General features: G+C 42.9%; 1 protein-coding gene across 1 annotated transcript; it reads right to left on the bottom strand.

The window, feature by feature from the left end:
• Positions 1-33569: 33569 nt before the first annotated feature.
• LOC120993592 (gastrula zinc finger protein XlCGF17.1-like) lies at positions 33570-62032 on the bottom strand. The gene is made up of 4 exons (XM_040422067.1): positions 61810-62032; positions 34736-34951; positions 34529-34660; positions 33570-34024 (listed from the first exon to the last, which is right to left on the bottom strand). Exons 1-4 carry the CDS (start codon positions 62030-62032, stop codon positions 33570-33572), a joined length of 1026 nt encoding a protein of 341 aa, XP_040278001.1.
• Between the last annotated feature and the right edge of the window lie 10057 nt (positions 62033-72089).

Here is a 72089-nt window from a genome sequence, read left to right as displayed (position 1 = left end):
GACATGATAATTTTTATAAATCAGATTCCATTCAGGAATCATCAAAAATCCGGGGGAAAAAACTTTTGTTTTTTCTTTTAGGTATAGCCCGATGGCTGATGTTATTAAAAAGGTTATTAAAGATAACTGGAGTATCATTGCCAACGATACAAGTTCCTATATTAGGGATTCCAGCCCCCTTGTCGCCTTTAGACGTTTCCATATGTTACGTGACAAATTGGTCCGCAGCCACTTTCAAGATTTGAGAAATAAGACTTGGCTGGACGCAGGGCAACCGAAGGGCAACAAACGCTGCGGTAATGGTTCTATGTGTCTCTTTAACCCTCAGTGGTCCACAGTGAATTTTGCGGGCATTTTTCATAGAGTAAATACTTTAATCACTTGCAAAACAAAATTTGTAGTTTACATTTTACTGTGCAGATGTGGTATGTTCTACATTGGTAAAACAGTGCGCAGTTTATTTGAACGTATCCGGGAACATATCCATTCAATTGAGACGGGTAAAGGGGTCCCCCGGTTAATCGATCATATTAGATCTGCACATAATGGCGATATATCTGTCCTCAGGTTTGCTGGACTTGAAACCGTACCTCTCGCTCCCAGAGGGGGCGACAGGGGACGCGATCTATTGAAAAGAGAAGGATGCTGGATCATACGCTCTGCAGACACTGGCCCCTTAGGTTTAAATTTGTGTTTTTCTGTGACATTCATAAATATGATTTTTCTGTGATATCCATAAATATGACTGCTCTGATTATTGCTTTTAATTATATGTGTTATTATGTTTCTGTTTGGCTGACACCCCAGGGTGCAGTTACGCCCACTCCATGATGCAGACACCACAATTAGTGCATTTAGTCAGCACCTGTGGTACTACTGGGCGAATAAAAATGCAGTCACTCCTTGAGAGTCAGTCAAACGAGGCCAGATGAAGCGTGGACAACGCGAAACGGCCGTCGCCATGTAACCTGCGATTGTATCCTGTTTTGTATCCCTCCCCTCTGCTGAAATGAAAAGGACATTTTGCAACGTAAGGTGAGTGCCGCCATTTATCTTTATTCACTGGATATTATTTTTTCAGTGTTTATATCCTTTTGAACTTCCACCCATAAGGTTTCCACATCCTCATCATCCTCACGCATTTGCCTCTTCAATTGCCTCTTTCACACTTGTCTTCAGATCACTCCTCACATACAGGCACACCACCGCCTTTTCTATTGACCCGGTCTTTCCTAAATAGTGTAAAACCCTCAATATTTACAGCCCAGTCATGTGAAGAGTCCAACCATGTCTCAGCCACACCAACTACATCTATGTGTTCTTCTAGTACCATAGCCTCCAGCTCCCCCAATTTGCTAGCTAGATTTCTGGCATTTGTCAAAAAACATTTTAAATTACTATTAACTGTAAAGTGATTATCCGGGATTTTTTGGTTACCTTGGTTGATTTTTGTATGTAACAGATTCTTGTTACCAGCAGTTCTATTTTTCATAAATGTCTAGTTATGCCCAGTCTTCTCCCTATTTTCCTTGCTAACCCCAGGCCCCACTAAATCCCCACTGTCCCCTTCTATAACCCACTGTCTATCTACACTATCTACCCCCTTATTAGTATGAAACCTCCCCCCCCAGATCCTAGTTTAAAAGCTCCTCCAGCCGTCTAACCATTTTTTTCCCCAGGGCAGTTGCACCCTCCCCATTTAGTTGCAGCCCGTCCCTACTGTAGAGCCTGTAACCGACCGTGAAGTCGGCCCAGTTCTTCATAAACCCAAACCCTACCTTCCTGCACCAGCTTCTGAGCCACTTATTTAACTCCCTAAGCTCCCGTTGTCTCTCTAGTGACGCTCGTGGCACTGGTAGTATTTCTGAAAACACAACCTTGGAGGTCCTGGACTTGAGCTTCTCACCTAGTTCCCTAAAGTCCTTTTTAAGGACCTTCCATCTCCCACTGACTTTGTCATTGGTGCCAATGTTTTCCATGACCGCCTGCTCTTCCCCAGCCCCACCCCCACCCATCAATCTGTCAATCCGATCCGCAATATGCCAAACCCGAGCACCCGGCAGACAACACACTGTTTGGTATTCACGGTCTCGGCTACAGATGACCCTGTCTGTCCGCCTAATAGAGTCCTCTACCACCAGCATCTGTCTGACCCTTGCTGCAGTCCTTTTCCCATCCTTCCTGCAACGGTCATCTTCCTGGTTGCTAGGAGAAACGCTTTGCTGCAGTGTTGCTGGCCCTAGACTTTCATCCCTAATATCAGCCAAACAGGCATATTTACTAGGGTGTTCTAGCTCAGGACTAGCCTCCCTGGTACTTTTCCCTCTACCCCTTCTTCCTACAATAACCCAACTGCTTATCTGATATTCCTGATCTTGCCCTCCTCCTCCCACCTCCATTTCATTGACCCCAGCCAGTGCATGCACAGTGAGGTCTAAGCCTCTCTTCAGTTTTGCAATGCCCCTAAGTGTTGTTATTAAGGGTGTCAGCTGCTACCGTTAAGTTGTAACTGATATGATTTGGTGCTGGGGTTCTTAGTACATCCAGTAATATACTCAATTGGCTAACTGTAGATATGGTCCAAGATAGGTTAGAGAAGGTAAATGTGAACAAGTCTCCGGGTCCAGAAGGATTACACCCAAGAGTGCTTAAACAGCTCTGTTCAATCATTCATGTGCCCCTGTTTTATTTTTTAAAAGATTCTCTAGGTACTGGTACAGTGCCAAGTGATTGGCGCAAGGAAAATGTGGGGCCCATATTGAAAAAAGGATCTATGTCGGCCACATGTAATTATAGACCAGTTAGTTTAACTTCTGTTGTGGAAAAATGTTTGAAGGAATCTTAACCACTTGCCGCTAAGCTAACGCCGAAAGGCGTCATCTCTGCGGCTCCCCCAGGCTACGCTAAAGCCGATTGGCGCCATCTCGCGTGAGCCGAGATTTCCTGTGAACGCGCACACACAGGCGCGCGCGCTCACAGGAACGGAAGGTAAGCGAGTGGATCTCCAGCCTGCCAGCGGCGATCGTTCGCTGGCAGGCTGGAGATGCGATTTTTTTAACCCCTAACAGGTATATTAGACGCTGTTTTGATAACAGCGTCTAATATACCTGCTACCTGGTCCTCTGGTGGTCCCCTTTGTTTGGATCGACCACCAGAGGACACAGGTAGCTCAGTAATATGTTGCACCAAGCACCACTACACTACACCCCCCCCTGTCACTTATTAACCCCTTATTCACCCTTGATCACCCCTGATCACCCCATATAGACTCCCTGATCACCCCCCTGTCATTGATTACCCCCCTGTCATTGATCACCCCCCTGTAAAGCTCCATTCAGATGTCCGCATGATTTTTACGGATCCACTGATAGACTGATCGGATCCGCAAAACGCATACGGACGTCTGAATGGAGCCTAACAGGGGCGTGATCAATGACTGTGGTGATCACCCCATATAGACTCCCTGATCACCCCCCCTGTCATTGATTACCCCCCTGTCATTGATTACCCCCTTGTCAAGCTCCATTCAGATGTCCGCATGATTTTTACGGATCCACTGGTAGACTGATCGGATCCGCAAAACGCATACGGACGTCTGAATGGAGCCTTACAGGGGCGTGATCAATGACTGTGGTGATCACCCCATATAGACTCCCTGATCACCCCCCTGTCATTGATTACCCCCCTGTCATTGATCACCCCCCTGTAAAGCTCCATTCAGATGTCCGCATGATTTTTACGGATCCACTGATAGATGGATCGGATCCGCAAAACGCATACGGACGTCTGAATGGAGCCTTACAGGGGGGGTGATCAATGACTGTGGTGATCACCCCATATAGACTCCCTGATCACCCCCCTGTCATTGATTACCCCCCTGTCATTGATCACCCCCCTGTAAAGCTCCATTCAGATGTCCGCATGATTTTTACGGATCCACTGATAGATGGATCGGATCCGCAAAACGCATACGGACGTCTGAATGGAGCCTTACAGGGGCGTGATCAATGACTGTGGTGATCACCCCATATAGACTCCCTGATCACCCCCCTGTCATTGATTACCCCCCTGTCATTGATCACCCCCCTGTAAAGCTCCATTCAGATGTCCGCATGATTTTTACGGATCCACTGATAGATGGATCGGATCCGCAAAACGCATACGGACGTCTGAATGGAGCCTTACAGGGGCGTGATCAATGACTGTGGTGATCACCCCATATAGACTCCCTGATCACCCCCCTGTCATTGATTACCCCCCTGTAAAGCTCCATTCAGACGTCCGCATGATTTTTACGGATCCACTGATACATGGATCGGATCCGCAAAACGCATACGGACAACTGAATGGAGCCTTACAGGGGGGTGATCAATGACGGAGGTGATCACCCCATATAGACTCCCTGATCACCCCCCCTGTCATTGATCACACCCCCTGTCATTGATCACCCCGCCTGTCATTGATCACCCCCCTGTCATTGATCACCCCCCTGTAAGGCTCCATTCAGACATTTTTTTGGCCCAAGTTAGCGGAAATTATTATTTTTTTTCTTACAAAGTCTCATATTCCACTAACTTGTGTCAAAAAATAAAATCTCACATGAACTCACCATACCCCTCACGGAATCCAAATGCGTAAAAATTTTTTGACATTTATATTACAGACTTCTTCTCACGCTTTAGGGCCCCTAGAATGCCAGGGCAGTATAAATACCCCACATGTGACCCCATTTCGGAAAGAAGACACCCCAAGGTATTCCGTGAGGGGCATATTGAGTCCATGAAAGATTGAAATTTTTGTCCCAAGTTAGCGGAAAGGGAGACTTTGTGAGAAAAAATAAATAAATATCAATTTCTGCTAACTTGTGCCAAAAAAAATAAATTTCTATGAACTCGCCATGCCCCTCATTGAATACCTAGGGGTGTCTTCTTTCCAAAATGGGGTCACATGTGGGGTATTTATACTGCCCTGGCATTCTAGGGGTCCTAAAGCGTGAGAAGAAGTCTGGGATCCAAATATCTAAAAATGCCCTCATAAAATGAATGTGGGCCCCTTTGCGCATCTAGGCTGCAAAAAAGTGTCACACATGTGGTATCGCCGTACTCAGGAGAAGTTGGGCAATGTGTTTTGGGGTGTCATTTTACATATACCCATGCTGGGTGAGATAAATATCTTGGTCAAATGCCAACTTTGTATAATAAAATGGGAAAAGTTGTCTTTTGCTGAGATATTTCTCTCACCCAGCATGAGTATATGTAAAAAGACACCCCAAAACACATTGCCCAACTTCTCCTGAATACGGCGATACCACATGTGTGACAATTTTTTGCAGCCTAAGTGGGCAAAGGGGCCCACATTCCAAAGAGCACCTTTAGGATTTCACAGGTCATTTACCTACTTACCACACATTAGGGCCCCTGGAAAATGCCAGGGCAGTATAACTACCCCACAAGTGACCACATTTTGGAAAGAAGACACCCCAAGGTATTCCGTGAGGGGCATGGCGAGTTCCTAGACTTTTATATTTTTTGTCACAAGTTAGCGGAAAATGATGATTTTTTTATTTTTATTTTTTTCCCTTACAAAGTCTCATATTCCACTAACTTGTGACAAAAAATAAAAACTTCCATGAACTCACTATGCCCATCAGCGAATACCTTGGTGTGTCTTCTTTCCAAAATGGGGTCACTTGTGGGGTAGTTATACTGCCCTGGCATTCTAGGGGCCCAAATGTGTGGTAAGGAGTTTGAAAACAAATTCTGTAAAAAATGACCAGTGAAATCCGAAAGGTGCTCTTTGGAATATGGGCCCCTTTGCCCACCTATGCTGCAAAAAAGTGTCACACATGTGGTATCTCCGTATTCAGGAGAAGTTGGGGAATGTGTTTTGGGGTGTCATTTTACATATACCCATGCTGGGTGAGAGAAATATCTTGGCAAAAGACAACTTTTCCCATTTTTTTATACAAAGTTGGCATTTGACCAAGATATTTATCTCACCCAGCATGGGTATATGTAAAATGACACCCCAAAACACATTCCCCAACTTCTCCTGAATACGGAGATACCACATGTGTGACACTTTTTTGCAGCCTAGGTGGGCAAAGGGGCCCACATTCCAAAGAGCACCTTTCGGATTTCACCGGCCATTTTTTACAGAATTTGATTTCAAACTCCTTACCACACATTTGGGCCCGTAGAATGCCAGGGCAGTATAACTACCCCACAAGTGACCCCATTTTGGAAAGAAGACACCCCAAGGTATTCCGTGAGGGGCATGGCGAGTTCCTAGAATTTTTTTATTTTTTGTCACAAGTTAGTGGAAAATGATGATTTATTTTTTTTTTTTCTTACAAAGTCTCATATTCCACTAACTTGTGACAAAAAATAAAAACTTCCATGAACTCACTATGCCCATCAGCGAATACCTTGGGGTGTCTTCTTTCCAAAATGGGGTCACTTGTGGGGTAGTTATACTGCCCTGGCATTCTAGGGGCCCAAATGTGTGGTAAGAAGTTTGAAATCAAATTCTGTAAAAAATGACCAGTGAAATCCGAAAGGTGCTCTTTGGAATATGGGCCCCTTTGCCCACCTAGGCTGCAAAAAAGTGTCACACATGTGGTATCTCCGTATTCAGGAGAAGTTGGGGAATGTGTTTTGGGGTGTCATTTTACATATACCCATGCTGGGTGAAAGAAATATCTTGGCAAAAGACAACTTTTCCCATTTTTTTTATACAAAGTTGGCATTTGACCAAGATATTTATCTCACCCAGCATGGGTATATGTAAAATGACACCCCAAAACACATTCCCCAACTTCTCCTGAATAGGGAGATACCACATGTGTGACACTTTTTTGCAGCCTAGGTGGGCAAAGGGGCCCAAATTCCAAAGAGCACCTTTCGGATTTCACCAGCCATTTATTACAGAATTTGATTTCAAACTCCTTACCACACATTTGGGCCCCTAGAATGCCAGAGCAGTATAACTACCCCACAAGTGACCCCATTTTGGAAAGAAGACACCCCAAGGTATTCGCTGATGGGCATAGTGAGTTCATGGAAGTTTTTATTTTTTGTCACAAGTTAGTGGAATATGAGACTTTGTAAGAAAAAAAAAAAAAATCATCATTTTCCGCTAACTTGTGACAAAAAATAAAAAGTTCTATGAACTCACTATGCCCATCAGCGAATACCTTAGGGTGTCTACTTTCCGAAATGGGGTCATTTGTGGGGTGTTTGTACTGTCTGGCCATTGTAGAACCTCAGGAAACATGACAGGTGCTCAGAAAGTCAGAGCTGCTTCAAAAAGCGGAAATTCACATTTTTGTACCATAGTTTGTAAACGCTATAACTTTTACCCGAACCATTTTTTTACCCAAACATTTTTTTTTTATCAAAGACATGTAGAACAATAAATTTAGAGCAAAATTTATATATGGATGTCGTTTTTTTGCAAAATTTTACAACTGAAAGTGAAAAATTTCATTTTTTTGCAAAAAAATCGTTAAATTTCGATTAATAACAAAAAAAGTAAAAATGTCAGCAGCAATGAAATACCACCAAATGAAAGCTCTATTAGTGAGAAGAAAAGGAGGTAAAATTCATTTGGGTGGTAAGTTGCATGACCGAGCAAAAAACCGCTAAAGTTGTTGAGTGCCGATTTGTAAAAAAAGGGCCTGGTCTTTAGGGGGGTAAAAACCTGTGGTCCTTAAGTGGTTAAGGAACAATATACAGGAGTATTTGATTTTTTAATAATATTATAAGTGATAAATTAACCAGCATAGGTTTACCAAGGACAGAAGTTGTCAGACTAACCTGATTTGTTTTTATGAGGAGGTGAGTAGTAGCCTGGAGAGAGGGGCGGCTGTGTATGTAGTGTTTCTGGATTTTGAAAAAGCTTTTTATTAATGATATTTTGGACAAATTAATAGCACCATTTTTTATTTTTGCAGATGACACTAAGCTGTGTAGTACTGTACAGTCTATGGAAGATGTCCATAAACTACAAGCTGACTTGAACACTCTGAGTGATTGGGCATCAACTTGGCAAATGAGGTTCAATGTGGACAAATGTAAAGTTCTGCATCTTGGTAGTAATAATCTCTGTGCTTCATATGTCCTACGGCAGGGATGGGCAAACTGCGGCTCTCCAGCTGTTGTAAAACTACAACTCCCAGTATGCCCAGTCTGCCTACAGCTATCAGCCTACAGCAGGGCATGATGGGATTTGTAGTTTTACAACAGTTGGAGAGCCACAGTTTGCCAATCTATGTCCCAGGGGATGTAACACTGGGAGAGTCACTTATAGAGAAGGATTTGGGTGTCCTTGTAGATGGTAGAGTAAATAACAGCATTCAATGTCAATCAGCTACTTCAAGGCTAGCAGGATATTGTCATGCATTAAACGAGGCATGGACTCGCGGGGCAGGGATGTGATATTACTACTTTGCAAAGCATTGGTGCGGCCTCATCTGGAATATGCAGTTCAGTTCTGGGCACCAGTCCATAGAAAGGACGCACTGGAGCTGTAGAGAGTACAGAGGAGAGCGACTAAACTGATAAAGGGCATGGAGGATCTTAGTTATGAGGAAAGACTAAAATAATTCAAATTATTTAGTCTTGAGAAGAGACGTCTAAGGGGGACATGATTAACCTATACAAGTATATAAATGGGCCATACAACAAATATGGTGAAAAACTGTTCCATGTAAAATGCCCTCAAAAGATAAGGGGGCACTGCCTCCGACTGGAGAAGAAAATGTTCAGTCTCCAGAAGCGTCAAGGCTTCTTTACTGTAAGAACTGTGAATTTGTGGAATAGACTTCCTCAGGACGCGGTCACAGCAGGAACAGTGGACAGTGTTAAAAAGGATTTAGATGAATACCTGAAAGTAAATTACATTAATACTTATGAAAATGTGTAGAAATCTGAGTCTCACTTTCTTCTGGGATTTGCATCCCTACCGATCCCTTGGCTGAACTTGATGGATTTATGTCTTTTTTCAACTGTATTGACTATGTAACATTTTAATGGACTCATTACATTTGAGTTTTATTACCACGAAGCACAAGGAAATTCGGCTTTGTGGCGAATCAAAATGTTCCTGAAATTCGGATTGAAGTCCACTTTAGATACTTTGAATCGCTCAATATTAATCATTATATTTACCAGGATAAGTCCTTTAATACTATCATTGGGAGTAGTAGTGGTATAATAGAGAAGAGAGCTAGCATTCCTTTAGGCCTAAAGACTCTTTAAAAGGGTAATTACCAAAAAAAACTAACAAAATGGATTCACCAGGTTTTTGGGTTCAGATTATTGCGGTAAATATACTTTGCAGTACTATGAAGATCATGGGGAATCGGGTAATTAAAAAAAAAAATTAAGGTTGAAATGGTTGGGGAAATATTTTAATTGTTTCCTCCTCATTTCTCTCTGAGTGGGCTGGCGGAGGGCTAGGGGATCTTTTCTTTATTTTTGCATGGTTTTCTTTTTTTTATAATTGTCTATAGAAGATTTATTGCAAATTAAGTGGAATTCAAATAAAAAAGTTCCACAGATATGTAACCCTTGCTCCTCTGTAATATGTAGATGAAAAACTGTAGGAATTTGTTGTTTAATCATCAGACTAGGCTATATCCTTAAGTATTTACAAGAGCATGTCATCTGATAGATATAAAAAACCTGTTGTCAATGAGAAAAATGCAAATAGATAAAAGTTCCAACAAAATGAAAACATTGCCGCAACGGGATGTGTAGATGAGGCCGCGCCTTGTGTATTGTCTACCACATTCACAGAGACGTGTGATTGTCCACACAACAATAGTGAGAGATCCTCACCTGGACATTAGCATCACAATGACAACTACTCCCATCATTTAGATAGTGATTTTGCTCTCCCAGATCTGCAGATACAGTTCAAAAGTTGTGGCTGGGGCAGATTTTAGCTTTTTGCTGCCTGTGGTAAAAATTGAAATAGTGTCTCCACCTTACCAATTTCTCAATCCAGCCCCTACCCCAGCCCTACTGTTAACGGTATATTTGAACTAAAGGTTCCTGCACACGACCGTTGTTTGGGTCCACATCCAGGCTGCATAGTTTGCGGCTCAGATTTGGACCCATTCACTTCAATGGAGCCGCAAAAGATGTGGACAGCACTTAGTTTGCTGTGCTCATCTGTTGCTCCGTTCCATGACCCCGCAAAAAAAATAGAACATGTCCGATTCTTGTCCATTTTGCGGAAAATAATAGGCATTTCTATCATGAGCCGCCTTTTCAGTTCCACAAATTTGCGGAACGCACATGGCCGGCATCCATGTCTTGCAGATCTGCAATTTGCGGACCGCAAAATACGGTGCGGTCGTGTGCATGAGCCATAAGCATTACCAACAGTACGATATACCTCTTACCTGCAGTGATGTCTCCTCTGATGCAGATGTTCTCTTTTCTCATGTTATCCATTTGTACCAAACTAAGATAAATGTATTTAAGACATGTCCTAGTACAAACCGGATTCCAAAAAAGTTGGGACACTATACAAATCGTGAATAAAAACTGAAGGCAATGATGTGGAGGTGCCAACTTCTAATATTTTATTCAGAATAGAACATAAATCACGGAACAAAAGTTTAAACTGAGAAAATGTACCATTTTAAGGGAAAAATATGTTGAATCAGAATTTCATGGTGTCAACAAATCCCCAAAAAGTTGGGACAAGGCCATTTTCACCACTGTGTGGCATCTCCCCTTCTTCTTACAACACTCAACAGACGTCTGGGGACCGAGGAGACCAGTTTCTCAAGTTTAGAAATAGGAATGCTCTCCCATTCTTGTCTAATACAGGCCTCTAACTGTTCAATCGTCTTGGGCCTTCTTTGTTGCACCTTCCTCTTTATGATGCGCCAAATGTTCTCTATAGGTGAAAGATCTGGACTGCAGACTGGCCATTTCAGTACCCGGATCCTTCTACTACGCAGCCATGATGTTGTGATTGATGCAGAATGTGGTCTGGCATTATCTTGTTGAAAAATGCAGGGTCTTCCCTGAAAGAGATGACGTCTGGATGGGAGCATATGTTGTTCTAGAACCTGAATATATTTTTCTGCATTGATGGTGCCTTTCCAGACATGCAAGCTGCCCATGCCACACGCACTCATGCAACCCCATACCATCAGAGATGCAGGCTTCTGAACTGAGCGTTGATAACAACTTGGGTTGTCCTTGTCCTCTTTGGTCCGGATGACATGGCGTCCCAGATTTCCAAAAAGAACTTCAAATCGTGACTCGTCTGACCACAGAACAGTCTTCCATTTTGCCACACTCCATTTTAAATGATCCCTGGCCCAGTGAAAACGCCTGAGCTTGTGGATCTTGCTTAGAAATGGCTTCTTCTTTGCACTGTAGAGTTTCAGCTGGCAACGGCGGATGGCACGGTGGATTGTGTTCACTGACAATGGTTTCTGGAAGTATTCCTGAGCCCATTCTGTGATTTCCTTTACAGTAGCATTCCTGTTTGTGGTGCAGTGTCGTTTAAGGGCCCGGAGATCACGGGCATCCAGTATGGTTTTACGGCCTTGACCCTTATGCACAGAGATTGTTCCAGATTCTCTGAATCTTCGGATGATGTTATGCACAGTTGATGATGATAGATGCAAAGTCTTTGCAATTTTTTGCTGGGTAACACCTTTCTGATATTGCTCCACTATCTTTCTGCGCAACATTGTGGGAATTGGTGATCCTCTACCCATCTTGGCTTCTGAGAGACACTGCCACTCTGAGAAGCTCTTTTTATACCCAATCATGTTGCCAATTGACCTAATTAGTGTTAATTGGTCTTCCAGCTTTTCGTTATGCTCAAATTTACTTTTTCCAGCCTCTTATTGCTACTTGTCCCAACTTTTTTGGGATTTGTTGACACCGTGAAAATTGGAATCAACGTATTTTTCCTTTAAAATGATACATTTACTCGGATTAAACGCTTGATCTGTCATCTACGTTCTATTACAAATAAAATATTGACATTTGCCATCTGCACATCATTGCATTCAGTTTTTATTCACAATTTGTTTAGTGGAATCCGGTTTGTATTATAATTATTTATGTACATTTGATATGTTATGTGTCGAGTAAGGTAAAACATCTAAAGCAGAATTCAGTCCGAAGTTTAGGAAAACTTCCATTTGCAACAAATCTCAATTTCCTCGTGCTTCGTATTAACGAATCTGGGTTTCTCCTGTATATAATTATATATGTACAGCTGGTATAACCTGGGTATCTCCTGTATATAATTATATGTGTAAAGCTGGTATAACCTGGGTATCTCCTGTATATAATTATATATGTACAGCTGGTCTAACCTTGGTATCTCCTGTATATAATTATATATGTACAGCTGGTATAACCTGGGTATCTCCTGTATATAATTATATATGTACAGCTGGTATAACCTGGGTATCTCCTGTATATAATTATATATGTACAGCTGGTATAACCTGGGTATCTCCTGTATATAATTATATATGTACAGCTGGTATAACCTGGGTATCTCCTGTATATAATTATATATGTACAGCTGGTATAACCTGGGTATCTCCTGTATATAATTATATATGTACAGCTGGTATAACCTGGGTATCTCCTGTATATAATTATATATGTACAGCTGGTATAACCTGGGTATCTCCTGTATATAATTATGAAAATAATAATTACAATAATTACAACTTGGGACCGAACCCGAATGTTTTTTTACAGTACAAATTAATTTATGAAGTTATTGCGCAAAGTCTCACGAGACTTCGCAAAGCAATAGCTTTGGCTCATCGGCGCCAATACATGATATAACCTCATCGGCGCCAGTACATACACAATGTACGGAGCTCCATACAGTATTAGAACAAAGTTTTATGCGAATCGACTTCGGATGTTTCATCCGAAGTCGATTCGCTCATCCCTAATTATATATGTGTGCAGCTGGTATAAGTTTATAGACGTACGTATTGCAGCGCTCACCTGAGTATCTTTTCGGGAGGCACGGACAAATGGTCCGGACACAGTCATGTAGAAATTTCAAAAAAGTTGTAGAGTCCAGCTTCCCATAAAAAGATTCTTTTATTCATTTGACGTAAAATCCGATGCCTGCAATAATGGATCTAGCTACTTAATACAGCAAAAGATGAACTGCAATACGGAACATGCGGTTTATGTTATTACTTGCCGGGACTGTCAATTGCAGTATGTTGGTTGCAAGACGAAACAAATTAAAGCTAGCAAGGAGTTGAGAAAGTTTCTTTTTCTGCCAGAGGTGGGAATTACAGACAGAAGCTTCACAGTAGAGACATTCTGGATGTTCACATTGGGAAGTTGTGCACCTAAGGGTCTGAATAAAAAGCATCACTTCATTTTGCATTTTGGATGATTGTTTTAAATGTTTTGTAGTAAATTTTTCTATGTGCTTCCCCTTATTTTGTTTCTGTGTTTTGATCACTCCCATCTTGATTGCATGGGTTGTAAGCAATTTAATTAATTGGCTTGGTCTTTATCCTTGCTTATAAGAAGGGGGCTCAGTCTTTTATTTGTATGTCATGATGAAGAACCTATATATTGGGGCCCGAAATGCGTAGACATTTTATACTGTATTGGATGTCTGGATTTTATGTTGAATGAATAAGAGAATCTTTTTATGGGAAGCTGGACTCTACAACTTTTTTGCAGCTGGTATAAGTTATACATCTTTTTGTATATAGTAATATGGACCATGCTGGTATAACCTGGGCATTTCCTGTATATAATTATATATGTACAGCTGGCATAAGTTATACATCTTCTTGTATATAGTGATATGAACCATGCTTGTATAACCTGGGTATCTCCTGTATATAATTATGTACAACTGGTAAAAGTTATACATCTTCTTGTATATAGTGATATGGAGCATGCTGGTATAACCTGGGCATCTCCTGTATATAATTATTACAGATGAGTGAAGTTTTAAAATTCAATTCGGATGCTTCGCCAAATTTTCTCCAAAAATTTGATTTGATCTGAATTATTTTTTGACGAAGCACGGTAAAAAAACAACTATTTCCTGGCTGCAGAGAGTATGTATCTCAATGTATATTACTGGACATTGCAGAAACTTGCATAGCTAGTCCGCTGTGGTAGTCAAACAGTTACTATACATCAGTATGCAATTTAGTTCACAGGCGTAACTCTTAGAATCAGTTCATACTTTACATAATTGGTCAGTTATGGGTCCGCACCCCTTTTCCTGCAGTCACGGTTCCACCACCTCAGCAGAAGGCAGCTGTGTTTCCTTCCCATCATCTATTGTTCCTGATGCTTCTCCTCCTCCTCAGTCATTTCATCTGCAATCAATCACCAAGGCAATTGCAAAAAGACAACAGTACACATGCACTCATCCAATGGCGCAAAAAGCTGAATGTGCTCCTGGCCAAGTTGCTGGTACTGAGAAGAGAAGCCAAGGTGGAGAGTCCAAAGCAGTCATTACTTCTCCAAAAAGGCAGTACCAGCCCTGCACACCTATGTTGAACAGAAGGTGGGCCAGTCCTTGAGCCTGTCAGTGTCTGCTGAAGTTCATAGCAGCACTGACATGTGTAGCTGTAACTACGGTCAAGGACAATATATGTCCTTTACGGTCCACTGGGTAAATATGGTTCATGCCCAGCCACACCAGCAACTTGGCCAGATGATGTCACTGCCGCCTCCACTTTCTCAAGCTGTGGGTCCTAGTTTGCAGGGCATGGCAGTGTCACTCTGTTCTGCACCTAGTTTGCCTGGGCAAACTGAGTCACACGAGGGAAGAACTGCTCTGCGTCCACCATCAAGAAATCGAATCCTGGCTGTCTCCTTGCCAACTTAAGAGTAGAACCATGGTCACCGACAACGGGAAGAACATTGTGTCAGCTCTGCATCAAGCCATGCGCTCTGCATAGCGCATGTGGTTAATGTGGTTGCGAAGCACACCCTTTTTTAGCTGCACAGGAAGAATGGCATTCCCCAACATCACTTCATATGCAACGTTTCCACTCGTTGGGACTCCATCCTCCACATGTTGGACCGACTATAGGAGCAGAGGAAGGCCATAAATTATTTCTTGATGATGCAGGTGGACAGGAACATTCCCTTGTATAACTTTGGCGTTAGCCAGTGGCAGCTCATACGTGACACCTGCCATTTGCCTTTGAGGAGGTCACTTTATTTGTCAGTCGCCAGGACTACAGGATGTACAACGTAATTACACTGCTTCATTTCCTGGAACAGATGCTACTAAATATGGCTGGACAGTAGACGGCCACCTAAGCCCTGTGGGGGCTGAACTGGAGGAGGAGGAGGACATTGACGCGCAAGCAATGTATACAGAAATGGGTGGTTTTTCTGCAAAAGTGACAGGAGCAGGAGGAGTTAGAGGGTGATAAAGAAGACCAGCCAGATGACCCAAAGACACAGTGGCAGTATGCAGTGGAGATGGAGGCCGGGAGTCCCTTTGAGTCCCTTGTGCAAATGGCCTGATGCATGCTCGGTTGCTTGCGTAGTGACAGACGAATTGTTACAACTCGGAAGAGGGATGACTCCTGGCTCTCTACCATGTTAGACCCTTGCTACCGGTCCAAAATGGGGGCCTTTTTTTTTATTCCCGCCGAGAGGGAGGATAAACTGAACTACTACCGAGACATCCTATGTAGTCACTTGGCTGCTGTATCAGCTACATCAGCAGCAACTTAAGTCTAGAGTCTCTGATGAGCCTACCCACTAACAGCAGCAGCAATACATAGAGCAGAACCTGAACATGCAGGTGGTGGCATACTTGCACTGCACCCTGCCATTCCACATCGAAGATTCCCTGAACTATTGGGCAGCCAAACTTGATTTGTGGCTGCAACTTGCCGAATTTGCCCCAGGCAAGCATTCCTGACAGGCCAGTAGTGTGGTTCAGAGCGGTTGTTTAGTGCGGCGGGGGGGGGGGGGGATATTTACTCCAACGAAAACTCGCCTTTCCACCCAAAATGTGTAGAGACTGACTTTTGTGAAGATGAATCAAGCGGGGATCAGCAAGGATTTCCATACGCCAGTGCCTAATGCATTAGACTAGATTATTCTGGGTGCCACACCCAAAGTTTGTGAGAAGAGACCCATTTCTTCTGGCCACCTGCTTTTAGCCACTATTCAGATGCTGTCACCCGCCTGATGCCACACACCTGCTGCCATGTGCTCCCACAGTCACCCACCATCTTGTGCTGTTACTGACACTGCTTTTGCCCCCCCACCTCACCACACTGTGACTGAGCCACAATGTTGACTCCTCATGTGGTTGCCACTTCAACACTCTGTTACTGGGCCACTGTGTTGACTCCTCATGCTGTTGCTACCCTCCCCACTCTGTCACTGGGCCGCTATTTTGCCTGTTTGGCCTTATTGACATCACCATTTATTTTACCTTTTTGATCTTTTAGAAGGAAGGGAATTGGAACCTGTCTTTGGAGCAGCCACAAGGCCTGTATCACACCGTGCATATTTTGCATCAGGATTGGATCATGCTTTGGAAGCCAAAAGCAGAAATGGGTACAAAACACAGGAGACATGCAAATATTCTATTCACGTGTCATCTCTGTTTTTGATCCACTCCGGAGCGGTAGTCTGGGGGCACGCGTGCACTAGCGGCAGCACGGATCAGACAGGCGGTTCACCCACTGGAACAGCCTACTGGAGCCTTCTGTCGAAATCTATGTGGAGTCAGCTGAAGACGGTGTAAAAGAAGTGCGCTCTTTCACTCTATAATAGAATCTTGGGCCACTGCACGGTTCTTTATACCTGTCCCTAACATTGTATAGCAATTTCTCCAATTACGTCCCCTGTTGCGAGAGCTGCTGGTATCCAGGTGAAGTCGGTCCAATTCACAGTCTAAGCACAAATAACATCGACAGGTATCGCTCCTCCTTTGGTTTAAACCATCCTATATGTAACCAAAAGGAGAGCACCAATAGTGAAGCACCGCAAAGTGAGATCAAATAAATAACATTTATTATACTCGCAAAAGTAAAAATATCAACAGAGTATCAAAATACAAGCGAAGTTCCTCATATCACGCCTGACCTAGGTTTTGCATTCGCTTCATCAGGGCCCCCTATTTTCACTCTCATTGTGTCCTTCACTTTAAACCCCTTCAGGTTAACATGAAGACCCCCCCTCTCAATCCACTTGCATTAGATTCAGGACTTCGATCATTAATACATATACATTTCGTTTTATATTTACATCATATATCTTTCATGTTTCTTCCAAAATTTTACATTGTTAAAACAACAGTGTTATAAAAACGACTCTAAAAAGGCTATCAGTTTTTTGTACACATGTTCTACCTATCCATATCTTATGCCTATCCCTAAGTTTCATACTATTCCACCAGGTGACCATACATAGCTCCCCCACCTAGTACCTTCGGCTGACTCGCACTATCACTAGCTCCAGTTGTTTTGCATACTTATTCCGATCACGTGATCAAATTCAGCCAATGAGGAGTTCATCTGATTTCCCATTCATAGTTTTTGACGATCACATGCTTATGTCAGCAAGTGGCTCCTCCTCTTCCATTCACATTTTTCAACCACGTGATACAAATGAACCAATGGGGGAATTATTACTACTTCATTCCCAATTAGTACACCTACCCACAGCATCCAGGTTACACAGCGCTGGCATCTGTTATAATTCCCCGGCTACTTCGTTTATATAGTTCACACTTAGAGTACATCGAGACCATACAGAGTTGGACTCCTCTCATCGCTCACTTCCAGAATTTAGATCAAGCAAGGCTTTAAGTCAAACTCAATATTTAATCCATGCGGCTGCAGCGTGCCCAGTTTGTAAATCCATTCCACTTCACTTTTATTGATTTGAGCTACTGGATCCCCTCCCCGCCATTTGTAATTAACTTGTTCGACTCCCACAAATAAGTTCACTGGGGTCTTTATTGTGCATCTTTTTAAAATGTGATGAAACACTGAGTCTCAATTCCCTTCTTAATATTCCTAATATGCTCCTGGACCCTAGTCTTCAATTTTCTCATAGTCCGTCCAACGTACTGGAGTCCACAAGGGCACTCCAGTACGTAAATGACCCCCGAGTGCTCGCATGTAATCTGCTCTTCAATTTTGAATCTTGATCCCTCCTTAGTGGACTGGACTTCACAACAATTTAATCTCCTATTCTCCATCTTGTGGTTTTTACAAGGAAGACAAAAACCAGCACCATGTAAATTTGTGCTTATTGGTCTTTTTTTCTTTCATGGAAATATAACTCTGGACTAGACGGCCGACACGAGTCACTTTATGTGGTACCAACTTTGTCTGAAACCGACCCTGATCGTTCCAAAGTGTGGCCCTGGGCAAAATGGAAAGTGGGGCCCTAAACCCTGAAATACAGTAAGTACATGATATCTAATGTATCCAGTCAAAAGGAACAATTCCTTTTTACAACAGTCCGGGGATCACCGTCTCGCATAGATTACCTATTTACTACAAGCTATCTGCAATCTGCTATTCTTGACAAGGTCACATCTGATCATAGAAAACAGAAGAACTCAAAAGACAATTTGTTGATGGTTCAGAAAGTGGTGGAGTCATGTTGCAGAGGAAGGAGACATGAAATGTCGGGGGGATGGATAAATGCACAGTTGGGGGATAATTTGTAAGCTTATCTTTTTATGTTGCTTTATTTTCCACAAAAACCTGGACTGTTATCTGAGCGGGGATATCACCATCTGAATGACTGGAGTAGTAGTCACTGTGAGGCTAATGTCCAGGCGACGATGTCTCACTATTGTTGTGTAGACAATTACATGTCTCTGCGAATGTGAAGACTATACACAAGGTGCGGCCTCATCTACACATTCCGGTTTGGCAATGTTTTCATGATTTTTAAAAACTTTTATTTGCATTTGTTTAATAAGGACTCAACAATTTTATTCTATTTCATTTGCACATTTTAACCCCCTTAAGGACCTATGACGTACATGTACATGTACTAGATGATCTACTAGTTGAAGAAATGATCTACTAGTTGAAGAAATAGATAAAATGACAATGAAAGGAGAAGTTATCATTATGGGAGATTTCAAACCTTGGGATCTAGTGATCACCAGTCAGTGTGGTTTAATATAAGAACTGTGAAAGAGTCCCACCACACAAAAACAAAAGTTTTAGATTTTAGAAAACCCGACTTTTCAAAAATGAAATTAGTCATAAATGAGTCCTTATCAGACTGGAACGGATTACATGGAGTCCAGGAGAAATGGGACTACTTAAAAGGTGCATTATTGAAGGCAACAGAAAATTGCATTAGGTAAATGTAGGAGAGGATTGCGCTGCAGGAAAGAAATCTTTTTGTAGATAAAAGTTCCTTTTTGAAAGTCTTCAACCAATGCGATCACAAACCAACCTTGCAAACTTTCACTGGTATGGAAATCTGTGGTATAAAGAAAAACGCACTATGGTGTAGCGAGTTCAGACATCTAACGCACCATGTGAATAGGTTATACTCACAAGATTCCAGATAGGTAAGTGCACGTAGAGATCTAAAAGATGTTTCCTATAGGGCTCTGCTGAAAGGAGAAAACTATAGTGTAGTATGCAAAGACACGGTGCACGCCTGCAGAAGGATTGTACTCACAGAACTTCACTGGAAAAGTGCATGAAAGGATCCTGACAAAATCTTCACAGACAGCTGGGCAGATCGAACAGGCAGAACTGGGCAGATCGAACAGGCATTATCTTGCACTTATCCACATTAAATTTCAGTTGCCAGAGTTCTGACCATTCTTCTAGTTTTCCTAAATCCTTTTCCATTTGGCGTTTCCCTCCAGGAACATCAACCCTGTTACCTATCTTTGTGTCATCAGCAAAAAGACAAACCTTACCATCGAGGCCTTTTGCAATATCACTTATGAAGATATTAAACAAAATTGGTCCCAGTACAGATCCCTGTGGAACCCCACTGGTAACCTGACCTTGTTTTGAATGTTCTCCATTGACTACAACCCTCTGTTGTCTGTCACTCAGCCATTGCCTAATCCACTCAACAATATGGGAGTCCATGCTCAATGACTGCAGTTTATTGATAAGTCTTCTATGTGGGACAGTGTCAAAAGCCTTACTAAAATCTAGATATGCGATGTCTACTGCACCTCCACCGTCTATTATTTTATTCACCCAGTCAAAAAAATCTATAAGATTTGTTTGACATGATCTCCCTGAAGTAAACCCATGTTGTTTTTCATCTTGCAATCCATGGGATTTTAGATGTTCCACAATCCTATCCTTTGATAGGGTTTCCATTAATTTGCCTACTATTGATGTCAGACTCACTGGTCTATAGTTGCTCGATTCCTCCCTACTACCTTTCTTGTGAATGGGCACGACATTTGCCAATTTCCAATCTTCCGGGACGACTCCTGTTACTAATGATTGGTTAAATAAATCTGTTAACGGTTTTGCCAGCTCACCACTAAGCTCTTTTAATAATTTTGGGTGTATCTCATCAGGCCCCTGTGACTTATTTGTCTTCACTTTAGACAGCAAACTTAGAACATCTTCCTCTGTAAAGACACATGCATCAAACAATTTATTAGTCATCCTTTCTAGTGGAGGTCCTTCTCCTTCTTTTTCTTTTGTAAAAACTGAACAGAGTATTCATTAAGGCAGTCGGCTAGCCCTTTATTCTCTTCTACATACCTTCCGTCCTTTGTTTTTAATTTAGTTATTCCTTGTTTTAATTTCCTTTTTTCATTTATATATCTGAAGAATGTCTTATCCCCTTTTTTCATAGACTGAGCTAGTTTTTCTTCTGCCTGCGCTTTAGAAGTTCCTATAACTTGCTTGGCCTCTTTCTGCCTAATCTTGTAGATTTCCTTATCTTCATTGCTCTGGGTTCTTTTATAATTACAAAATGCTAGCTTTTTATTTTTAATGATTTGGGCCACTTCTGCTGAGTACCACAGTGGTCTCTTCCTTTTTTTGCTTTTACTGACAAGTCTAATGCAATTTTCTATAATAAAAGGATAAAGTCTCTATTGAAAATACTTGTCCTCTCTAGCGCTGCAAATCCAAAAGACAATGGCCCAGATTCAGGTAGATTTGCCCATTACTTACACCTGAGCCGCTCAGCTGAATTTCTCTGCGCTGGAGCAATTTTGCCAAATTGCCACCTGATTCAGGAATCGTTTGTTCATTTAATTTGCTCCTGTTTAAGGCAAAGCTGAGGGCGCAAGGCCGTGCAAGTCAAAGTGGGTGTGCCCCTATGTAAATGAGGAATTTTCGGCTCAGCAGAGGTTTGCTAGCATAATTTCAGGGCAAATCCTGCTCAGCTGCTTGCACTGAGCAAATAAATAGGAGCAGACTTGCGCAGGTTCTTTGCTGAATTTCATCCTGCTTTTTCCTACCCCCCCTGAGCAAGGAAATTCAGCCCTTTTGCAAGACATGGCACCTCCCAAAGGGACCAAAATATTTTATATTACTGTATAAAGAATTTAAATTATAAAAGAACAGAAATAAACATACATAGCCTTTATTTTATTGGTGCAGCTGTTTTAGTGTAGTACTTGAATGAGATAAGTAAATTCTAGAAACATCTGAAAATGTCATTTTTCATTTGAAGAGCACAAGGAACACTTGTTTTTGTGTTTTATTCTCATAGGATAAAAAGGTATAAGAACAAACTGCCATCTAGAATAACTATTTAGATGTTCTTTAGATGTATTTCAAATCTGCTTGTTCAGATCGTCTGTCTAGGTGCTGCTGAAGTTGCGCGCTCCTTCAGATGACATTTGGCCATCTTTTGCTAACTTGCCCCTGCTTTTAACAGGAGCAAGTTTGCCCAGGGAAAAAAGCTTGCACGCTTCCAGCGCAAGATGCGCATCACACGCGCATGTTTCTGAATCATCGGCAGTACCTAATTTGCATATTCGCTGAGGGAATTCCATGAAGGCGCAACTTACACCCCGCGCAAAATTGCACGAAAATTGCGCAGGAACAGCTAGGCTGCGTGCGCGGGAAAATGGCCGCATTTCAGGCTTAACTGGTTTACAGAATCAGCCGCAAATTTGCATAGGAGCAAATCAGTACTTGCGCGGCGCAAATCACACTTGTTCCCGCGCAAGTGCTTCTTGAATCTGGGCCCATGTGGGAGAAGTCCGTTATGTAGGTAAATGTAGGAGAGGATTGCGCTGCAGGAAAGAAATCTTTTTGTAGATAAAAGTTCCTTTTTGAAAGTCTTCAACCAATGCGATCACAAACCAACCTTGCAAACTTTCACTGGTATGGAAATCTGTGGTATAAAGAAAAACGCACTATGGTGTAGCGAGTTCAGACATCTAACGCACCATGTGAATAGGTTATACTCACAAGATTCCAGATAGGTAAGTGCACGTAGAGATCTAAAAGATGTTTCCTATAGGGCTCTGCTGAAAGGAGAAAACTATAGTGTAGTATGCAAAGACACGGTGCACGCCTGCAGAAGGATTGTACTCACAGAACTTCACTGGAAAAGTGCATGAAAGGATCCTGACAAAATCTTCACAGACAGCTGGGCAGATCGAACAGGCGGAGGTCCAGGGGCGTTGGTATGGGAGATCCCAAATGTCAATCAGCAGATTGGATACCTCTAAACCTGGATGGCATCAAACCACAGCTTTCTAAAAGATCTCAGTGGGGGAATCGCAGATGTAATACGCACCAAAGGGTCAGATGAAAATATATTTAATATGTTTGATAAAAACAAAAAATTACAGCTAAAAACCGTATTAAAATATATCTGTATAGCCCGTATGCACCTGGGGCGTAAAAACCCAAGGGCAGAATATAGAATATTTGACACAGTCCTGACCTCAGTATCTGAGGAAAGGGATTTAGGAGTAATTATTTCAGAAGACTTAAAGGTGGGAAGACAATGTAATAGAGCAGCACGAAATGCCAGCAGAATGCTTGGATGTATAGGGAGAGGTATAAGCAGTAGAAAGAGTGAAGTGCTTATGCCGCTGTACAGAACACTGGTGAGACCTCACTTGGAGTATTGTGCGCAGTACTGGAGGCCATATCTCCAGAAGGATATAGATACTCTAGAGAGAGTTCAGAGAAGAGCTACTAAACTAGTACATGGATTGCAGGATAAAACTTACCAGGAAAGGTTAAAGGACCTTAATATGTATAGCTTGGAAGAAAGAAGAGACAGAGGGGATATGATAGAAACTTTTAAATACATAAAGGGAATCAACTCGGTAAAGGAGGAGAGCATATTTAAAAGAAGAAAAACTACCACAAGAGGACACAGTTTTAAATTAGAGGGGCAAAGGTTTAAAAGTAATATAAGGAAGTATTACTTTACTGAGAGAGTAGTGGATGCATGGAATAGCCTTCCTGCAGAAGTGGTAGCTGCAAATACAGTGAAGGAGTTTAAGCATGCATGGGATAGGCATAAGGCTATCCTTCATATAAGATAGGGCCAGGGGCTATTCATAGGATTCAGATATATTGGGCAGACTAGATGGGCCAAATGGTTCTTATCTGCCGACACATTCTATGTTTCTATGTACGTCATATCTGTCCGGGACTTAAAGACCAGTGACGTACATGTACGTCATGCTGATCGGGCGGGTGCAGGAGCTGATAGCCGGACCCTGTTGTATGCTCCGGCATCGGTGAAAACACAGACAGCTGCACGTGCAGGATCGTGCCGGGTTCGGGGTGGCCATCGGGTCCCTGCGCTGCAGTGACGGGGACCCAATGGCAGGGAAGGCAGCCTGATGCCTTCAGTGACAGCCTTTGAGATCCAGACCCCTGGATCTAGCAGGAAGCAGGCTGTAAGTGTATTACAATGAGACGGAGCACAAACCATCAACTTTCTAAAGGTGGTGGACTCATGTTATGCTAGTGACTGCATCGTCAGCAACTTAACACTTTCAGCCAATGCATTACAATACAGAAGTATTGTAATGCATTGTAAAGGGGATCAGACCCCTAAAAGTTAAAGTCCCAGAGTGGGACAAAAAATAAAGTGAAAAAAGAAGTTAAGAAAATAATGTTTTGCAAGCAGAGACATTTTTTATATATAAAAATGAAATATTTTGACTCAAATTTACCAGTGTCATGAAGTACAATATGTGACAAGAAAACAGTCTCAGAACGGCTTGGATAAGTAAAAGCGTTTTAAAGTTCTCACCACATAAAGTGACACAGGTCAGATTTGCAAAAAATGGCCTCGTCCTTAAGGTGAAAAATGGCAGGGTCCTGAAGGGGTTAAAAGAGATAACTTTTTTGTAGTGAACACATGAAAAATTGTTATTCTGCTGTTGCTTTTTGAGTTTGTTATTCCAAACATACAGTTTGTTTTAATCTTTTGCACAGTAAACACATTATTATTTTTTTTTACATCTTGTGCATTTCTACATTCAATGGCCCATAACATTTGTGCTTTTCTCGAAATCTAGCTGCATGAGAACTTGTTTTGAGGGACAAGTTACAGTTTCCATTGGTAAGATTGCCTTCTTAATTGTATTCTTGTGAGATGGAATGATTGAAATAAACAACTATGGCATTTTTATGTTACATTACTTATCATTTCTTATTTTGTTTAGTGCTAATGTTCATGGGATCTGCTCATCGCCCATTTAATACACTGTAACACTTCTGATTTGCAATGTATTACACTAGTTACTGTAAAAACTGATATTATGCATAATCAGCCCTGGTAAAGGGAGGTTCTCGTCGGCAACTGAACATGGTAGACCTATGGGGCATTGCTGGACCTTAATTTTAGAGAGTAACCCTACAAAACCTAACAATAAATCATGGAGGGTAATTGGGTCAGAAAGGAAGCACTCTTACTCCTTAATATCAGTTAAAGGTTGATACAGTATGGTTCCTGGCATGTAATGGGTTAAACTGTCAGGATTGGAGTTATCTATGATCCTGTCAATGAGAGCAGGACACCAGCTGTATAATATAGTGGCCAATGGTGTAATGTTGAGGGCATAGCTCGTGTACCCACACCATTACAGGGTCTCAGTAGTATGTCACTGAGCATTACAATTACCTAGGAGACCTAGCGTGTGGTCCAGGCCTTATACGCCTCCATAACTAGCAGGCTCCAATGCCTTTATAAGACCCATGGTGGCCATAGCAGCCATCAGTCAGATGAGGAGTCTCCTCAATCTGCAAACTCTGTACATGGTACGGTCAGCATTACCAGTGGCATCTGAGGGTTTAATCAGTGATGTCAGTGGCAGGGGCTGATTGGGAACTGAATGTGGCCCTGGAAAAAAAACGTAAAGTGTCCCCATGTTGTAGGCGGGTCCAAACTGACAAAAGGCAGGGTGACATAATTAGGCAGGGCCAGCAATACCATAGTGCATACTATACTGCCCCAGATGAACCAAATACCACAGAGCAGCACAAACTACTGCCATCTGCCGCACAGTATTCAACTGTATTGTTAACGCAAGATATTGTGCTACAAGGACATGCTGCCATGAGACTTCTAATATGTGCTTCTCTCCCACCAGGGGCGTAGCTTTGTGACAAGAGTATATCCAGCCTTTCTGTTGTCTGGGATGACAATTGAAAAAGCAACCCCCCCCCCCCCCCCCCATCATGCTAAATCCTCAACCCAACGCATGAAATGTTTAAACACGCTATAGATCAGGCATCCTCAAACTGCGGCCCTCCAGCTGTTGTAAAACTACAACTCCCACAATGCCCTGCTGTAGGCTGATACCTGTAGGCTGTTCGGGCATGCAGGGAGTTGTAGTTTTGCAACAGCTGGAGGGCTGCAGTTTGAGGAAGCCTGCTGTAGATGAACACAGTCATGCATTTACTTATAGCTATGTGTGTCAGTGTAACTCAGTCATGATTTACTAATCATGTCATTGCATTCAAGAGCTTACGGAGCCGTGAGAAAAAGAGCAAAAAAATCATAAAACATTGAATTAAAGAGCTAAAATTCTAAATCCTAGAAGAATACTAACTAATTTCAAGGGCATTTGAAGTTTCAAACCCAATTTTTTTTTTAAGTTTTGCAAATCAGAACAAACTGAATCTCAATAGGTTTGCTCATCTTTAGTTCTGTCCATGCCATAACTGCTGCTCCAGGTGTCCACCAAGGCGTATACCTTGTGCACAGTGATAATAGCAAAGAGTGACCCAAGTTTTCCACCATGAGAGAGAACAAGGTGGGGTGGCTTTTTGGGAGAAATAATGCCGGCTATTTTTTTTCCAATGAGACAGAGCACAAACCATCAACTTTCTAAAGGTGGTGGACTCTACCAAATGCTATGCTAGTGACTGCGTCGTCAGCAACTTGGCCGGGTGGGAATTGAGCTTAACACTATTGGATTGCTGGGCATTTAAAGTTGTTTCGTGGCCATGCATTACATGATCGATGGCTGACGAAGAAGCAGAGGAGGAATCTGAGCAGGAGAAGCAGAAAGTGATGACGACAATTTGAAAGACACCGAACCGCCCGTGGGTGTGGCTGCCACAAGGGGGATCAGGAGATGGAAGAAGCTCTTGTTGCGGATACTGGTGGCCACCTTTGTTTGCCAACAGGATGGGGTGATGCTGCTTCATGTGGTTCAGGCACACTGGTCCAGTGGCCTGAACTCGCCCAGTATGCACTGTCTGTTCTCTCTTGCCCAGCCTCCAGTGTCATATCAGGGAGGATTTTCAGCATGGTAGTGGACGTTATGACTAGAGATGAGCAATTTAAAAAAAAAATTTGATTAGAACATTTAGCTAACTTCCCAAAAAGATTTGATTCTATCCAAATTTATTTGTGAAATAGCTGCGTTAAAAAACAGCTATTTCACGGCTGCAGAGAGACTGTATATTGGTGTAGAACACTGTTCATTGAATAAACATGCATATGTAGTCCGCTGTGGTAGTGAAACAGTTACTTTGCATCTGTGTGAAAGGCAAGTGCGAGGCGTCACTCTTAGAATCACTTCACACTTTACTTATTTGGTCAGTTAAGGGGTCAAAACTGAACAAATAACTCAAGTATGAACTCAGCCTTACAGGTCAATGTTAGCGCCAGGTATAAAGAACCGTGCAGTGGCCCAAGATTCTACTATAGAGTGAAAGAGCACACTCCTTTTACACCGTCAGCTGATTCCACGTAGATTTCTACAGAAACTGTTCTGTTGCATGCTGATACAATTAGTGGCCCCATGACATTGGAGTGGAGAGGGTGTCAGCAGGAAGTTTCTGTTGACGTCACAGTTTATTTTGCCCTTCTTCTGATCCATCATAAGAACAACATCCAAAAAATGGATTCTGTCTTTTGAGCATCCGCTTTCATATGGTCAGCATTTGGTCAGTAATCCATCAGTATTGCTATGGCCAAAAAAAAAAGAAGAGAAAAACAGGAGTTGATCCAAAACAGAGATAACACATGATTGGAAAGTTTGTGTGTCTTCTGTGTTTTGTACCAACTTCTGCTTTTGGCTTCCAAATCATGAGCAAATCCTGATGCAAAATAGGGCCTGTGTGGTACAGGCATCATGGCTGCTCGAAAGACAGGGTCCTTGTGTTTCTTATTTTTCCATCCTTCTGACAGATAAGAAGAAGGATAAAATAAATGTCAACAATGATGTCAAGGCCAAACAGGGACAATAGTGGCCCCGTCATACAGTGGGGAGGGTGGCAAGCGCATGAAGAGTCAACACAGTGGCCCAGTTACATTATGGGGAGGGTGGGAACCGTATGAGGAGTCACAGTGGTCAGTCAGAGTGGTGAGGTGGCAACCAAATGAGGAGTCAACATAGTGGCCCAGTTACAGAGTGGTGAGGTGGCAACCGCATGATGAGTCAAAACAGTAGCCTAGTCACAGAGTGGGGAGGTGGGGGACAACAGCAGTGGCAGTAACAGCACAAGATGGTGGGTGGCAGTAGGAGAACACGGCAGCAGGTGTGTGGCATCAGGGGGGTGGAAGCATCAGAATAGTGGCTGAAGCAGATGGCCAGAAGAAACTAGTCTCTTTTCACAAAGTTTGGGTGTGGCACTGAGAATTATCTAGTCTAGTGCATCAGGCACTGGTGTGTGGAAATCCTGGCTGATTCATCTTCACAAAGGGCAGTCTCTCCAGATTTTGGGTGAAAATGCGAGTTCTCCCCCCGCCACACTAAACCCCTGCCCTGATGCTACACTACTGCCCGAAAAGGAAAGCTTGTCCAGGGCAAATTCGGCCAGTTGCGGCCACAAATTAAGCTTGGCTGCCCAGTTGTCCAGGGAATCTTGGATGTCAGGTGGCAGGTTAGAGTCCAAATATGCCACCACCTACTGGTTCAGATTCTGTTCCATGTCTTGCTGCTGCTGCTGGTGTGTGGTTTCTTCACTCGTCGCCCTCTAGCTCCTCCTGCTCCTCTCCTATCACTTGTGCAGAAAAAACACCCATTTCTGTATACATTGCTTGTTTGTGAATGTCCTAATCCTGCTTCTCCTCCTCCTCCAATTAAACCCCTACAGGGCTTAGCTGGCCGTGAGATGTAGGCGCCACGTCTCCTGTCCCCTGGCCAGCCAGATTTAGCAGCATCTGCTCCAGGACATGAAGGAGTGAAATGAAGTAGTTCATCTTATAGTCCTGACAACTGACAAATAAAGTGGCCTCCTCAAAGGGCCTGAGCAAACGGCAGGTGTCACGCATGATGTGCCACTGGCTAATGTCGACGTTACACAGGGGAGTGATCCTGTCCGCCTGCATCATCAAGAAATTGTTTATGGCCTGCCACTGCTAATATAGTCGGTCCAACATGTGGAGGGTGGAGTTCCAACAGGTGGAAACGTCACATATCAGGGAATCTTGGGAAACATTATTCTGTGTAAGAGTGGCTGAAGTGCATTCACAGTTTCCTGGACATTTTCAGGATGTCTTCCAGATGGATGGAAGACTTCAGGAACCACTTTACATCCATATTAAAGACGTACGCCACGCAGGGCGCATAGCTCAACCCATGTTAATCAGCGCCAACACAATGTTCTTCCTGTTGTCGGTGACCATGGCTCCTATTTTCACTTGGCAAGGAAACAGCCAGGATTCGATTTCTTGATGGAGTGTAACTCCGTTTGCCCAGGCAAACCAGGTGCATAACAGTGTGACACCGGCGTGCTCTGCAAAGATGGCATGCTGTAGGAGCACTACAAATTGTGCTTGCAGTGGAGGCTGAGGACAAGGTGGAGGATGAAGAGGCAGAGGAGGAGATTGGCGCAGGACTCACAGCTTGAGAACGTGGAGGCGGCAGTGCCGTCACCTTGTCGAGTTGCTGGTGTGGCTGGGCAGGAACCACATTTATCCAGTGGGCCGTAAAGGACATATATTGTTCTTGACTGTAGTTGAAGCTCCACACTTCTGCGCTGCTGTGAACTTTAGCAGACATCAACATGCTCAAGGACTGGCCCACCTTCTGTTTAACATACGTGTGCAGGGCTGGTACTGCCTTTTTGGAAAAGTAATGATGACTTGGGACTTTCAACCTTAGCTTGGCACAGGCCATCAGTTCTCTGAAAGGTGCAGAGTCCACCACATGGAAAGGGAGGGACTGTAGTACCAGCAACTTGGCCAGGAGTACGTTCAGCTTCTGCACCTTTGGATGAGTGCATGCATACTGTTGTTTTTTTGAAATTGCCTCAATGATCGATTGCTGACAAAACGAGTGATAAGGAGTAGAAGGAGGAGCAGGAGCATCAGGACCAGTAGATGATGGGAAGGAAACACAGCTTCCTTCTGCTGAGGTGGTGGAGCCTTGACTGCTAGAGAATGAGTGCGGGCCATTGGGTGATGCAGCAGTTGCTGCATCAGGCTGTACCTCAACATTAGCGCCACGGTTTTCCCAGGCCACTTCATGCTGATGCTGCATGTGTTGACGCAGGGCCATGATGCCAACATTGGCACCCTGGCCACGCTTCACCTTCTGCCCACAGGTAATACAAATGGCCATGCTGACGTCCTCCGGGGGCTTGATAAAAAATTCCCACACGGCCGAGTATGGCATTTTCCCTCCACCATTTTGTGCTGACTGTCTGCTACCGCTGCCTTTGTGAACCCATGCACCAACAGGTAGGCTCCTGTATAGCAGACGGTCTCCCCTGAGCACGTTTGGCTCCAGATCTCACGCTGCTGCCAGCTTGCTGACTAATGACCATGCTACAACCCTGCTGTCTCAGCGGTTGCCTCACGCACAAGCTGGCACCCTCTTCTCCTAATGATCATGAAGCCACCTCTTCACCCGGCTACCATGTGCGATCATCTATATCATCATCCACTACTCTCTGCACATCACTGATGTTACCCTCACCAGTCTCAGGGCCACGTACCTGACCACTCGCAACATCATCGTTGCTACTTGCCAGCCTACTGGGGGAAGCAGTGGATCTCTCTTCCACATCTTGGCTGGGCAGTAGCTGCTGACTGTCCTCTAGAAGCTTGTCCTTCCTGAAAAGTGGAGCCCAGCGAACGGCATACAATACTTCTCGAGCAGAAGTAACAAAAAATGAAAGAGGCAGGTTCAGGACAGGTAGGTGCAGAGAGCTTGTTTCTGGGCCATGCCATCTAAGTGTGGTGCAATAGGAACCCACCGACTCCTGGCTGAGAGTGTCTGATGTCACTTGCGACAAAGTTGAAAACCGAGTCAACCAATCACGGACAGCTGGGTTGCGGGTCAAAACACGACCGCTGGGTGACACTGGCAACTCTGGCCTGTCCCTGTGACTGCTGCTACCATTCTCTCCTCTTCTGCTGCTACTTTTGACAGCTTCAGCAACATTTTGACCACTACCCGTTCCCTTAGAAGGCCCTGTCACCTGTCTGTCAGAATATCACTTTCGTCAAAAGAATGAGTCGTAGATCCGTGCAGCTTTTCACAATCTTCCATCTGAGGCCGATAACTAGATCTGCTCAGTGGGTGCCCTATCATGCAACTGCTCCTGTCTGCCTGCCTACCACCATGTTGTGTGCTGTACAGTTACTGCCACCATCATGCCACTGCCTGCCTTCCACCCATCATGTTCTGTGACATCTAGCTGCTGCCACCATCATGCCACTGCCTGCCTAACACCATGTTTTGAGCTGTACAGCTACTGCCACCACCATGCCACTGCCTGCCTTCCACCAATCATGTTCTGTGACATATAGCTGCTGCCACCACCATGCCACTGTCTGCCTTCCTACTATCATATTGCTGCTGCTAATCCCCCTATTGCCACTTCCATTACCTGCTACTTAATTGCCACTACTACTACCATCCTCCTAAACAGCTGCACACACATCTTCTGCCTTGTTTGTCCCCAGCAATTTTGCAAATTTCTTCATAGTTCCTATCAGATAATCTATAAAAGATTTAATTTTACAAACTAACTCAGCCAGAAGTTTTCCGGGGTAACCTGTTCAGTCATTTATTCTGTAATGGTCTTCAATTTTAATATTTTCCTTTCTGCAGATTCTTTATATACTTTTGCTCCTCTTCTGACACTGCTCCCATCAACTCACATTTAACTATTCTTACTCTACAATTAAATGAATTATCTAATAATAATAAAAAAAATGAAAATAGGACTTCACACAATACACGATAATCTCTTTCTAAGGGCTCGTTCACATGAACGTGTGAAGGCCGTGCCCGTGCTGTGGACCGCAAATTGCGGTCCGCAATGCACAGGCACCATCCGTGGGGCAGGCGCATGTGGATCGTAGACCTATTCACTTGAATGGGTCCGCAATCCTTGCGTTCCGCAAAAAAATAGAGCAAGTTCTATCTTTTTGCGGTTGCGGAAGCACGGAACGGAACCCCAGAAAGCACTCGGACCCATTGAAATGAATGGGTCCGCATCCGTGATGCGGAATGGCCATGGAACGGTGCCCGTGTATTGTGGATCCACAAATGCGGTCCACAATATGGAAACAGGCATCGCTCTTGTAGATTTATTTCAAGCTGGCAGCTCAGGTGCATGTCCTTTCTCACAGAGCATGTCCTTTCTGCCGCAGCTCTCGTCCTGTCCATGTTATTCCTGCCTCCACCTGTGATGGCTTCTAACCATGGAAAGGGCTGGTGACCGATGAAGGCTATAAGTGAGCATGTGCGTCCTCCTCAGTAATGAAACTCAGGTGGATAGAGAAATAAGTAAAACATCAAACAGCAGGTAGCGCTATACAGGTATATTTTAATAAATAACTTAGCGGCTATATTACATTATAATTACATGCAAATACAAGAGAGTTGATTCCATCCTAATTGAATCACAAGGTCACTTTGGACAAATGGGACTCAAACTAACTTTAAGAGATTTGCTGATCTATAGTTGTAGTAATAATAGTTTTCTGTATTATAACCAGATATTTGTAGAGGTTGTACAGGATTAGAACTTGTGGCTGCTTTCTTAGAGAAACAGCCCCACATCTGTCCACAGGTTATGTCTGGTATTGCAGTATGGCACAGCGGTGAACAGGAAGAGAGAAGGTAGACGACACGTGTGCACTGCATGCGCCGTCTACTCATAAGCAGGTCAGTGGGCGATCTGGTTGTCAGACCCCCAATGATCTTATATTGATGACCTATTCTTCAGGGTTAAGGCATATTTTAATTTTTGCTTTTTGGATTTTTCTGCCCCTCGTTCTAATAACCACCAAAAAAATCAGATCCGCAAAAAGCTTGGATGACATCTGTGTGCATTTCGTATTTTCGAGAATGGAACATCTGACCCCTAAGAGAACAGTACTATCCGCAATGCAAACAATAATAGGACATGTTCTTTTTCTTTGCGGATGGACATACGGAAATTAAATGCACATAGAGTAACTTCAGTTTTTTTTATGGACCCATTGAACTGAATGGTTCTGCATATAATCCGCAAAAAAACGGAACAGACACTGAAAGAAAATATATTCGTGTGCATGAGCCCTTAGGGTGAATAGGATTTTTACTCTCTCCATTCTGAGCTGTGCCTCATTCACAGCTTAGTATGAAGAACTCCATGGCAGGCCTGGATCGCTTCAGCAGCGTCCAGGCTGCCATGGCAACCGATCGGAAGGCAAAGGGTACTGGCACGCAGTGCAGTTCTGACATGCATTCAGGATGCAGTTTTCAATTTAGCCAGTTTGGCAGCCTCGTTAACCCTTGGTGTTCTGCATAGTGGGAATGATTTAATAAATTTCAGCTAGCTACAATAGAAAACTGCATCCTGAATGCATGTCAGAACTGCACTGTGTGCCAGCACCCACAGGGAGCAGCATCCCTCTGCATTCATTCAAAGGTGCCGCGATCTGCGTTAATCACAGCATTTGAGGGGTTAAATGACGGGCAAGGCACAATCGTCGCTCCCTGTCAGTGCGGGCGGATGTCGGCTGTATGATATAGCCAGCAGCCACCTTGTATAGAGTGGGCCCGCTGCAGAGGTCCGCTCCATATATCCCCTCAGGCATTATGACGTACAGTTACGTCATATTGCGTGAAGGGGTTAAAAGCCTGGACAACCCCTTTAATTTACAGCCAAGGCATTTCCCACATTTTGTATATTAAATAGGCTTCTCTCTTGTGTGACTTATCAGGTGTCTCACAAAATTTGATTTCTCAGTAAAACACTTTCCACATTCAGTGCATGAAAATGGTTTCTCTCCTGTATGAATTCTCAGATGTTTATCAAGATGATCTTTCCGATTAAAACATTTCTCACATTCAGGACATAGAAATGTTTTCTCTCCTGTATGAATTTTCTGATGTCTTTTATAAGCTGATTCATAAGCAAAACATTTCTCACATTCGGGACATGAATATGGTTTCTCTCCTGTGTGAGTTCTCAGATGTTTATCAAGATGTGCTTTCTGATTAAAACATTTCTCACATTCAGGACATGAATATGGTTTCTCTCTTGTGTGAGCTCTCAGATGTGCATTAAGATGTGCTTTCTGATTAAAACATTTTCCACATTCAGGACATGAATATGGCTTCTCTCCTGTGTGAGCTCTCAGATGTGTATTAAGATATGCTTTCTGTTTAAAACATTTCTCACATTCGGGACATGAATATGGTTTCTCTCCTGTGTGAGTTCTCAGATGTGTATCAAGCTGTGCTTTCTGATTAAAACATTTATCACATTCAGAACATGGATATGGCTTCTCTCCTGTATGAGCTCTCAGATGTGTATTAAGATATGCTTTCTGATTAAAACATTTCCCACATTCAGGGCATGAAAATGACTTCTCTTCTGTGTGAGTTCTCTGATGTATCTCAAGAATTGATTTCTTACTAAAACACTTTTCACATTCGGTACATAAAAATCCCTTCTCAACGTTCTGGATTCTCTGATGTTTTGCAAGACTTGATTTATCACTAAAACACTTCCCACATTCAGAACATGAAAATGGCTTCTCTTCTGTGTGAATTATCAGATAAGTCTCAAGATGATGTTTACGTTTAAATGACATCCTACATTCAGGACATGAAAATGGCTTTGCTCCTGTGGAAATTCTTTGATGTTTCACAAGTCTTGATTTCTCATTGAAATATTTCCCACATTCAGGACATGAAAATGGCTTCTCTCCTGTGTGAATTCTCTGATGCACCCCAAGACTTGAATTCTTACTTAAACACTTTCCACATTCTGAACATGAATATGTCTTCTCTCCTGTGTGATTTCTCAGATTTTCAGCAACACTTGATATCACATTAAAAGTTTTCTCACTTTCAGAACATAAAAATGACCATTCATCTTTCTGAATTTCTTTGTGCACAGAAAGATTAGCATTATTTTCAAAATCTTTCCCATATTCAGAATTTACAGACATCTCACCCAGATTATGTACAGTTCTATTAATGCTAATTTGTGATTGAGTAGCTTCTATTTCATAAGAAGGAGATAGAATTAGATGACCTTGGGAGCCTTTTATCCAGTCTTCACCTGGAGAAAGAAAAATGTTATAAGATAAAAGGTTCTCTTTTTCCGAATTACACACAAACAGTTAAAATATAAAAATGTAATTAAAATGCAGATAAAAATGTACCAATGTTATAAATACTAACTGCTAATAAGACATGAAATGCATTGAATAAAATAAATCTGTCACCAAATTCTGTTTGACACATGCAGGAATCATTGACCACTAAAGTCATATTTACTCTGCAACAATTTCCAAAAATTTTTAATAGCAGTTTCACTGATTGATTAGTGATTGCATAACGCAATAGTGTTGAGTAAATCAAAACTGACGAAGTGGAATTCAATCCGAATTTCAGGAAAAATTTGATTCAAAGCATCGCCGAATTTCCTAATGTTTCATGGTAACGAATCCATTTTCCCTGAAATGGTGATAAAAATAAAATAACTCATACTTACCTCATCCATTTGAGTGCGAAGAGGCCCGCCACAGCAATCCTACATGAAGATCCTATGTGACATCTCCTCTTCACGAGCCGCACAAAATTTTGCACTAGATCTTCAAGCAAGATGGTCACAGCAGCCTCTTTGCAATCAAATGGATGAGGTACCATAAGTACAATTTAATTTCTTTTTAAGTGAGTAACTTCTTAAAGGACTTAATATTGATCTCCATGTCACAATGAACAATGAACACAGAATCTGAGGGGGTTCAATGATGGGGGGGATGGGCGACAAAGTAATACATTACAAAGCAAATGTTTTGTATCTTTTGTATAATTTTGCGAAGCAAATTCAATTTTTGAGAACTTCGCTCATCTCTACAGGGAGTGCAGAATTATTAGGCAAGTTGTATTTTTGAGGATTAATTTTATTATTGAACAACAACCATGTTCTCAATGAACCCAAAAAATTCATTAATATCAAAGCTGAATATTTTTGGAAGTAGTTTTTAGTTTGTTTTTAGTTTTAGCTATTTTAGGGGGATATCTGTGTGTGCAGGTGACTATTACTGTGCATAATTATTAGGCAACTTAACAAAAAACAAATATATACCCATTTCAATTATTTATTTTTACCAGTAAAACCAATATAACATCTCAACATTCACAAATATACATTTCTGACATTCAAAAACAAAACAAAAACAAATCAGTGACCAATATACCCACCTTTCTTTGCAAGGACACTCAAAAGCCTGCCATCCATGGATTCTGTCAGTGTTTTGATCTGTTCACCATCAACATTGCGTGCAGCAGCAACCACAGCCTCCCAGACACTGTTCAGAGAGGTGTACTGTTTTCCCTCCTTGTAAATCTCACATTTGATGATGGACCACAGGTTCTCAATGGGGTTCAGATCAGGTGAACAAGGAGGCCATGTCATTAGATTTTCTTCTTTTATACCCTTTCTTGCCAGCCACGCTGTGGAGTACGTGGACGCGTGTGATGGAGCATTGTCCTGCATGAAAATCATGTTTTTCTTGAAGGATGCAGACTTCTTCCTGTACCACTGCTTGAAGAAGGTGTCTTCCAGAAACTGGCAGTAGGACTGGGAGTTGAGCTTGACTCCATCCTCAACCCAAAAAGGCCCCACAAGCTCATCTTTGATGATACCAGCCCAAACCAGTACTCCACCTCCACCTTGCTGGCGTCTGAGTCGGACTGGAGCTCTCTGCCCTTTACCAATCCAGCCACAGGCCCATCCATCTGGCTCATCAAGACTCACTCTCATTTCATCAGTCCATAAAACCTTGTATCTTGAGATATTTCTTGGCCCAGTCTTGACGTTTCAGCTTGTGTGTCTTGTTCAGTGGTGGTCGTCTTTCAGCCTTTCTTACCTTGGCCATGTCTCTGAGTATTGCACACCTTGTGCTTTTGGGCACTCCAGTGATATTGCAGCTCTGAAATATGGCCAAACTGGTGGCAAGTGGCATCTTGGCAGCTGCACGCTTGACTTTTCTCAGTTCATGGGCAGTTATTTTGCGCCTTGGTTTTTCCACACGCTTCTTGCGACCCTGTTGACTATTTTGAATGAAACTCTTGATTGTTCGATGATCACGCCTCAGAAGCTTTGCAATTTTAAGAGTGCTGCATCCCTCTGCAAGATATCTCACTATTTTTGACTTTTCTGAGCCTGTCAAGTCCTTCTTTTGACCCATTTTGCCAAAGGAAAGGAAGTTGCCTAATAATTATGCACACCTAATATAGGGTGTTGATGTCATTAGACCACACCCCTTCTCATTACAGAGATGCACATCACCTAATATGCTTAATTGGTAGTAGGCTTTCGAGCCTATACAGCTTGGAGTAAGACAACATGCATAAAGAGGATGATGTGGTCAAAATACTCATTTGCCTAATAATTCTGCACGCAGTGTATATAGAACTATAGAAATTAATTTCATGTACCAGTTTCATAAATTTACATTTATCTATATTAAACCCTACATTTATCTATATTAAACCCTATAGAAACTTTTAAATACATAAAGGGAATCAACTCGGTAAAGGAGGAGAGCATATTTAAAAGAAGAAAAACTACCACAAGAGGACACAGTTTTAAATTAGAGGGGCAAAGGTTTAAAAGTAATATAAGGAAGTATTACTTTACTGAGAGAGTAGTGGATGCATGGAATAGCCTTCCTGCAGAAGTGGTAGCTGCAAATACAGTGAAGGGGTTTAAGCATGCATGGGATAGGCATAAGGCTATCCTTCATATAAGATAGGGCCAGGGGCTATCCATAGTATTCAGTATATTGGGCAGACTAGATGGGCCAAATGGTTCTTATCTGCCGACACATTCTATGTTTCTATGTTTCTATGTTTCAAAACCAAGCCAGTTTGTACCATAAGGACCAGGCCACATTTTGCAAATCTGAGATGTTTATGTAGTAATAACTCAGTGGCCTTCAAGAATAAAGGACTGCTTTTACAACATAGCATTGGTGAGTGCCGCCCGATTCATTTTCTTTTTTTTTAATGGATTTTGCCGCTCCTATGAGGGCTTGAGCACCACTATATTGTTTTTTGATGACGTGGACATGCAAAAGAATGATTTGAGGTGTCAAGTTGTTAGCCCAGCAGCTGTGCTGCCGGTTTCTTTGTTTTTGTGAATAACTCTGGAATGCTTTCACTTATCCAAGAAATTCTGAGATTGTTTTCTTGTGACATAATGTACTTCATGTTACTGGTAAATTTGAGTCAACATTTTTTTGACATTTATTTATAAAAAATATATAATTTACAGAAAAATTTGAAAAATTCATAATTATTAAAACTTTTATTTCTTTGCTTTCAATTCGGATAGTGATACCTCATAAAATAAAATTACATATCATTCCCAATATGACTAGTTTATGTTGGCATCCTTTGTAAATACATTTTTTTTTTTTTAGGACATTAGAAGGCATTGTATTTTAAAAGCAATTTTGAAATTTTTAAAGAAAATTTCCAAACCCTCTTTTATAAGTACTAATTCAGTTATGAACTCCTCTTGTGGGGCTTACATAATAGAAACCACCTACGAATTACCCCATTTTAGAACCTACTCCCCTCAAATTATTCAAAACAGATTTTACTAACTTTGTTAACCCTTTAGATGTTCTATAAGAATTAAAGGAATATAGAGGTGAAATTTCCATTCCATTTCCATTCTTATCCATTTTTTCCTGTGAGACATGAAGGGTTAACAGCCATACAAAACTTAATATTTATTTTCCTAATTTGGCAGTTTATAGAAACACCCCATATGTGGTCATAAACTTAGGCTCAAAAGGAAGGAGTGCCATATGGTTTTTAAAGGGCAGATTTTGCTCACTGTTTTTTTGTCACATTTGAAGACTCCCTGATGCACCCCTACAGTAGAATCTCCCAAAATGTGACCCCATTTTGGAAACTACGGGATGTGATTTTTGATCGCTCCATATTATGCTTTTTGTCAGACCATTTATATTTTTTATGGAGTTCTCCTGACAGGATAAAAGCAGGTATTGTTTTTATAGAGCAGGTTAATACAGATGCGACAATACCAAATATGTGTATTTTTTTTTTTTTTTCAGTTTTACGTAATATAATGTTTTTGTGTCTTTATTTTAGAAATCCAATTTTTACATATGTCTTTTTGATTGCTTGGAATTATACATATTGTGATGTAAGGTGACAAAATTTTTTTTTTTTTTTTTTAAGTATTCACCTGAGGTGGTAGATTGTGACATTTTTATAGAGCCAAATATTTTTTACAAATGCCTAGGAAGGCAATAAGACCTATCTTGACCCAGGTGCTCACAATGGAGTGGAAGACTGAATCTAAATCTGCAAACTACAACTGCCCCCCGACATGTTTCACCAGTATTCTGGCTTCATCAGGGGAAATGGGCAGCAATAGAGAGATTAATCAAGCTATTCAGTTCAAACACCAGCTTATGGTGTGTACTATAGTTTGTAGGGCTATCTGTGGTCTGTGATTTTAGCTGGCCTCACGTGTATAAGGGGGTCATTAGCATCCCATCTGACAGTGGGTTGATGTCGCCTTTTCCCCACTGCTTTACACTGCCATACTGACTACAATATTCAGTTGGCAACAGCCCTGCACTAAGTAATACGGCATTGCCCTGTATTACAAGTAATAGGGTGGGAGGTAGTGCACCCCTTCACGCCCCGTCATTGCCGTTCAACATCTCAATTCTCTAGTGGAGTGCTGGCTGTATTTTTAAACATAGTATTTTTTGGGTTTGTAAAATAGTTAATAAAGGTAAATAAAATGAGCACTCACCTAGTAATTCAGATTTTAATATATATAATAATAAAAGTGAAGTATTAAATTTCACCTGGGTCAAGATAGGTCTTATTGCCTTCCTAAGTATTTGTAAAAATTATTTGTTAATAAACCTTACCCAGGTTAGGTCCTAACCATTATAATTTTTATAGAGCCGATACCTAATATGTCTGCTTTTTGTTTGTTTTTTATACATGATTTTATGGTGAATCGGATTTTTTTCTTTACTTACTCATAAACACTTTTTTTACTTTTTATATTTGTCCCACTGTGGGACTTCACCTTTTCGGGGTTTCATCCCTGTTTCAGTACACTACAATCCATTCCGTATTGAACTGCATTTAACTGTCAACATCTTACACAGTAAGACTCTGACACTTGCCTGGGGGCTGGATCTACTGGGCTTCTGTAACTGGCAGGCAACAATGGCAACCATCAGCCCCCTGTCACCACAGCATGGGGGGCCGATGGAGTCAGAGGGAGCCCCCTCCTTCTATAAAGTCTGCACAAGTCAAGGTCAGTGCTGACTGCGGCATATTAAAGGGTTAATACGCAGGCATCGCTGTCAGTAACAGTTGGGCCAATGCTGCTGATCGGGCAGGAACAGCTCCTGCACCCGCCCAATCACATCATGCACATGTACATGCAGATGCGGCAAAAACCGCATTCTCTCACGTACATGTACGTGATAATGTGGTAAGGGGTTAAACTTCATAAACAAATTCTCTGCTTAATACTCCTGCTTCCCAAATGCCTAACACAAAGCTCCAGCAGAACAACGATGACATCCACCTCGGTGGTAGCAGCCTTTGGGGGAAAATTTCTGCACTGTGGAATTCTTCTTAAAAAAAATAAAATATAAAATATATAATTCTTAAAAATAGATGGAAAGTGGGTGTGGTTAGCTATGTTAATGAGCTTTACTCCAGATTTATCACTCTGAATTTTTTAAGAAGTGATAATGAAGTCCCAAAGCCACCCAGTAGAGCGGTGGTGTAAAAATCTGGAGTAACATTTCTGGACAAGAGCGTTAGGTTTAAAGATGAGCCAAATTGATCGAACAATGTATGACAATTGAGATGTTTGGTGCAAAGTACTTCAACACCGACTCAGAAAACTTACTTCAGATATTTCCATCATGAAATATAATATATAAAGTCTCAGTTGAACAGGACAGCTATGGTCACATGATCAAGTCCAATAGATGAGGCAGCATTGAGCCAGACGTTGTTATAAATCAGTTGTATCTCTCTTCTGGTTCCCCTTCTGTAAGGGACATAGATTTCTGTATTGCAGGTTTATGATAGTTGTGGAAGCAAAGCCAAAGGGACTACAAAACTTGTTGAGGGCAGTTAATGGGCCCAATCTAAGGGGGTTCTCTGTTAAGTAATAAAATAACATTATTGTACAGAAATATTACTTTACTATAAATACATCAAACATTTCGTTATTTATAATGGCTTGTCTTCTCTACAGGGCAATCATCAGTCTAGAATCAAAAGACCACAATCCTATAAGTACAAAGAAAACCGGTCCTAATCACACAGCAGGATGGGTTATTTTAGAACATGAATCTATAGATCTGCCCGAAGGCTATTCGGACCCCTAGAACATCTCTCAGGCATAACACACCAAAACAAGCAGACAGGCAGGGCAAGGTCCATAATGAATCAGCACATGACAGTAAGCTGGACCAGCAGGTAAGGGTTAATTGGTAGGTAATACCTCTGGACCAAGTACACCGGTTTGATTTCGGGCCAAACCCAGAGGACGGAAACTCAGTGAGCCCCGTTCTTCATAGAGCCCCTGATGGTGGGGATTAACTTAGCCGAGAGCTCACTGGTTGCACCTGCAGGATGGTCCCGGTGCACTTGGCCACTTACAAGCAGAGACAGACATTGGTGCAAGCACCAGCAGTCCAGACAGACATGGGATGGACTGGAACCCAGGCACACAAACAGGAACCCAAACAAACTCAGGACACTGTTCAGACAAGACATAACAGGAACCAGAAAACAAGACAGATGCCTGGATCCAATGCAGAACGGATGCATTGTGGTCACAGGCAAAGCTGCACAGACCGGCAGACAGGCAGATGCCTGGACTCCATGCGGAATGGATGCATGGCGGTCACAGGCAGAGCTGGATACATATACTAGATGTTCTTCCTCTGGAGAACTCAGGAGCCCTCTCTATGAAGGGGAAGAACCAGACTAGCAGATGCCTGTTCTCCATGTGGTGTAAGTCCATGGGCGAATAGACAGAGCTGCACACAAGACATGGAACCGGATAAGGTGAACTTGATGTCTCAGTAGGTGACCACACGGACAGGGAAGATAGAAGAGCCCCAGGTTAGGTGCATAGCATCTGCACCCAGCAAATCTGGAGACAGACTGACCTCCAGGCCCATAGCTAACAGGAATATATAGCACATAGTGACCACAGCCAGACCAAGACATTAACCCCACAAGAACCAGACAACAGGGAGGGGAGAAAGAACAGTATACACACAGGCTGCCGTACCTACCCATGGGAACCAGCCTACACAGTATCCACCATAGCAACCAATGTGAGGAAACATGGCAACCTGAGTCACAGTGAGCCACACCATGACACTACCATTATAAATAATGAGAGGAATCTGGTAATACAATTATAATAAAGTAATATTTCAATATTCTCAATCATTTTATTTAATTAATTGTGGGAGATGAGGAGTTACAGATTGGTACATGGATACCAACAGCCCCTAGAGACTGGCACATGGACCCAGGTGGAGAAGTGAGGCTTTGACACATATTTCTTATGGTAAAATCTCTAGAATCTGTTTTCTGATTGACATGGTTTCTGTACGGCATTTTATACACATTTTATATTGGATTGGTCTAGTGCCTGGAAAATGATGGAATCTAAATGAATTAATAATAATAGTAATAATAATCACCATGAAGCTCTTTTAACCATTTGCTTTTCTCCTCCTTTTAATATAGTTCCAAACTAGAAGATTGTCCTCCAGTCGCTCATGTTCTTAATGATGAATTTATTCAAGTCATAAGGACACAAAAAACCTTCAAAAGACATTCTGGACGGCTTTATAACACTTCTAAGCTTGTGTGTAATAGATGACTTTGTGGTGATATTTACTATATACTGTACTGACTGCTTTCTGTATAGAGACCGTTATTATATTACTATGTACAGATATCTATAGAGGTGCTGGAAATAAAAGTGTCTATGGGGAAAATAACGTATTGACAAATCAGACACCAATTAAAGATTCCCCTTCTTTCCTCCTATTAATGATGCTTTAGTGTGGTCCAGTTATGGCAGTCAGGATCGGTGATTGTCCGTGTTCCCGGCACAGTTACAGGTATGTACTATCACATGTATGGACACTGCATGTACAATTACTTACACACTACTGTGCGGACAATCACCAGTCACTGCTGCCATCACAACCTCCAGGAAAGAGTTATTCCCATTGTAAGAATTTCCTCCCTCTTACTGGGTCTGATTCTAAGGTTCAGGGCAAGAAATTAAATACAAGAAGAAGTGTAGAAAATGTGTATTGTAAAAGGTGGAAAATCAGTGTCCAGTTATAATGGAAGGTTTATGGAGATCTACATGGAGACATACACAAGAGACATTACAGAGACACATTGTCCTTATTCACAGCACAGATTACAATATCTTAGAATTCCTTCCACTTACAGTCAGTTCATTGACACTTACCAGATATGGACCCTCCACACACTCAGGACTTGATCTCCAGTCAGTGTCTTCTCTTCAGCAAGTCAGTGATCCAAGTAAATTCCCTTGGTGAATTCTTCCTTTTTGGCCATGCTTGGGTCTTTTATACCCCTTTGGTGGCTATAGCTATCTGCTCCTCCTCCTCCTCCCCCCAGGAGACGCCCAGCCCCACCTTCATAATCAGTGAAACTTAGGATCATCAGATCTGGCTTCCCTCATTACCATATATAATGGAAGAATAATAGTGCCTTCTCCTCATCAAACAGTTTAGCATTTTCTGGCCTCCTGAGATGGTCCTTCATTTACACATTGTATTTGCAGGGTAGAAACCTATTGTTCACACTCCTATTTAGCATCTGTGAGAGATTCCTGGGATATTCCGAGACCTTTTCATGTGAGAATCAGTGTAAACAATGAGCATTTTACATCCTGATGAGATACATTCCATCCAGACCTATAACCACATGACTCTCCATCTATAATTCACATATATGAAAGTCTCCATTTAAGGATGACCGAAGATCCTATTCTTCACTGCCTTATGCGGATCACCTATTGAAGTTAAAATGTCCACACTGTGCTCAAGGACGTTATAAAGGTTTTGTGGATCGGTGGTTTGTGGACCGAAAAACTGATACGGTCGTGTGCATGGGGCCTCAGAGGGAAATACCTATGTGACAACTTTACATGAATATTTGTTACATATGTACATTGTTAATACGGTTAAAAAAAATACATACATCCATCAAGTTCAACCAAGGGATAGGTGGGGACGCGAATCCCAGAAGGAAGTGAGACTCAGATTTCTACATGTTTTCATAAGCATTAATGTTTTTTACTTTTAAGAATTCATCTAAACCCTTTTTAAAACTGTCCACTGTTCCTGCTGTGACCACGTCCTGAGGAAGTCTATTCCACAGATTCACAGTTCTCCCAGTAAAGAAGCTTTGACGCTTCTGGAGACTGAACTTCTTCTTCTTCAGTCGGAGGCAGTGCCCCCTGGTCTTTTGAGCACATTTTACATGGAACAGCTTTTCGCCATATTTTTGTATGGCCCATTTATATATTTGTATAGGTTAATCATTTCCCCCCTTAGACGTCTCTTCTCAAGACTAAATAAATTCAATTCTTTTAATCTTTCTTCATAACTAAGACCCTCCATGCCCCTTATAATTTTAGTCGCTCTCCTCTGTACTTTTTCCAGCTGCAGGGCATCCTTTCTATGTACTGGTGCCAAGAACTGGACTGCATATTCCAGATGAGGCCGCACCAACACTTTGTAAAGTGGTAATATTACATCCCTGCCCCATGAGTCCATGTCTCATTTAATGTATGACAATATCCTGGTGGCCTTAGAAGCAGCTGATTGACATTGTATGCTACAGGAAAATTTAGACTAGAACCTTCAGAATCACAAGTCGCTGACCCACCCCCCTGGGAGACCTATTGTCTCGGCGGTCGGGTCAGCGACTGAACCTTTGTCACGATACATTGATTGGTTACTTCGACCACTAGTGCAGAAGGTCCCCTCACATCTCAGGGACACCACTGATCTCCTCCAGTCACTGGCTTTGATCCAGTGGCGGGAGGAGTATCACCTGGTGTCCCTGGATGTAGAGAGTCTGTACAGGGCCGATCCTAGGGTCACAGGCGCCTGGGTGCAGAAATATTTCTGGCGCCCCCACATGGGCGTGGTTATCTTACTAACTCCTCCCCTTTACAATGTTTCTATGGCAACAACTTCAGCCCCACGAATCGGCTGCTCGGCTTAAAAAAAAAAAAAAGTCAAAAAAAAAAAAGTCCCGGCGGCTCGCTCGGCCAGGGCCGGACTGGGGATAAAAACCAGCCCTGGAAAAAGTTGCACACCAGCCCCACAGCATTGCGTCATTATTTACTTGTTTATAATAGGAGAAAGCATTCATTTTAAAACACGTGTGTAAACACGAATATGAACTTTGCCCCACGATAGCTCTTTTGTAGAACCCCCATAAAAACTTACAGTTACTTGACTTGGCCCTTGGGGATCTCGGACGCCACTTCAACACTTTGGCCGGGGGCTCAGCGGAGCTGATGTTGTGCTTTAACCTAATGAGAAAGATTTCATAATAAGGATTTGGAGAAAGGGCAGAGGGATAGCAGAGCAGGGAGAGGCTGGTGCTGCTACTAGGGGGTCATATCATGGGGGAGTAATAAAGCCCACCATAATGCCCCCCCAGTAGTAATAATTCTCCTTATAATATGCAAAACATTTGTAATGCCCCCAGTTGAGCTAATGTTCCCATAATGTGCCAATATAAAATACCCCTTCTCAGTGCCCCCGTAGATGACCCCCATAGTGCCCCCCCCTTCCCCATAGTACCCACCATAATGTGTCCCAGTATAAAATGCCCCTATACAGAGCCCCCATATAAAATATCTTCTTTTTTAGCCTCAGTAGATGCCCCTATAGTGCCCCCCAATAATCTGCAGTAAGATGTGCCCCCATAGATGCCCCCAATCATGTGCCAGTAATAAGAGCCCCCCCACCATCATGTGCCAGTAGCCAGAGCCCCCCCATATCATGTCAGTAGCCAGAGCCCCCCCATATCATGTGTCAGTAGCCAGAGCCCCCCATATCATGTGCCAGTAGCCAGAGTGCCCCCAATCATGTGCCAGAAATAAGAGCCCCCCCACCATCATGTGCCAGTAGCCAGAGCCCCCCCATATCATGTGCCAGTAGCAAGAGCCCCCCATATCATGTGCCAGTAGCCCCCCTTATGTGCCAGTAGCCCCCCTATGTGCCAGTAGCCCCCCTTATCATGTGCCAGTAGACCCCCTTATCATGTGCCAGTAGCCCCCTTATCATGTGCCAGTAGCCCCCCTTATCATGTGCCAGTAGCCCCCCATATCATGTGCCAGTAGCCAGAGCCCCCCCCCTTATCATGTGCCAGTAGCCAGAGCCCCCCCCCCCATATCATGTGCCAGTAGCCAGATCCCCCTCATTATCATGTGCCAGTAGCCAGAGTGCCCCCATATCATGTGCCAGTAGCCAGAGTGCCCCCATATCATGTGCCAGTAGCCCCCATATCATGTGCCAGTAGCCCCCCTTATCATGTGCCAGCCCAGTAGTCCCCCCTTATCATGTGCCAGCCCAGTAGTCCCCCCTTATCATGTGCCAGCCCAGTAGTCCCCCCTTATCATGTGCCAGCCCAGTAGCCCCCCTTATCATGTGCCAGCCCAGCCCAGTAGTCCCCCCTTATGTGCCAGCCCAGTAGCCCCCCTTATGTGCCAGCCCAGTAGCCCCCCTTATCATGTGCCAGCCCAGTATTGTACCTATATAAAAAAAAAAAAAAAAAAATACACTTATACTTACCTCCAGCAATGCGATGCGATGCAGGCCACCTCTTCCGTCTGTGTCCCTCGCTATACGGCTCAGGCGACGCGATGACGTCATCGCGCCATCACCGGCCTCTGATAGGCTGCCAGCACTAAGCCGGCAGCCTATCAGAGGAACAGGAGGGGACACACCTCTCCCTCCTCTGCCGCAGCACAGGCATCTGTATTGCCGTCCTGAGGACGGCAATACAGATGACTATGGAGATGAGCGCTTCCGCAATGGAGGCGCTCATCTCCTGCTCTGCCCTGCCGCCGGCCGCGGCCGCCCCCACTTGTCACCAGGGCCGCAGCGCTGGGGTGCGGGGCACCCACTGCACCCCGTGTAGGATCGGCCCTGAGTCTGTATACGCGCATCCCCAAGAAAAGGGTATCCAGGCCATATCAGAAATTCTCTTAAATACAGACAAAAGCGAGGTCTTCAGAGATTTCATTGTAGATGGCCTAAGACTGATACTGAGCAATAATGCCTTCTTGTTTGGGAATGCGTGGTTCAGACAATGCGTCTGTACCACGATGGGTACTCCCGTTGCGTGTACCTTCACAAATTTATACCTTGCACACTTAGAAGATAAATTTATCTATTCGGTCTCCAACCCATATGTAGCATATATACAAACATTTTTATGATTTATCAATGACATTTTCATAATTTGGACTAGTACTGAAGCTATGTTTAAAGATTTAGTGCAATATCAAAATCATGTTAATGATATGAATATGCGTTTCACCTATAACTATGGAGGCGATCGCCTTGAATTTTTGGATGTATTGATAAAGGTGAGAGATGGGGAGCTTGTGACGGAGGGCTATAGAAAGCCGACAGCGACTAACTCCCTTCTACACTATCAGAGCTACCATCCTGAATCAGTAAAGAGTTCCGTTCCTTACGGCCAATTCAGACGTTTGGCATCAACAAAACTGAGGACAGTTACAATCACCAGACAGGGGAGTTAGGATCTCGCTTGAGAGCAAGGGGTTACCCCCCCAGGCTCCTGGACGAGGCTTTGACCAAGGCCACTCTATTAGGACATGATAATTTTTATAAATCAGATTCCATTCAGGAATCATCAAAAATCCGGGGGAAAAAACTTTTGTTTTTTCTTTTAGGTATAGCCCGATGGCTGATGTTATTAAAAAGGTTATTAAAGATAACTGGAGTATCATTGCCAACGATACAAGTTCCTATATTAGGGATTCCAGCCCCCTTGTCGCCTTTAGACGTTTCCATACGTTACGTGACAAATTGGTCCGCAGCCACTTTCAAGATTTGAGAAATAAGACTTGGCTGGACGCAGGGCAACCGAAGGGCAACAAACGCTGCGGTAATGGTTCTATGTGTCTCTTTAACCCTCAGTGGTCCACAGTGAATTTTGCGGGCATTTTTCATAGAGTAAATACTTTAATCACTTGCAAAACAAAATTTGTAGTTTACATTTTACTGTGCAGATGTGGTATGTTCTACATTGGTAAAACAGTGCGCAGTTTATTTGAACGTATCCGGGAACATATCCATTCAATTGAGACGGGTAAAGGGGTCCCCCGGTTAATCGATCATATTAGATCTGCACATAATGGCGATATATCTGTCCTCAGGTTTGCTGGACTTGAAACCGTACCTCTCGCTCCCAGAGGGGGCGACAGGGGACGCGATCTATTGAAAAGAGAAGGATGCTGGATCATACGCTCTGCAGACACTGGCCCCTTAGGTTTAAATTTGTGTTTTTCTGTGACATTCATAAATATGATTTTTCTGTGATATCCATAAATATGACTGCTCTGATTATTGCTTTTAATTATATGTGTTATTATGTTTCTGTTTGGCTGACACCCCAGGGTGCAGTTACGCCCACTCCATGATGCAGACACCACAATTAGTGCATTTAGTCAGCACCTGTGGTACTACTGGGCGTATAAAAAAAAAGTCACTCCTTGAGAGTCAGTCAAACGAGGCCAGATGAAGCGTGGACAACGCGAAACGGCCGTCGCCATGTAACCTGCGATTGTATCCTGTTTTGTATCCCTCCCCTCTGCTGAAATGAAAAGGACATTTTGCAACGTAAGGTGAGTGCCGCCATTTATCTTTATTCACTGGATATTATTTTTTCAGTGTTTATATCCTTTTGAACTTCCACCCATAAGGTTTCCACATCCTCATCATCCTCACGCATTTGCCTCTTCAATTGCCTCTTTCACACTTGTCTTCAGATCACTCCTCACATACAGGCACACACCACCGCCTTTTCTATTGACCCGGTCTTTCCTAAATAGTGTAAAACCCTCAATATTTACAGCCCAGTCATGTGAAGAGTCCAACCATGTCCAACTACATCTATGTGTTCTTCTAGTACCATAGCCTCCAGCTCCCCCAATTTGCTAGCTAGATTTCTGGCATTTGTAAAAAAAAAAACATTTTAAATTACTATTAACTGTAAAGTGATTATCTGGGATTTTTTGGTTACCTTTGTTGATTTTTGTATATAACAGATTCTTGTTACCAGCAGTTCTATTTTTCATAAATGTATAGTTATGCCCAGTCTTCTCCCTATTTTCCTCGCTAACTCCAGGCCCCACTAAATCCCCACTGTCCCCTTCTATAACCCACTGTCTATCTACACTATCTACCCCCTTATTAGTATGAAATCCCCCCCCCCCCCCCCAGATCCTAGTTTAAAAGCTCCTCCAGCCGTCTAACCATTTTTTCCCCCAGGGCAGTTGCACCCTCCCCATTTAGTTGCAGCCTGGCCCGACTGTAGAGCCTGTAACCGACCGTGAAGTCGGCCCAGTTCTTCATAAACCCAAACCCTACCTTCCTGCACCAGCTTCTGAGCCACTTATTTAACTCCCTAAGCTCCCGTTGTCTCTCTAGTGACGCTCGTGGCACTGGTAGTATTTCTGAAAACACAACCTTGGAGGTCCTGGACTTGAGCTTCTCACCTAGTTCCCTAAAGTCATTTTTAAGGACCTTCCATCTCCCACTGACTTTGTCATTGGTGCCAATGTGTTCCATGACCGCCTGGTCTTCCCCAGCCCCACCCATCAATCTGTAAATCCGATCCGCAATATGCCAAACCCAAGCACCCGGCAGACAACACACTGTTTGGCATTCACGGTCTCGGCTACAGATGACCCTGTCTGTCCGCCTAATAGAGTCCTCTACCACCAGCATCTGTCTGACCCTTGCTGCAGTCCTTTTTCCATCCTTCCTGCAACGGTCATCTTCCTGGTTGCTAGGAGAAACGCTCCGCTGCAGTGTTGCTGGCCCTGGACTTTCATCCCTAATATCAGCCAAACAGGCATATTTACTAGGGTGTTCCAGCTCAGGACTAGCCTCCCTGGTACTTTTCCCTCTACCCCTTCTTTCTACATTAACCCAACTGCTTATCTGATATTCCTGATCTTGCCCTCCTCCTCCCACCTCCATTTCACTGACCCCAGCCAGTGCCTGCACAGTGAGGTCTAAGCCTCTCTAGAGTTTTGCAATGCCCCTAAGTGTTGTTATTAAGGGTGTCAGCTGCTACTTTTAAGTTGTAACTGATATGATTTGGTGCTGGGGTTCTTAGTACATCCAGTAATATACTCAATTGGCTAACTGTAGATATGGTCCAAGATAGGTTAGAGAAGGTAAATGTGAACAAGGCTCCGGTCCAGAAGGATTACACCCAAGAGTACTTAAAGAGCTCTGTTCAATCATTGATGTGCCCCTGTTTTATTTTTTAAAAGATTCTCTAGGTACTGGTACAGTGCCAAGTGATTGGCGCAAGGCAAATGTGGGGCCCATATTGAAAAAAGGATCTATGTCGGCCACATGTAATTATAGGCCAGTTAGTTTAACTTCTGTTATGGGAAAAATGTTTGAAGGAATCTTAAGGAACAATATACAGGAGTATTTGATTGTCAATAATATTATAAGTGATAAATTAACCAACATGGGTTTACCAAGGGCAGAAGTTGTCAGACTAACCTGATTTGTTTTTATGAGGAGGTGAGTAGTAGCCTGGACAGAGGGGCGGCTGTGGATGTAGTGTTTCTGGATTTTGAAAAAGCTTTTGATACTGTTCCTCATAGACGTTTAATAAGTAAAGTAAGGTCTATAGGCATGAAAAGTATAGTTTGTAATTGGATTGAAAACTGGATGAAGGACTGTGTCCAGAGAGTTGTGGTCACTGATTCCTATTCAGAATGGTCCCGGTTTATAAGTGGTAACCCCAAGGTTCAGTGCTGGGTCCTCTGTTATTTAATTTATTTATTAATGATATTTTGGACAAATTAATAGCACCATTTTTTATTTTTGCAGATGACACTAAGCTGTGTAGTACTGTACAGTCTATGGAAGATGTCCATATACTACAAGCTGACTTGAACACTCTGAGTGATTGGGCATCAACTTGGCAAATGAGGTTCAATGTGGATACATGTAAAGTTCTGCATCTTGGTAGTAATAATCTCTGTGCTCCATATGTCCTACGGCAGGGATGGGCAAACTGCGGCTCTCCAGCTGTTGTAAAACTACAACTCCCAGTATGCCCAGTCTGCCTACAGCTATCAGCCTACAGCAGGGCATGATGGGATTTGTAGTTTTACAACAGTTGGAGAGCCGCAGTTTGCCAATCACTGTCCCAGGGGATGTAACACTGGGAGAGTCACTTATAGAGAAGGATTTGGGTGTCCTTGTAGATGGCAGATTAAATAACAGCATTCAATGTCAATCAGCTACTTCAAGGCTAGCAGGATATTGTCATGCATTAAACGAGGCATGGACTCGCGGGGCAGGGATGTGATATTACCACTTTGCAAAGCGTTGGTGCGGCATCATCTGGAATATGCAGTTCAGTTCTGGGCACCAGTCCATAGAAAGGATGCCCTGGAGCTGAAAAAAGTACAGAGGAGAGCGACTAAACTGATAAGGAGCATGGAGGATCTTAGTTATGAGGAAAGACTAAAATAATTCAAATTATTTAGTCTTGAGAAGAGACGACTAAGGGGGGACATGATTAACCTACAAAATATATAAATGGGCCATACAACAAATATGGTGAAAAACTGTTCCATGTAAAATGTCCTTAAAAGACAAGGGGGCACTGCCTCCGACTGGAGAAGAAAAAGTTCAGTCTCCGTAAGCGTCAAAGCTTCTTTACTGTAAGAACTGTGAATTTTTGGAATAGACTTTCTTTTGGATGTGGTCACAGCAGGAACAGTGCACAGTTTTAAAAAGGATTTAGATGAATTCCTGAAAGTAAATTACATTAATACTTATGAAAATGTGTAGAAATCTGAGTCTCACTTTCTTCTGGGATTTGCATCCCTACAGATCCCTTGGCTGAACTTGATGGATTTATGTCTTTTTTCAACTGTATTAACTATGTAACATTTTAATGGACTCATTACATTTGAGTATTATTACCACGAAGCACAAGGAAATTCGGCTTTGTGGCGAATCAAAATGTTCCTGAAATTCGGATTGAAGTCCACTTTAGATACTTTGAATCGCTCAATATTAATCATTATATTTACCAGGATAAGTCCTTTAATACTATCATTGGGAGTAGTAGTGGTATAATAGAGAAAAAAGCTTGCATTCCTTTAGGCCTAAAGGCTCTTTAAAAGGGTAATTACCAAAAAAAACTAACAAAATGGATTCACCAGGTTTTCGGGTTCAGAGTATTGCGGTAAATATACTTTGCAGAACTATGAAGATCATGGGGAATCGGGTCATTGAAAAAAAAATTAAGGTTGAAATGGTTGGGGAAATATTTTAATAGTTATTTTTTCCCTCCTCATTTCTCTCTGAGTGGGCTGGCGGAGGGCTAGGGGGTCTTTTATTTATTTTTGCATGGTTTTCTTTTTTTTATAATTGTCTATAGAAGATTTATTGCAAATTAAGTGGAATTCAAATAAAAAAGTTCCACAGATATGTAACCGTTGCTCCTCTGTAATATGTAGATGAAAAACAGTAGTAATTTGTTGTTTAATTATAAAACTAGACCATATCCTTAAGTATTTACAAGAGCATGTCATCTGATAGATATAAAAAACCTGTTGTCAATGAGAAAAATGCAAATAGATAAAAGTTCCAACAAAATGAAAACATTGCCGCACCGGGATGTGTAGATGAGGCCGCGCCTTGTGTATCGTCTTCCACATTCGCAGAGACGTGTGATTGTCCACACAACAATAGCGAGAGATCCTCACCTGGACATTAGCATCACAATGACAACTACTCCCATCATTTAGATACTGATTTTGCTCTCCCAGATCTGCAGATACAGTTCAAAAGTTGTGGCTGAGGCAGATTTTAGCTTTTTGCTGCCTGTGGTAAAAATTGAAATAGTGTCTCCACCTTACCAAATTCTCAATCCAGCCCCTACCCCAGCCCTACTGTTAACGGTATATTTGAACTAAAGGTTCCTGCACACGACCGTTGTTTGGGTCCACATCCAGGCTGCATAGTTTGCGGCTCAGATTTGGACCCATTCACTTCAATGGGGCTGCAAAATATGTGGACAGCATTTAGTTTGCTGTCCTCATCCGTTGCTCTGTTCCATGACCCCGCAAAAAAAATAGAACATGTCAGATTCTTGTCCATTTTGCGAACAATAATAGGCATTTCTATCATGAGCCGCCTTTTCAGTTCCACAAATTTGCGGCATCCATGTCTTGCAGATCTGCAATTTGCGGACCGCAAAATACGGCGCATTCGTGTGCATGAGCCGTAAGCATTACAAACAGTACGATATACCTCTTACCTGCAGTGATGTCTCCTGATGCAGATGTTCTCTTTTCTCATGTTATCCATTTGTACTAAACCAAGACAAATGTATTTCAGACATGTCCTAGCATTAGAATTATTTATGTACGTTTGATACGTTATACATCTTCTTATATATAGTGATGGTGTTGAGCAAAGTAAAACATCCAAAGCAGAATTCAGTCCGAAGTTTAGGAAAACTTCCATTTGCAACAAATCTGAATTTCCTTGTGCTTCATGTTAACGAACCTGGGTTTCTCCTGTATATAATTATATATGTACAGCTGGTATAACCTGGGTATCTTCTGTATATAATTATATATGTACAGCTGGTATAACCTGGGTATCTCCTGTATATTATTATATATGTACAGCTGGTATAACCTGGGTATCTCATGTATATAATTATATATGTACAGCTGGTATAACCTGGGTATCTCCTGTATATTATTATATATGTACAGCTGGTATAACCTGGGTATCTCCTGTATATAATTATATATGTACAGCTGGTATAACCTGGGTATCTCCTGTATATTATTATATATGTACAGCTGGTATAACCTGGGTATCTCCTGTATATAATTATATATGTACAGCTGGTATAACCTGGGTATCTCCTGTATATAATTATATATGTACAGCTGGTATAACCTGGGTATCTCCTGTATATTATTATATATGTACAGCTGGTATAACCTGGGTATCTCCTGTATATTATTATATATGTACAGCTGGTATAACCTGGGTATCTCCTGTATATAACTATATATGTACAGCTGGTATAACCTGGGTATCTCCTGTATATTATTATATATGTACAGCTGGTATAACCTGGGTATCTCCTGTATATTATTATATATGTACAGCTGGTATAACCTGGGTATCTCCTGTATATAATTATATATGTACAGCTGGTATAACCTGGGTATCTCCTGTATATTATTATATATGTACAGCTGGTATAACCTGGGTATCTCCTGTATATTATTATATATGTACAGCTGGTATAACCTGGGTATCTCCTGTATATAATTATATATGTACAGCTGGTATAACCTGGGTATCTACTGTATATAATTATATATGTACAGCTGGTATAACCTGGGTATCTCCTGTATATTATTATATATGTACAGCTGGTATAACCTGGGTATCTCCTGTATATAATTATATATGTACAGCTGGTATAACCTGGGTATCTCCTGTATATTATTATATATGTACAGCTGGTATAACCTGGGTATCTCCTGTATATAATTATATATGTACAGCTGGTATAACCTGGGTATCTCCTGTATATTATTATATATGTACAGCTGGTATAACCTGGGTATCTCCTGTATATAATTATATATGTACAGCTGGTATAACCTGGGTATCTCATGTATATAATTATATATGTACAGCTGGTATAACCTGGGTATCTCCTGTATATTATTATATATGTACAGCTGGTATAACCTGGGTATCTCCTGTATATAATTATATATGTACAGCTGGTATAACCTGGGTATCTCCTGTATATTATTATATATGTACAGCTGGTATAACCTGGGTATCTCCTGTATATAATTATATATGTACAGCTGTTATAACCTGGGTATCTCCTGTATATAATTATATATGTACAGCTGGTATAACCTGGGCATCTCCTGTATATAATTATATATGTACAGCTGGTATAACCTGGGTATCTCCTGTATATAATTATATATGTACAGCTGGTATAACCTGGGTATCTCCTGTGTATAATTATATATGTACCGCTGGTATAACCTGGGTATCTCCTGTATATTATTATATATGTACAGCTAGTATAACCTGGGTATCTCCTGTATATAATCATATATGTACAGCTGGTATAACCTGGGTATCTCCTGTATATAATTATGAAAATAATAATTACAATAATTACAACTTGGGACCGAACCCGAATGTTTTCTTACAGTAAATTAATTTATGAAGTTATTGCGCAAAGTCTCACGAGTAGGGATGGGCGAACCCGAACTGTATAGTTCGGGTTCGTACCGAATTTTGGGGTGTCCGTGACACGGACCCGAACATTTTCGTAAAAGTCTGTGTTCGGGTTCGGTGTTCGGCGCTTTCTTGGCGCTTTTTGAAAGGCTGCAAAGCAGCCAATCAACAAGCGTCATACTACTTGCCCCAAGAGGCCATCTACTTGCCTACTATTGGCATGGCTGTGATTGGCCAGTGCAGCATGTGACCCAGCCTCTATATAAGCTTGGGTCACGTTGCGCTGCACGTCACTCTGCTGATTGAAGCATAGGGAGAGGTTGCAGCTGCGACGTTAGGGCGAGATTAGGCAGTGATTAACTCCTCCAAAAGACTTCATTCTGTGATCGATCTGCAGCTGTGGATCATTGAAGTGCTAGTATTGACTTGCTCACTTTTTTGAGGCTGCCCAGAGCGTTTTTAGATCACTTTTTTTCTGGGGTGATCGGCGGCCATTTTGTGACTTGTGGTGCGCCAGCACAAGCTATCACCAAGTATATTTAACCATCAATAGTGTGGTTATTTTGTGCTATATCCTACATCAGCTGCAGGCTGAGCCTGTGTCACCGAAGTGCATTTAACCATCAACAGTCTGGTTATTTTTTGGCCATATACTACATCAGCTGCAGGCTGAGCCTGTGTCACCGAAGTGCATTTAACCATCAACAGTCTGATTATTTTTTGGCCATATACTACATCTGGTGCAGGCTGAGCCTGTGTCACCCAAGTGCATTTAACGATCAACAGTGTGGTTATTTTTTGGCCATATACTACATCAGGGGCAAGTTGAGCCTGTCACCCAGTGCCTAAAAAATAGACCTGACATTTCTATTCAACCAAATCTGTACTGTTTTAGCTGGTCAAGTTATTTGTAGTGACCGTAAAAGCACACTTTTTGTTCTGGGTTGAAAAACTATTCCCAAATTTGCCATTCTCAAAATAACTAGTTTCTGGTATATGAGGCCTACTTGAAATCTATCCCAAAAAGGATATCTTACATTGAAGGTGCTGATAGTGTCATTCAGAAAAACCTAAGATACACGCTAGCGTGCTGATAGAAGTCTGATTCTGAGATTAAACCTTAACCTGTCACACAGTGCAAAAAAAAAAACAGGTCTCACATTTCTATTCAAGCAAATCTGTACTGTTTAATCTGGTCAAGTATATTTGTAGTGACCGTAAAGCACACTTTTTTTTCTGGGTTGAAAAACTATTCCAAATTTGCCATTCTCAAATAACTAGTTTCTGGTATTTGAGGCATACTTGAAAACTATCCCAAAAAGGATATCTTACATTGAAGGTGCTGATAGTGTCATTCAGAAAAACCTAAAGACACACGCTACCGTGCAGATAGAAGTCTGATTCTGTGATTAAACCTTAACCTGTCACACAGTGCAAAAAAAAAACAGGTCTCACATTTCTATTCAAGGCAAATCTGTACTGTTTTTAGTTGGTAAAGTTATTTGTAGTGGACCGTAAAAGCCCTTTTTTTTTTTCTGGGTTGAAAAACTATCCCAAATTTGCCATTCTCAAATAACTACGTTTCTGTATTTGAGGCCTACTTGAAAATCTATCCCAAAAAGGACTATCTTACATTGAAGGTACTGATAGTGTCATTCAGAAAAATCCTAAGACAACACGCTCTCCGATGCAGAAAGAAGTCTGATTCTGAGATTAAACCTTAACCTGTCACACAGTGCAAAAAAAAACAGGTCTCACATTCTATTCAAGCAAATCTGTACTGTTTTAGCTGGTCAAGTTATTTGTAGCGACCGTAAAAGCACACTTTTTTTTCTGGGTTGAAAAACTATTCCCAAATTTGCCATTCTCAAAATAACTGTTTCTGGTATTTTGAGGCCTACTTGAAAATCTATCCCAAAAAGGGATAACTTACATTGAAGGTACTGATAGTGCCATTCAGAAAAACCTAAGACACACGCTACCGTGCTGATAGAAGTCTGATTCTGTGATTAAACCTTAACTTTGTCACACAGCGCAAAAAAAAAAAACAGGTCTCACATTTCTATTCAAGCAAATCTGTACTGTTTTAGCTGGTCAAGTTATTTGTAGCGACCGTAAAAGCACACTTTTTTTTCTGGGTTGAAAAACTATTCCCAAATTTGCCATTCTCAAAATAACTAGTTTCTGGTATATGAGGCCTACTTGAAATCTATCCCAAAAAGGATATCTTACATTGAAGGTGCTGATAGTGTCATTCAGAAAAACCTAAGATACACGCTAGCGTGCTGATAGAAGTCTGATTCTGAGATTAAACCTTAACCTGTCACACAGTGCAAAAAAAAAAACAGGTCTCACATTTCTATTCAAGCAAATCTGTACTGTTTAATCTGGTCAAGTTATTTGTAGTGACCGTAAAAGCACACTTTTTTTTCTGGGTTGAAAAACTATTCCCAAATTTGCCATTCTCAAAATAACTAGTTTGTGGTATTTGAGGCCTACTTGAAATCTATCCCAAAAAGGATATCTTACATTGAAGGTACTGATAGTGTAATTCAGAAAAACCTAAGACACACGCTACCGTGCAGATACGAAGTCTGATTCTGTGATTAAACCTTAACCTGTCACACAGTGCAAAAAAAAAAACAGGGTCTCACATTTCTATTCAAGCAAATCTGTACTGTTTTAGTTGGTAAAGTTATTTGTAGTGACCGTAAAAGCCCTTTTTTTTTTCTGGGTTGAAAAACTATTCCCAAATTTGCCATTCTCAAAATAACTAGTTTCTGGTATTTGAGGCCTACTTGAAATCTATCCCAAAAAGGATATCTTACATTGAAGGTACTGATAGTGTCATTCAGAAAAACCTAAGACACACGCTACCGTGCAGATAGAAGTCTGATTCTGAGATTAAACCTTAACCTGTCACACAGTGCAAAAAAAAACAGGTCTCACATTTCTATTCAAGCAAATCTGTACTGTTTTAGCTGGTCAAGTTATTTGTAGCGACCGTAAAAGCACACTTTTTTTTCTGGGTTGAAAAAACTATTCCCAAATTTGCCATTCTCAAAATAACTAGTTTCTGGTATTTGAGGCCTACTTGAAATCTATCCCAAAAAGGATATCTTACATTGAAGGTACTGATAGTGTCATTCAGAAAAACCTAAGACACACGCTACCGTGCTGATAGAAGTCTGATTCTGTGATTAAACCTTAACTTGTCACACAGCGCAAAAAAAAACAGGTCTCACATTTCTATTCAAGCAAATCTGTACTGTTTTAGCTGGTCAAGTTATTTGTAGCGACCGTAAAAGCACACTTTTTTTTCTGGGTTGAAAAACTATTCCCAAATTTGCCATTCTCAAAATAACTAGTTTCTGGTATTTGAGGCCTACTTGAAATCTATCCCAAAAAGGATATCTTACATTGAAGGTACTGATAGTGTCATTCAGAAAAACCTAAGACACACGCTACCGTGCAGATAGAAGTCTGATTCTGTGATTAAACCTTAACCTGTCACACAGTGCAAAAAAAAAACAGGTCTCACATTTCTATTCAAGCAAATCTGTACTGTTTTAGTTGGTCAAGTTATTTGTAGCGACCGTAAAAGCCCTTTATTTTTTCTGGGTTGAAAAACTATTTCCAAATTTGCCATTCTCAAAATAACTAGTTTCTGGTATTTGAGGCCTACTTGAAATCTATCCCAAAAAGGATATCTTACATTGAAGGTACTGATAGTGTCATTCAGAAAAACCTAAGACACACGCTACCGTGCAGATAGAAGTCTGATTCTGAGATGAAACCTTAACCTGTCACACACTGCAAAAAAAAACAGGTCTCACATTTCTATTCAAGCAAATCTGTACTGTTTTAGCTGGTCAAGTTATTTGTAGCGACAGTAAAAGCACACTTTTTTTTCTGGGTTGAAAAAGTATTCCCAAATTTGCCATTCTCAAAATTGTGGTGAACGGGAACAATGAGGAAAACATCTAATAAGGGACGCGGACGTGGACATGGTCGTGGTGGTGTTAGTGGACCCTCTGGTGCTGGGAGAGGACGTGGCCGTTCTGCCACAGCCACACGTCCTAGTTTACCAACTACCTTAGGTCCCAGTAGCCGCCAGAATTTACAGGGATATTTGGTGGGGCCCAATGCCGTTCTAAGGATGGTAAGGCCTGAGCAGGTACAGGCATTAGTCAATTGGGTGGCCGACAGTGCATCCAGCACGTTCACATTATCTCCCACCCAGTCTTCTGCAGAAAGCGCACAGATGGAGCATGAAAACCAAGCCCATCAGTCTGTCACATCACCCCCATGCATATCAGGGAAACTGTCTGAGCCTCAAGTTATGCAGCAGTCTCTTATGCTGTTTGAAGACTCTGCTGCCAGGGTTTCCCAAGGGCATCCACCTAGCTCTTCACCAGGGGTGGAAGAGATAGAATGCACTAACGCACAACCACTTATGTTTCCTGATGATGAGGACATGGGAATACCACCTCAGCACGTCTCTGATGATGACGAAACACAGGTGCCAACTGCTGCGTCTTTCTGCAGTGTGCAGACTGAACAGGAGGTCAGGGGTCAAGACTGGGTGGAAGACGATGCAGGGGACGATGAGGTCCTAGACCCCACATGGAATGAAGGTCGTGCCACTGACTTTCAGAGTTCGGAGGAAGAGGCAGTGGTGAGACCGAGCCAACAGCATAGCAAAAGAGGGAGCAGTGGGCAAAATCAGAACACCCGCCTCCAAGAGACTCCGCCTGCTACTGACCGCCGCCATCTGGGACCGAGCACCCCAAAGGCAGCTTCAAGGAGTTCCCTGGCATGGCACTTCTTCAAACAATGTGCTGACGACAAGACCCGAGTGGTTTGCACGCTGTGCCATCAGAGCCTGAAGCGAGGCATTAACGTTCTGAACCTTAGCACAACCTGCATGACCAGGCACCTGCATGCAAAGCATGAACTGCAGTGGAGTAAACACCTTAAAAACAAGGAAGTCGCTCAGGCTCCCCCTGCTGCTGCCGCCTCGGCCTCTTCTGCTGCTGCCGCCGCCTCGGCCTCTTCCTCTGCCTCTGGAGGAACGTTGGCACCTGCCACCCAGCAAACATGGGATGTACCACCAACACCACCACCTGCGTCACCAAGCATCTCAACCATGTCACACGGCAGCGTTCAGCTCTCCATCTCACAAACATTTGAGAGAAAGCGTAAATTCCCACCTAGCCACCCTCGATCCCTGGCTCTCAATGCCAGCATTTCTAAACTACTGGCCTATGAAATGCTGTCATTTAGGCTGGTGGACACACACAGCTTCAAACAGCTCATGTCACTTGCTGTCCCACAGTATGTTGTTCCTGAAAGGGCCCCTGGTTTGTCTGTGGGTGAACCTCCGGCCGGGCAACCACTAAAGACCAATACACGTTGATAGGTTTAAAATGGTTGTCACTTTATTAGACATCGTAGACAATTTATAGATACAAACCACAAGATTATCATATACCTCCCCTAAGCTTAATCCAATCAGGTAACGAATTTATTAATCTCACCTCTATACAACCTTAGTAAAAAAGTCATGATAATTTCCTAGAAACAAGATACATATGTGATGCATTTATAATTCTTGGAATTAAGATATCTAACCATAATCTTTGTTGACTTTAGCTTTGTTCAGATATTTCGCGGAATTATCTTAGTTTATTTTGTACCAACATATACCTGATAAAAAATGTCCTTCACTTATCTAAACCAGAGGTGAACGTCCAGATACAAAAATGCTTATATCTATAACCCGTATTAATGTAAAATATATATCTAATGCATATGTTAGATATATGTGTAACAGGTATATATGTGCATATATATGTTTCTGCAGCTATGATGCCATGCATTCCTCTATCATAAATGTGGTCTCGTTTGCTAAAGCATGCATATCTCTTTCTAGCCATGCGGTTTTTAAGCTACAGACAGCCATTTCCTCTTAGCTCGTGTTGCTAGACCTCATTTCCTGTTTAGCTTGTGTTTATTTCCTTTAAAGAAGAACTCTGCATATTTAATACAAGCATATAAGGCTGAATTATTACATATATATGTGAACGTGTGTGGATATAGACATAATTTCCTTACAATCCCCTCTTTGATCATATGGAATTCCCATTCCATGTGATCACTCCTTATACCACACACCAATTCTCGGTATCTTTCTCAGGGTACTTCCCTTTTTAAGGGTGACATATTCACAGTTTCATTCTCTGAATCATCTGCTTACTAAACGGTTCAGGAAAGTTCTGATCTTTTAAGTCATCAGTTTCTAGTTCATTGGTATACTCCCTGAACATAAATTCTTCCTCATACAAGTCCAGCATAGTCTTTGGATCCTTTGGACTAAGTGGTTTTGGATAGCCTTTTAGCCATCGCTCATATCTACTTTGCAGGCTCGGGGGTATGATCAAAGCCATTTCCTTTGTAGGCATCTTGTCCGGAAGACTCATGTTTGTCCGGGGAATTTCTTAAGGACTCCTTCTGGCGTCTTTTTGAGCCGGCTGGCGTGTATCCACTGTGGACTCTGGTCAGTAAGGACAGCCGTTCGAGCCACTCTTAGAACCTCAAATGGACCTTGGTAAATTGGACCAGTCTTGTGGCGGGCAGCTAGTTGTTTCACCAGAACTTTGTCTCCCGGCAAGAACGGATGAGTTGGATCTGTGGAAAGAGGAGGAAAGGTGACAGCAACCTTATCATAATTTTCCGAGAGTATACCTACCAAGTGTTTCACGTACTGTTCCTGCAAGGCAAAAATGTTACTGTCAGTATCCGATTCTTCACGGGTATTAGGGGGTCGACCGAATAACACTTCATAAGGCGACAACCCTGTTTGTTTATTTGGTGTCGTTCTTATTTGGTAGAGAATGGCGGGTAGAAATTTCAGCCAATCTTTCAATGTTCCTGAAGTAGCCTTTTTTAACCTATCCTTAATGGTTCTGTTCATTCTTTCCACTACTCCAGCGCTTTGGGGATGGTAGACTATGTTGAGTTTCCACTGGAAACCCAAAATCTTTGTCAGTTCTTGTATTAGTTTGGATTGGAAAGCAGGTCCCTGATCTGAATGAATTACCCGAGGGAGTCCATACAGCGAAATCCATTGATTTATCAATGCCCTAGCTGTCACACCAGCTGTTTCTCCTGAAGTAGGTATGGCTACACACCATCCAGAGAACCTACAGACTATGACAAGCAGATATCTTATATTCCCGGGTTGCTTTGGCATGTGTGTGTAATCTATCTGCAAATCTTGCAGAGGGCCTGTAGGTGGTGGTAGATTCCCATGTCTTCCGTGTGCTTTTCCTTGAACATTATTCTGTGCACAAGTCATGCATGAGTCGACCAGATCGTCTATCAATCTCTGCAACTGGTGTGTACAGAACAGTGACTTGTAATGTTCTGAGATGTACTGTTTTCCTAAATGTCCTGGACCATGAAGATAAGATATTAGGAGCGGTGCTGATGCAGTAGGAACCCCCAATATCCGATCTTTTGTCCACATACCTGTACCTGTCGTCTGCAGTCCCTGAGATTTCCAGACTTGATGTCCTCACTGGTGGACTGTTTCTGAAGTTGATATACTACTGACTCCCAGTTTCACTTTCAAAGTCAGTCATGAATATAACTTACTTTCCCTTCTCGTGTCTCTTTGGCTGCCATTTTTGCTGCTCTGTCTGCTAGGTTGTTTCCCATAGCTTGATAATCTCCTTTTGCAGAGTGTCCTTTCACTTTTATCACACTTATGCTTCTGGTAATTGAATTGCATGTAGCAAGTGACTATGTATTTCTGATTCGCTACCTTCTCCCGTCTGCTGAGATATACCCCCCTATTTTTCCATATAAATGCATAATCATGCACTGTTCCAAATGCATAGCTACTATCAGTATAAATATTCACTTTGTGTCCTGCGAATATTTCACAGGCTCTTGTGAGCGCTACCAACTCAGCTTGTTGTGCTGAAGTTGTGACAATTGGTTCAGCTTCTATCACTTGATTTGGAGCATGACTACTGCGTAACCTGTTTGGTATGTCCTGTCATTGGTCTTGTGCATGATCCATCCACACAAAAACATCTATACTGCCAGTCTGTGGTGTGTCCTTTAAATCCTCCCTAGGTGTTGTGCATGACAAGATTATTCATCACATCTGTGTTCAGGTATTGGGTCTACTTGTTCGTCAGAACCTTCACGCTTAAGTCTCAAAAGTGTATGCAACAATCTTATCACTGGTGAGGTGTCTGGACATGTCTTTATCAACAGGTTTGCCGTACTGAGTAATATGGTCTCATATCCGGACAGTCTCTGAGCTGTCATGTGTTGTGTGGTCATGTTTTGAAGGAGGGACCAGACCTGTATGAGTGGTGAAAAGTTCCATGTATTTCCATGGACTATCTTAGTAGCATCCATTACTGACATAGCCGCGGCTGCTAATGCTTGGAGACAGTGAGGCATTCCAAGAACCACAGGAGGTTATTTTTTTCGATAAGTATGAAACTGGCCTGTTTCTCCCCCATGTGTCTGTGTCAAAACCGCTGCATAGGTTTCTCTCCAGATACCACGCAGTATAATTGGAATGGCCTTTCCATAATCTGCCAGGGCCAAGGCTGGGGCTTGGGTCAGGGACCGAAATCAATCTCTCAAAGGCTTTCTACTCTGTCCTCTGTCCACTCCACTACCTTTGGTGCTTCTGTGAGTGTAGTTTTTTCTTAGGATTGAATCCCAATGGGAGCAATCGGGAATCCACTGCCTAAAATACACTATTGACCCTAAAAAGGACAGCATGTAGCTTTGTCCCTCGGCCTGCTTAGGGAGGGTCACTGCCTTGACTCTAGCGGTGAGATCTTCTCTCTCCTGCCTCTATTATGCACCCCAGATACTCTACCTGGGTACTTGCATATTGGATTTTCTTCTTCGAGGCCCAGGTGTCCTTTTGCTTGCCAAGTGGTCTAATAAACTCCCTGAATCTATTTCGCAGGCTTCTAACTCCGAATTGGAGAGTAAAAGGTCGTCTGTGTACTGTATTAAGGTGGATCCCCTCTTTGGTTCCCAATCTTCCAATGTAGCCTTTAATACAATAGAAAAGGCTGCTGGGCTATCCCCAAAACCTTGAGGGAGACGGGTCCAAGTCACCTGACCATTATCAGCCCACTGAAAAGCAAAAGATTTTGTGCATCCCAAGCCACTGGTATGGAAAAGAACGCATTACTGAGGTCAACTACAGTGTAATATCTGGATCCCGCAGGAATGGCCCCGAACACAGCTGTAAGATCTGCCACCAAGGGGGAAGTGGGATAATTGCCTTGTTTACCTTCCTTAGATCCTGTACCAGCCGCCATGTGCCATTAGCCTTTTTTTACGGGATTTATCGGGGAATTCCAGGGACTGACAATTTTCCTAAGAATTCCCATCTGCATGTATTTCTCAATTTGTGGCTTTATACCCTCTAACTTTTCCTCACTCAATGGGTATTGTTTTTGAAAGGTTGGCATGACCCCCTCCTTCAAACAGGGCCGGTAGGGCTCACAGTTAATCCTCCCTGCTGAGTCATTACATTTTGCCCAAATTGGATGATTTTCCAGGGACATTGGTATGCTTAAAAAGAACCCATTCATGTCACGTCTCTTTGGGTTTGTCAGGTCACATTTCATTGAGGTTGCTGTCCAGTCTGCCTTTTTGTCAAAGACTAATGAAATCTGTAATGCTGCCATTAAATCCCTTCCTAATAGGCAAACGGGGCACTCTAGTAGGACTGCAAAAGACATGTGCGTCACTAGTTCCCCCGTAAGAGTACAAACCGGGAGCGGTGCTGTCACCTTATGTATCACTGTCGTCCCATTTATACCCATAGAACTTCCTTCGGTGCATTTATCATTAATGAAGTCTATTTTGTTTACACTTGAAGTCGTTGCTCCGGTGTCAAGCAATAACTTAACTTTAATACCATCAATTTGCAGTAGTACTTGTGGTAAGACTTGCCAATCAGTTGGAACAAAATGCATAATGAAGGATGGGACTTGTTCTGGGCACCCCTAGTAGTAATTGTTCCCCCCGTGGGGACGGGTACTGTTCATGCTCAGACCACCTCTGTAAGTCTGATTGCAAATTGGGTTGTCTACTCCCCCCCATCCTGTGCTGGCCAGTGTATGTTAATACGATCTCCTGGGATTGTCTTCTTGTCATATCTTGCTGTCTTTCCTGTTGTCTGGGCCCCCCTCGGTAGTCAGAGGCGCCTCTCCCTCTGTATTCTCTCCTATCTTCATCTCTCACCTTTGGACATTCTCGCCTCCAGTGACCTAGACTCCCACAAATGAAACAGCCCTGTCTCTGATTTCTTTCTACTCTTCCCAGGTAATCTGCCTGGCCCCTACTTCTCGGACCTCTTCTATTATTCCTTCCCCGGGGGAACTTGACATCATCATGTAATTGCTTTCCCCACCTGACAATATAGACTCCTGTTGTATGTCCTGCTGCACTAACAATGGAAATACTCCTCCCTTTTGATTGAAAACACCAGAAGCCGAGCGTTTTGCTATGTCATCCATAAATTCTGTCACTGTTTGATTAAGCCATTCGTTATGACTAATTTTATTAGCTGTGTCGTCTTAGGGTCCCCATTTGTCATACATGTAGTCTTGAACAATTCAGGTGAATTCATTCCTGTACTACTGTAGAGATCCAACAGTCTCTTACAGAAACTATAAAAATCCTCTTTCGGCTCTTGTTTTGTATTTAGCATTGTGTGTAAGCCTGAATCCCCTTTGTATCTTTTCATCCATTCTACTCCTATCTTATCCCAAAACTTCTTCAAATCTTGGGCCTATCGCTCTCTCCTCCATCCCTAACTTCTTTTTTCTGATGCCTTCATTACCTTTTCTGGATCAATTTGAGAGCCAGTGTCTGGGTCTATGGCTGAGAGTATAATCTGAATATCCTCCAAAGTTAAATGGCTCCCTGCGGTATATTTTCTGCAGAACATAGCTGCTGCTCTAGGGTCCTTTTTTGGATTGGGGCACATATCTTTCAGTTCCTTCATTGCGAGGACCTACATCGCTGATTTGCGTAATACACAGTTGCTGACTGCGGTCACAGATATTTACCCAAATGGATCAGTTACACTAATCCCACAGGTGCCTGATACAAAATGTAGCGGTGTGGGTCTGGTCTCTGGCTCACATCCAGATCCTTTCCCACGCCGTTACCCATAATGTATAATGAAATCGACAATGAACTCTATACATATATTTTCAAGCAGCAAACAATGAAGCGGAAATAGCAGCAAATAGCAGGAAGTAATTGTGTTAGTATTGTTATGTTGAGAATCAATTAAGTCAGCCAACAATCAGATTTTCCACTAGCACAATATTCTTATAACACGTGTAAAAATATCTTATATGGGCAACACCATTTACGAACTTAATAGACTGCAGTAATCAATGTCACTTTCCAAGTTTTAACTGTACAGTTATGTTTCAATAAACAATTCACTCCACAGACAATCCTAGTGAGTTAGAAACCAACATCTGCATTCAGATGTATGCGTTTCCCTCACCTTTTTTTTCCATATGTATTCCTTTTCCTTATACATATATTCCGGGTTACCTTGTTTCACATAAATCCAAGAGTTATCCTTTAACTCAATCACATAAATCCAGAGCTTATCCTTTAACTCAACAAAACCGTCAAATGGGAGGACTAATCCCATTTGAAAAATCCCTGCAACGTTCGAAGAGGACTAGTTCTGCATTCGAAAAATTTCCCTGCCATCAATATGATGTATGATCCCTGGAACAACATCCCCTGCCAACCACTGTGCCTATAGGAGACGCCGCTCCTATCAGGATACGCAGAACACTGAGTGCTGCCTCGTGTCTGTCCCACAGTCCTATGAACACAAAACTAACCTGTCACTACCCTGCCATCCAGTATACAACAGACATTCACCGTATCCAGGAGAGAAAACATTCCAACCAACATAAATAGTGGCAGAAATTATTTACTCACCTGGATAGTCAGTGAACCATCCTCTGCTGACCAATTGAAAGGGCCCCTGGTTTGTCTGTGGGTGAACCTCGGCCGGGCAACCACTAAAGACCAATACACGTTGATAGGTTTAAAATGGTTGTCACTTTATTAGACATCGTAGACAATTTATCGATACAAACACAAGATTATCATATACCTCCCCTAAGCTTAATCCAATCAGGTAACGAATTTATTAATCTCACCTCTATACAAACCTTAGTAAAAAAGTCATGATAATTTCCTAGAAACAAGATACATATGTGATGCATTTTATAATTCTTGGAATTAAGATATCTAACCATAATCTTTGTTGACTTTAGCTTTGTTCAGATATTTCGCGGAATTATCTTAGTTTATTTTGTACCAACATATACCTGATAAAAAATGTCCTTCACTTATCTAAACCAGAGGTGAACGTCCAGATACAAAAATGCTTATATCTATAACCCGTATTAATGTAAAATATATATCTAATGCATATGTTAGATATATGTGTGTAACAGGTATATATGTGCAAATATAAGTTTTCTTGCAGCTATGATGCCATGCATTCCTCTATCATAAATGTGGTCTCGTTTGCTAAAGCATGCATACTCTTTCTAGCCATGCGGTTTTTAAGCTACAGACAGCCATTTCCTCTTAGCTCGTGTTGCTAGACCTCATTTCCTGTTTAGCTTGTGTTTTATTTCCTTTAAAGAAGAACTCTGCATATTTAATACAAGCATATAAGGCTGAATTATTACATATATATGTGAACGTGTGTGGATTATAGACATAATTTCCTTACAGTTCCCAGCCGCCACTACTTCTCCAAGAGAGCCGTGACTTCCCTGCACAAACAAGTGTCGATAAAATCAAGTGTGCACTGCGCAACGCCATCTGTGGCAAGGACCACACTAACCACCTCCGATACGTTGGACCAGTACGCACGGCCAGGGACGCTATATCTCCCTAACTGCACACTGGGTAATGTCAGTGGCGGCTGGGCCCCCAGGCGGAGAGCTGTTTGGCGCACGTCCTTCCGCCCGCCAAGGATCGCAGGGCAACATTCTTTGCCTCCTTCTCCTCCTCCTCCTACTCAGCTTCCTCTCCTCTCTTCTTCCGCCTGCTCATCCAGTCAGCCACACACCTTCACCACCAACTTCAAGCTCAGCCCGGGGTAAATGTCAGCAGGCCATTCAGAAACTCATAATGTTTGGGGGACAGGCCCCACACCGCACAGGAGTTGTGGCGGGGTATAGAACAACAGACCGACGAGTGGTTGCTGCCGGTGAGCCTCAAGCCCGGCCTGGTGGTGTGCGATAATGGGCGAAATCTCGATGCAGCTCTGGGACTAGCCGGTTTTGACGCACATCCCTTGCCTGGTGCATTTGCTGAATTTGGTGGTGCAGAAGTTCATTCGCAACTACCCCCGACATGCAGAGCTGCTGCATAAAGTGCGGGCCGTCTGTTCGCGCTTCTGGCGTTCACACCCTGCCGCTGCTCGCCTGTCTGCGCTACAGCATAACTTCCGCCTTCCCCGCTCACCGCCTCATATGCGACGTGCCCACCAGGTGGAACTCCACCTTGCATATGCGGACAGACTGTGCGAGCAGCAGCAGGCCATAGTGGAGTTTTCAGGCAGCAGCACGCACGGGTCAGTCGCACTGTGGATCAGACACACTTCAACCACCAATGACTGGGCCTCCATGCGAGTCCTGTGAGCCTGTTGCGCTGTTTCGAGTACTCTACACCACATGGCGTGGCGATGACGCCGTTATCAGCGTTACAAATACCACTTCTATGTCTCCTTGAGAAAACACTTAGGGCGATGATGGAAGAGGAGGTGGCCCAGGAGGAAGAGGAGGAGAGGGGTCATTTTTTAGCACTTTCAGCCAGTCTCTTCGAAGTGACTCAGAGGGAGGTTTTTTGCAACACCAGAGGCCAGGTACAAATGTGGCCAGACAGGGCCCACTACTGAAAGACGAGGATGAGGAGGAGGTGGAGGAGGATGAGGAATGAAGCATGTTCACAGCGGGGTGGCACCCAACGCCGCTCGGGCCCATCACTGGTGCGTGGCTGGGGGGAACACAGGACGATGACGATACGCCTCCCACAGAGGACAGCTTGTCCTTAACTCTGGGCAGCCTGGCACACTATGAGCAAACTACATGCTGCAGTGCCTGCGCAACGACAGCAGAGTTGACCACATTTAACGTGTGCGGACTACTGGGTTGCCACCCTGCTGGATCCCCGGTACAAAGACAATGTGCCCACCTTACTTCCTACACTGGAGCGTGATAGGAAGATGCGCGAGTACAAGCGCACGTTGGTAGACGCGCTACTGAGAGCATTCCCAAATGTCACAGGGGAACCAGTGGAAGCCCAAGGCGAAGGCAGAGGAGGAGCAAGAGGTCGCCAACGCAGCTGTGTCACGCCCAGCTCCTCTGAGGGCAGGGTTAGCATGGCAGAGATGTGGAAAAGTTTTGTCAACACGCCACAGCTAAGTGCACCACCACCTGATCCGGAACGAGTTAGCAGGAGGCAACATTTCACTAACATGGTCGAACAGTTCCTGTGCACACCCCTCCACGTACTGACTGATGGTTCGGCCCATTCACTTCTGGGTCTCCAAATTGTCCACGTGGCCAGAGCTAGCCTTTTATGCCTTGGAGGTGCTGGCCAGGCCCGGCGGCCAGCGTTTTGTCTGAACGTGTATTCAGCACGGCAGGGGGCGTCATTACAGACAAACGCAGCTGCCTGTCTACAGCCAATGTGGACAAGCTGACGTTCATAAAAATGAACCAGGCATGGATCCCACAGGACCTGTCCATCCTTGTGCAGATTAGATATAACTACCTCCCCTTAACAATATATTATTCTACTCCAGGGCACTTCCTCATTCAATACTATTTTTAATTTCATTTTACCATTATATCGCGGGCAACCCAAAGTTGAATGAACCTCTCCTCTGTCTGCGTGCCGGGGCCTAAATGTGTGACAGTGGCCTGTTCCAGTGGTGGGTGACGTGAAGCCTGATTCTCTGCTATGACATGAAGACTGATTCTGCGCTGACATAAGGCCAGATTCTCTGTATGGGACCTCTCTCCTCTTCCTGGGTGCCTGGGCCTAAATGTGTGACAGTGGACCTGTTCCAGTGGTGGGAGACGTGATGCCTGATTCTCTGCTAAGACATGAAGACAGATTCTGTGCTGACATAAGGCCAGATTCTCTGTTACGGGACCTCTCTCCTCTGCCTGGGTGCCTGGGCCTAAATGTGTGACAGTGGCCTGTTCCAGTGGTGGGTGACGTGAAAGCCTGATTCTCTGCTATGACATGAAGACTGATTCTGCGCTGACATAAGGCCAGATTCTCTGTTACAGGACCGCTCTCCTCTGTCTGGGTGCCGGGGCCTAAATGTGTGACAGTGGCCTGTTCCAGTGGAGGGTGACGTGAAGCTGATTCTCTGCTATGACATGAAGACTGATTCTGCGCTGACATGAAAGCCAGATTCTCTGTTACGGGACCTCTCTCCTCTGCCTGGGTGGCCTGGGCCTAAATGTGTGACAGTGGCCTGTTCCAGTGGTGGGTGACGTGATGCCTGATTCTCTGCTATGACATGAAGACAGATTCTGTGCTGACATCAGGCCAGATTCTCTGTTACGGGACCTCTCTCCTCTGCCTGGGTGCCTGGGCCTAAATGTGTGACAGTGGCCTGTTCCAGTGGTGGGTGACGTGAAGCCTGATTCTCTGCTATGACATGAAGACTGATTCTGCGCTGACATAAGGCCAGATTCTCTGTTACGGGACCGCTCTCCTCTGTCTGGGTGCCGGGGCCTAAATGTGTGACAGTGGCCTGTTCCAGTGGTGGGTGACGTGAAGCTTGATTCTCTGCTATGACATGAAGACAGATTCTGCGCTGACATAAGGCCAGATTCTCTGTTACGGGACCGCTCTCCTCTGTCTGGGTGCCAGGGCCTAAATGTGTGACAGTGGCCTGTTCCAGTGGTGGGTGACGTGAAGCCTGATTCTCTGCTATGACATGAAGACAGATTCTGTGTGCTGACACAGGCCAGATTCTCTGTTACTGGACCTCTCTCCTCTGCCTGGGTGCCTGGGCCTAAATGGGTGACAGTGGCCTGTTCCAGTGGTGGGTGACGTGAAGCCTGATTCTCGGCTATGACATGAGGACTGATTCTGCGCTGGACATAAGGCCAGATTCTCTCGTGTTACGGAGAACCTCTCTCCTCTGCCTGGGTGCCATGGCCTAAATGTGTGACAGTGGCCTGTCCAGTGGTGGGTGTACGGTGATGCTTGATTCTCTGCTATGACATGAACACAGATTCTGCGCTGACATAAGGCCAGATTCTCTGTTACGGGACCGCTCTCCTCTGTCTGGGTGCCGGGGCCTAAATGTGTGACAGTGGCCTGTTCCAGTGGTGGGTGACGTGAAGCCTGATTCTCTGCTATGACAGAAGACTGATTCTGCGCTGACATAAGGCCCAGATT

The sequence above is a fragment of the Bufo bufo genome, chromosome 3 (assembly GCF_905171765.1).
Source record: "Bufo bufo chromosome 3, aBufBuf1.1, whole genome shotgun sequence".
Lineage (NCBI taxonomy): Eukaryota > Metazoa > Chordata > Amphibia > Anura > Bufonidae > Bufo > Bufo bufo.
The sequence above is the reverse complement of the archived record's forward strand: the minus strand, read 5'-3'. Positions and strand labels throughout refer to the sequence as shown.

Excerpts from the sequence above, each read along its gene's own strand:
- LOC120993592 (XM_040422067.1), bottom strand. The coding sequence starts at position 62,032 with ATGAGTCTTCCGGACAAGATGCCTACAAAGGAAATGGCTTTGATCATA. Across the intron at positions 34,661-34,735 it reads GTCATTTTTATGTTCTGAAA|GTTCAGAATGTGGAAAGTGT; the intron begins GTGAGAAAACTT and ends AGACATATTCAT. Across the intron at positions 34,025-34,528 it reads GAAATCAAGACTTGTGAAAC|ATCTGAGAGCTCACACAGGA; the intron begins ATCAAAGAATTT and ends ATCTTAATACAC.